Here is a 72089-nt window from a genome sequence, read left to right on the forward strand (position 1 = left end):
CCATCGGGTCCTGGGCTTCTCTTTACTGGGAGACTTTTTATTACAGCTTTGATCTTATTACTTATTAGTCTGTTCAGATTTTTTATTTCTTCCTGGTTCAATGTTGGTAGGTTGTACGTGTCTAGGGATTTGTCCATTTCTTCTAGATATTCCAATCTATTGTCATATAGTTGCTCATAGCAGCCACTAATGACCCTTTGGATTTCTGCAGTATCAGTTGTAATGCCTCCTTTTTAATTTCTGATTTTATTTATTTGGATTTATTATCTTAGTCTGGCTAAAGGTTTGCTAATTTTGTTTAACTTAAAAAAACATTTTGTTTCATTGATCTTTTGTCTTGTTTTTATTTCAATTTTTTAATTTCTTCTCTGATCTTTATGATTTCTTTTCTTCTACTAATTTTGGGTTTGGTTTGCTCGTGCTTTTCCAGTTCTTCAAGATGAGTTGTTAGATTATTTATTTGAAGTTTTTCCCCTTTTTTGATCTAGGTGCTTATATCCATACAATTCCCTCTTAGTACTGGGCCGGGTGCAGTGGCTCACACCTGTAATCCTAGTACTTTGGGAGGCTGAGTCAGGGAGATCACCTGAGGTCAGAAGAATCACTTGAACCCAGGAGGTGGAGGTTGCAGTGAGCCGAGATCACACCACTGCACTCAGGCCTAGGTGACAGGCAACAGAGCAGGACCCTGTCTCAAAACAAAAAAAAAAAAGAAAAAAAGAAAAAAAAAGGAAGAAAAAAGAAAAAATTCCCTCTTAGTACTGATTTATTGATTTTGCTGTATCCCATAGGTTTTGGTATATTGTATTTCTGTTGTCATTTGTTTCAAGAAATTTTTCAGTTTCTTTCCGAATTTCTTCATTAACCCACTGGTCATTCAAGAGCATATTGTTTAATTTTCATGTATTTGTATAGCTTCCAAAATTCCTCTTGTTATTGATTTCTAGTTTTATTCCATTGTTCTCAGAGAAGATGCTTGATACTATTTCAGATTTTTGAATGATTTTTTTTTTTTTTGAGATGAGTCTTGCTCTGTCACCAGACTAGAGTGCAGTGGCATGATCTCGGCTCACTGCAACCTCCACCTCCCAGCAAGCAATTTTCCTGCCTTGGCCTCCCAAGTAGCTGGAATTACAGGAGTGAATGTTTTAAGACTTATTTTGTGACCTAAGATATGGTCTATCCTTCAGAAAGATCCATGTGCTGAGGAAAAGAATGTGAAATCTCTAGCTCTTGGATGAAATGTTCTGTAGATAACTATCAGATCCATTTGGTCTATAGTGCAGATTAAGTCCAATGTCTCTTTGTTGACTTTCTGTCTGAAAGATCTGTCAAATGCTGAAAGTGGAGTGTTAAAGTCTTCAGCTATCATTGTATTGGGATTTATCTCTCTTTTTAACTCTAATTAATATTTTCTATATATATGTATATATACCTGAGTAGTTGGAGTGCTTATATAAAATTATTTTATCGTCTTGCTGAATTGACCCATTTATCATTATATAGTGACCTTCTTTGTCTCTTCTTACATGTTTGTCATGAAATCTATTTTGTCTGATGTATGTCTAAAAACTCCTGTTATCTTTTGGTTTTCATTGTCCTGAAATATATTTTTCCATCCCTTTATTTTCAGTCTATGTGTTTTTATAGGTGAAGTGTGTTTCTTGTAGGCAACAGGTCAGTTGGTCCTGTTTTTTTCAACCATTCAGCCACTCTTTGTCTTTTGATTGGACAGTTTAGTCCATTTATATCCAATGTTATTATTGATAAGTAGGTACGTACTCCTGATATTTTGTTATTTGTGTTCTAGTGTTACTGTGGTCTGCTCTTCCTTCTTTCTTTCCTTCCTGTCTTCCCCTAGTGAAGGTGACTTTCTCTGGTGATATGGTTTAGTTTCTTGCTTTTTATTTTCTGTGCCTATTGTATGTTTTTTAATTTGAGGTCATTGTGAGACTTGCAAATACAATCTTATAACCCATTATTTTTACCTGATAACAACGTAATCCTATTTGCAGAAATAAATGAAGAAACAAGCAAAATGAAACCTAATTTAAACTCTACACCTTAACTTCTTTCCCCTTCTTAACATTTTGTTGTTTCTATTTATATTTTATTGTACTGACTATGCCTTGAAAAGTTGTAGTTCTTATTTTTGGTTGTCTCATCATTTAGTCTTTCTACTTAAGATAAGAGTAGTTTACACACTACAGTTACAGTGTTATAATATTCTGTGTTTTTCTGTGTACTTACTATTACCAGTGAGTTTTACACCTTCAGGTGATTATTGCTCAATGATGTCCTTTCCTTTATGATTGAAGTACTACCTTTAGCATTTCTTGTAGGACAAGTCTGGTATTGAAATTCCTCAGTTTTTGTTTATTCGGGAAAGTGTTTCTTTCTCCTTCATGTTTGAATGATTTTTCTTTGGCGTTTTAAATATGTGATGCCACTTTCTCCTGGTCTGTAAAGTTCCCACTGAAAAGTCTGCTACAAGACATATTGGAGCTCCATTGTATGTTATTTGTTTCTTTTCTCTTGTTGCTTTCAGGATATTATCTTCATCTTTTACCCTTGGGAGTTTGGTTATTAAATGCCTTGAGGTAGCCTTCTTTGGGTTAAATCTGCTTGGTTTTCTATAACCTTTTTGTACTTGGATATTGATATATTTTTGTAGTTTTGGAAAGTTCTCTGTTATCCTTTTGAATAAATTTTCTACCTCTATGTCTTTCTCTACTTTCCTTTAAGTCAATAACTCTTAGATTTGCCATTTTGAGGCTATTTTCTAGATCCTCTAGGCATGCTTCAATGTTTTTAAATTTCTTTTCTTTTGTCTCCTCCTCTTTCATATATTTTCAAATAGCCTGTCTTCAAATTCACTAATTCTTTCTTCTGCTTGATTAATTCTGATTTTTAAAAACTCTAATGTCTTCTTCAATACCCCAGTTGCATTTCTCAGCTCCAAAATTTCTGCTTGATTTTTTCAATTTTTTTAACCTCTTTGTTAAATTTATCTGACAGAATTCTGAATTCCTTCTCTGTGTTATATTGAATTTCTCTGAGTTTCCTCAACACAGCTATTTTAAATTCTCTGTCTGAAAGGTCACATATCTCTGTTTCTCCAGGATTTGTCCCTGGTGCCTAATTTAATTCATCTGGTAAGGTCATGCTTTCCTGGATGGTGTTGATGCTAGTAGATGTTTTAGGGTGTCTGGGCATTGAAGAGCTAGGTATTTAGGAATTTATTGTAGCCTTCACTATCTGGGTTTATTTGTAGCCATCCCTTTTGGAAAGGCTTTCCTGACATTTGAAAGGACTCAGGTGCTATGATCTTAGCTGTATCTGTTTTAGGGAGCACCCCAAGCCCAGTAATACTGTGGTTCTTGCAGACTCATAGAAGCACCACCTTGACAGTCTTGGACAAGATCCAGTAGAATTATCTTGATTACTAGGCAGAGACTCTTGTTTTCTTCTCTTACTTTCTCCCAAATATAGTCTCTTTCTCTGTTCTGAGCCACTTATAGATGGGAATGGAGTAACACAAGCAACCCTGTGTCCATCATCACTATGACTGCACTGGGTCAGACCTGAAGTCAGCCCAGCACTGGGTCTCACCCAAGGCCTGCTGTAATGACTCCCTGGCTACTGCCTATGTTCTAATAGCAAAACTTAATATGTATTTGTTTCTTAAAGGTTATGGGCAATATGGAATCAAAAATCAAAATGGTGTCAATGAAATTTTCATTGTTAAATTTCAATTGTTTATGTAGTTTTTTTAAATCAATAACTTCACTTTTAAGAATTTTAGATTTACAAAAATGTTGAGCACATAATGCAGAGTTCTTAAATATACCCCTTCCAAGCACACAGTCTCTCCTATTATTAAAATCTTGCCACAATGTGGTCCATTTGTTATAATTAATATATCACCACTTATACATTATTATTAGCTAAAGTCTATAGTTTACATTAAGTTTTGCTGTTTGTATTTCACTGTTCCATGGGTTTTGACAAATATAGGTGCTGCATATCTCACTACAGTATCATATGGAATAGTCTCATTGCCCTAGAAATCTCCTGTGTTCCATGTATTCATTCCTCCCACCACTCCCAGTCACCAGGACCCCTGACAACTATTGACCTTTTTACCATCTTCACAGTTTTTTTTCCCTGCAGAATGTCATAGAGTACTTAGTCTTTTCAGACTGGCTTCTTTCACTTAGCAACATGCTTGTGAGGTCCCTCCATTTCTTTTCATGGCTTTGGAAATTATTTCTTTTTCTCCTTGAATAATATCCTGTATTATAGATGTACCATGGTATTTTTATGCATTCTACTGAAAGACGTTTTGGGCTGGGCGTGGTGGCTCACGCCTGTAATCCCAGCACTTTGGGAGGCCGAGGCGGGTGGATCACCTGAGATCAGGAGTTCGAGAGCAGCCTGACCAACATGGCAAAACCCCATCTCCACTAAAAATACAAAATCAGCTGGACATGATGGTGCATGCCTGTAATCCCAGATAGTCGGGAGGCTGAGGCAGGAGAATTGCTTGAACCCGGGAGATGGAGGTTGCAGTGAGCCGAGATCGCACGATTTCAATCTAGGCTGGACAATAAGAGCAAAACTTGAAAGAAGGAAGGAAGGAAAGAAGGAAGGAAGGAAGAGAGAGAGAGAAAGAAAGAAAAGAAAGAAAAAAGAAAAAGAAAGAAAGAAAGAAAAGAAAAGAAAAGAGAGAGAAAGAGAGGGAAGGAAAGAAAGAGAGATGTTTTGGTTGCTTCCAGGTTTGGTGATTAAGAATATAGCTGTAAATAGGTGCAGGTTTTTGAGTAAGCATGTTTTCAATTCAGTTGGGTAAAATCTAAGAGCAGGATCACTGGGTAATATGTAAGATCTTGTTTGCCTTTGTAAGAAACTTCCAAACTATCTCTTAAAGTACCGTTTTATATTCTTACTAGCAATTAGAGTTGCTATAGCTCCACATTCTCTACAGCATTTGATATTATCGTTTTTTAAAAAATTTTAATTAGCTTAATAGGTGTGTAGTGGTACCTCACAGTTGTTTTAATTTGTAATTCCCTAATTACATATGATGGTGAGCATTTTTTAATATCTTTACTTGCCATCTACTTTTCTTCCGAGGTAAAGAGAAGACATTTTTCTCATTTTTAAATTGGGTTTTTTGTTTTCTTGCTGTTGAGCTTTAAGAACTCTTTGTACCTTTTGGATAACAGTCTTTTATCAAAAATATTTTTTACAAATATTTTGTCCCAGGATCTGTTTTCTCTTTTCATTCTCTTAAGAGTATTTTTCACAGACCAGAAATCTTTACTTTTAACAAACTTAAACTTTTTTTTCTTTCAAGGATTGTCTTTTTGTTTTTGTATTTAAAAACTCATCATAAAACCAAGGTTATCTAGATTTTATCCTATATTTTATTTTACCAGTTTTATAGTTTTTCAATTTATATTTAGGTCTATGATTCATTTCAAGTTAATTTTGTGAAAAATAAAAATGTGTGTGTGTGGGTGTGGGTGTGGGTGTACGCATGGGCGTATGTGTTTGCATATAAATGTCCAGTTGATCTGGCACTATTGTTTGAAAAAACTATCCTTTCTCCATTGAATTGCCTTTGCTCCTTTGTCAAAGATCAGTTGAACATATTTGTGTGAGTTCACTTTTAGGATCTCTATTCTGTTACAATAGACAAGTACAGTCTAGTTGTCTATTCTTTAGCTAATATCACACTTTCCTCATAACTGCTGCCTTATAGTAAGTCTGGAAGTCAGGAAGTGTCGGTCCTTTAACTTTGTTCTTTTTCAATATTGAGTTGGTTATTCTGGTCTTTGACTCTCCATATAAACTTTAGATCTAGTTTGTTGATAGCCACAAAATAACTTGCTGGAGTTTTGATCACATCGTATCTATAGATTATGTTGGGGGAAATTGACATCTTGATAACACTGAATGTTTCTACACTATGGGTATTTCATGAACATGGAATCTTTCTCCATTTAGGTAGATCTTGTTTGATTACTATCATGATAGTTTTATAGATTTTCTCACTCAGAACTTGTACATGTGTTGTTAAATTTAGAGCTAAGTATTTCATTATTTGGGGGATAATGTATAGTGTTTTTAATTTTAAATCCCAACTGTTGTTAGTACATAGGAAAGCTGCTGAGTTTTTGCAAAATAACCTTGTATCCTGCAACCTAGCTGTAATCATGTATTAGCTCTAGTTCTATTTATTATTTGGGATTTTCTGCATAGACAATCATATCATCTGCAAACAAAGACAATGTTACTACTTATTTCTCTTTCTCTCTATGTATATATATACCTCTTATTTCCTTCTCTTTTTTATTGAACTAGCTAGGACCTTTGGAATAACACTGAATACAAGTTGCACTCGTTGCTGGTGAACTAATCTTGGCTTTGATTCTCTATATTAACCTATCTTTCCAAATTTCACGGTGGTGATTTTCCCTGTAACTTCCAATCTCTGGTGGATATAATAATAACTGTCGAGTTTCTGTTTGTTCAGCATTTTCCTTGTGAGGATCAAAGTGACATCTTCCATGTTCTTTACATGTCAGAACTCCTCCGTTACTTTTTAATAAATACAAACACTGATCAATTAGCTTATAATGAACCATCCTGTAAACACCATCACAACTAAATTATACAATCCAACATCTCCAATTATGAGAAAGATTGTTGTCAGGTACCCACAAATAATACTATGCACTGAAAAAAATAGAGCATCCCTTGTAATATTTTGTCAAAAATGTATAACCTGAATATAATGACAAGAAAACAAAAGAAAAATCCAAATTGAGGTCATTTTGCAACGAACTAAAATATATTCTTTAAAACTGCTATGGTCATGAAAGGAAAGCATAACTAAGAAGCTGTTTCAAATTGATGGATAATAAAGAGACATGGCAATTAGGGGCCATTTTTGACTCTACATTGAATCGTACACCAGAAGTAAATGGGTAATACAAAAGACATTGATAGGGAAATTGGAGACAATTGAACAAGACCTATCCATTGTTTTAAAGTACTGAATCAACATTTATTTCCTTATTTTCATGAAAATTTATAGGCTGGTATTGTTATTTTTAGGAAATATTCTCTGATGTATATAGGGATACTATGATACTATGTCAGAAAATGACTTTCTATGAAATGTATAGTATATATAATAATAATGACATTTATATAGAGTGAATAAGACAAATATGGTAAACTATAAACAACTTGGACATCTGGATAAGGGGTATACAAGAATCCTTTATCACTTATCATTATCTGTGTGACCTTGTGAACACTATTTTACATCTAGGCGCTTTAGTTTTCACATGTGTAAAACAGTGATAATAGTGGTATTTTTAGACATAGTGTGACTATTAAGTGGAATAATGTATGTAAAAACATGCAGATGATCTGGTGTATAATGAACACAGGAAAATCTGTTTTTTTAGAATAAATGCAATAAGTATTTGTTACATCATTAAAAATAATATATAACTTCAAAGCTTCTGGAAGTTCTATATCCTACTGAAGGCATATATGTGGGATACAGAGTACTTTTATTTAACAAAAGTTAAAGAACCATCTTGTGAACACACTTTAATGGTTTTTGTTTTTTTTTTTAACTAGACTGGGTTCTGTGTATAATACAAAATGCCACTTCCATTATGGATGGGGAAGTATTTAGAGATTTTTTTCTTCAAGAATATATTTATCTTGTATGCATTTTCTAAAATGTTTCTGAGGATCTGTGTGTATAAGTCCTGTGCACACTCGTGCATGCTTACTCAGGAGTTATCTTCAGCAGACTGGCAGGCAACAGGAAGAGTGGCAAGGTGTTTTGTCATTTTAACTGGTGGAAAAACCTCAAATAAGAGTGAACTTGGATTACTTGTATTCCCATAGAACAATTCTCTTCGACTTGAATTGACAAACACACCATGGAATGTTTGCTGGACTTTAGAAAAGCCCACCTGGGCATTCTGTTACATTATCTCCCCAATTCAATGAGTTATTCTTGCCTAATTAACCTAAGTTTTGGCAGCTGCACTATAAAAGTAGATTATTGTAGGTTATTGGGTGTTCATCAATCATCCTGGTGGAAAGAAGTCACCCAGATTGGAAGAATAAACCATGCCCTCCTTGGTACGAGATAGAATATTTCTAAAAGGATCAAGAATAAAAATTTGTACCGTAAAAAAGAAATAGGGAGGAAAAAGTAAAAGCTGACCTTCAAGGTAAAAAAGGCTAAGAATTAGGAAATTCTCATTATTCTTTTCTCTTGGGCTCTTAATATTTTGTCGTTTATTTTCATCATACCCAGATTTTCAGGAAAGACTATACCAAAAAAGTAGGCTGTGTTTTGGGTGCTTCAGAAAATTGAAGACATAGCTATGAAGTCAAAACTCATTTTATTGGCTTGGTTTTACTGTGGTTTTCATGAGTATACAGTAAATACTCATGAAAGTTTGAATAATTGTGTGAATGTACTATTACTAAATTATAATTATTAATACTAATTAGTGAATAACAAATATGTATTGATATACTTCTTGGAAAATCTGAAATGTTAATTGACTCAAACTCAATCACAAAAGTAGCAGATTCCAATAAAAGGGAATATATCCTATGCAAATCTTGAGGTCACAACCTAAGACGGTAGAAACTGGTAATCATATCTGATCTCTTATTGCACATGAAATAATTGAAATACATCAAAAATTGGTACACAATGCTCATAAGTGGAATAAAATTTCTGCTTAAATATATGTGCAGTACTGCATTAAATAATATTGTCTGTGTTGTGCCATAAACACTTTACCCAGGTTTTCAAATATTCTCTCTCTATAGCTTGATTCAGAATTTTATTGTTTCATTATGTTACATATTCACATTTATCTTGTACTCCTTTTAGCTCCTTTCCCCATAATATAATGTTTCATAATGTTTTCTTATTGTCATGCATTCATCAGACAAATCTATTTCTTTAAGTTTTTTTTGGGACATTGTTGAGTTATTCACTCTACACAGTTTTATTGAGTTTGGATGTTCTTACAGGCTATACCTTCTCATCTAGAGAATATAATGTGCAATATAATTGCAATATATTACATTCAATAATATGTGTCAAGCATCTGGTTGCTTTTTGCTTTGCTTCGCTTCATAGAATCTCTCAAACAGAGCTCAAACATCAAGATTGAAAACATTTTGTTCCAGAGAGCCATGAAGCTCTACTGAAAAGAAATACAACCAGATAAAATATATCTTTCACCTGACATGCAAAATGTTTTCTGGCTCAAATGTGTTTACTTAAGGGAAATGTGTGAATTCTATTGATTTTTGGCTGGCTTTAGGGGGAAAAAAGGAGGAAGAGCAGAGTGCTATGTGGTGTTGCCAAGAGATGCCATATCAAATTTCAGTAAGGCCATATCAAATAAAAACATTTTCTAATAAGCTGTAAGAAATTCCCTTAAAAATCCATATAGAGATGACCTTCTACAACAAAAGTATAAAACTAGAATTTAAAGACTTACAAATATACTGAAAGTTATGGTATTGTTGTTTTCCAATAAAAACCAGTTAGTTATGTTGCTATAACTTTTTCTAATGTTTACCCAAGTTTAATTTCTAATAGATTGTGTCAATTTATTGGGATCAATTTTATAACATGACATTTCAAATATGTACAAAATATTAACATCCTGAAATGTTCACTCTTATTTGATCTTAGAAGTTAAGCAAAGTAGGTCAGGTGAGCACCCAGGAATATGGGGTACAGAAAAATTTGGGTAGCTAAGAAAGAATGTGAGAGCAATGGGAAGATTTTCCCCCTCAAAATGGAAACTACAGGAGCATGTTTCTCTATTGATGTAGCAATGGAAAGGCAGCCTGGGTCTACTTGGGGTAGGGTTTCCTGTTCTCTGAGTACCATGATGGCCTCAGGGTTAGGCTCACTTAGGCAACACAGGATGAGAAACTCATTGATGTGTGTCTGTGTGTGTGTGTGTGTGTGTGTGTGTGTGTGCATGCACACGCTTGGTTTTTTGTTGTTGTTGTTGTTACTTAAGACGCAGTTAAGTGTAGAGAAAAAAAATGAGATTCGGGATCAGGAGTATATCAGTTCAGGAAACACCAGCCCAGAAGACACCACTTAAGAAGTAATAAGGTGGAAGGGGTCCCAACACTGAAGATGAGCTCAGTGGCAGTGGTCTCCTCTAGGACCGGGCTGATGATGAGAGATGTTATTATAGAACTGGACTCCTCAGTAAAATTGAGGTGCTAGGAGCCCACATTGATGGAGGCCTCATGCAGTGTATCTACTCTGGCCCTTCCAGCTCTATGGGCGTTTTGGTCCCTTCATCCATCATCTACAATGGCAGTTCTAGCATTTCTGCTTCACTTAGCACGAGCCTTCACTTTCCAAGTTTCCAAGAGACAACGTAGCACTGGATTAGCACCATTCCTTGAGGTCCTTTTTAGAGCATTTAGAGTAATTTTATTTCTATAAACTCTCCCTTACCCAACTTCATATTCTATCTCCCTTGCTTCAGCACCCTCTGGATTAAGTCCACGTATACTCCTCTGTTCACGTTTAAGTCTCCACAGCTTCTCTCAGATAGAGTTCCTTTTCCCTCTCGCCAAGCCCAGCACTTTGTTGAATGGGTTCTACTGTTACTTGGTCCTCCTCATTGGTCTGGTTGTCAAGAAGGGAGGTAGAAGTCAATCCTCTAGGGGCAGCACACCTGGTCTTGAAAGGTAGAGTGTTCTGTTATCTTCAAGCAGGGCTGGGGATGGGGGAAGTTATGCAGACCAGAAGCTGTAGAGGTAACCTTGGTTGCAAGGTTTTCAAGTGAGTTGACTGAAATGTCACATCCCATGTTTGAGGTTTCACTCCTCCCAATCTCAGCTCTAATCTTGACAGAATGGTCTTGTTTAGGTTGAGGATTCAAACTTCACTGCAGTTCAACTACCCTTATAATTAAGCATTCGGCCTCATGCCCAGGATCTTCTGTAGAGATGTGCTGCCAAGGGGCCCTTGACTTTCACACTCTGCTTTAAATTGGTGATTACTCACCCTCTATCTTTCACAGTAAGAACCATCTCATTCAATTGTTTTCATACTAACTAATCTCCCCTAGCCTGTCCAACACCTGAGAGACTGCATCAGCGAGTGCATTCCTTTCACTGTAACTTGTTGTTTTTTGTTTTTATCCTCAACCCTACTGCCATTTCGACAGGTTATTCTTTTTCTTGTGGGGGGCAGGGGTCCGTTCTGTTTAGCACTATCCCTGGACACTACCTGCTAGATGCCAGTAACACCATCATCCCCTCTCCCTCAACACACATACATCATCTCTATCAGAATTGTCTCAGGCTTCAACAAGCGTTTCCAGAGAGGGGAGCAGTATCGCACCACTGAGAACAGCGCTAGCTCATCCCTGTTCAGCATTGGTGAGAATTTTATCAACTGCATTGCCACAGCACACCAGGCCCTGTCCTCTTTCCACCTGTTACCAATGATCTCTCTCAATAGGTTACGGGTTATTCAGTTCAAATTCCCTTTTTAGATTATTCTTTTGTGGAGTGCTCCTGGCACCACCTGCTGTGTATCAGGTCCCCAGGGGAGTAGATCTTGGGATGGACGTTTGTATACAGAAAGCTTTCTGGGGACTGCTAGGGGAAAAGCATCTGTTGGGGAGTGGGCAGAGGAAGAAGTTGAGCCATTATGCAACTGAAACAACTTTTCATCTTTCCCACAGAGAGCACTGGAGCTAGGATAATCCTTTAGAGATGTCCAAATTGTATCACTAAATCAACCACCATTGGATGCAGGTTGCCTCCAGCTTCTATTGATGGAGGGTAATTCCTAGGAAGTTTTCAGCTGTGAGCCACCAGCAGTCAGAATTACTGACTCCTGGGGAAATGAGTGTTTCACAAAGGCTGTGCACCATGACATCCACTACAAAGACTGAAATAGAAAATCTTGCAAAATAATTTATTTTCAAATTAGTCAGTAAAAGACTTAAATTTTGCTGTTAAAGAGAACTTGGTAATGCCATGGCATCTTGTGACAATCCAGTCATTAAGTTAACAAATATTTACTGAGTGTGAAGCGCTATTCTGGAAGCTAAGCAGTGCATTTATGTACATGAAGAGTGATGTTATTTTGTTATAACAAAATCAACCCTATGAGGAAGAATAGAAATGGGATGTGATACCATGAAACGTATTCTATACTTTGATTGCTTATTTTAAACATATTACCAATAAAAAGAGTCAACTTAGTGTATTCAGTGCCTCTCAGGGGTTTCATGTGGACTTGTCATTTACAGTCCCATTGGTGAATATAATATCTCCAATGCATTTGGTTGATTGATTTGTTCATTTTGAAAAAAAAAATCAAGCTTTAGTGATAATTCTAGAAAAGCAATGAGTCTTCTTAATAGGTCTGGAATTTTTTTAAATTATTTGGTTTATTTTTGTGGTGGCCAGTGAAGGGTGGTAGAATTAAGTGTCTCCAGGGTAATAATATTGGTGGTTGTTCTTAAAATATTCCCCACTGGTGAGGTTTGATGACATCTTTAAATGTCCTTCATCTCAAGGAAATTGAGTCATGCTTTAGGACAGGAATTGAGAAACATTTTAGGAAATGTATGTATGGAGCAAATAATATAATGTTATATAACTATTCAAATTCTAAAATATAAAGCAGTGTTTGGAAATATTTTTATTGTACTGACTTCAGAGGTGTGGTGGGGAAGGGGACATGCTAATGGCACCTAGTTTTTAGAAGCCAGGGGTGCTGTAAATACTCTACAATGCACAGGACGGTCCCCAACAACAAAGAGATCTCCAGTCCAAAATGTTAAAGGTGCCAAAGTTGAGAAACTCTTATATACAGAGAAATAATATTCTCTGTACTTAGCCAGTTAATTAGTTTTCAGTATTTTGTGAAAACTATGCAATGTTCTATACACTTCAGGTTCATACAAAATAATATTCATATTGGCAACTTTTAAAGAACAGTTATTCTACACATTTTTAAGATAAAGCATTAAAATCCTCATATAATGAAAATAAAAATTTCTGTGCATATCTTTTTTATTATCATTAAACATTTGTGAGATTTAGTCTCCCTCCCTCTGTACCTGCAGGTTTAGCTCCTTAAGGAGGAGTAATTCACACCTTGACATGCATGTTCAGTCACATTCCAGGTTCTGAGTACGTACTGACCTAGGCTGGAATTAAAGCAGCAGCCACATCTTTACTACCACCTACTGAGAAACACAGTTAATTTTTCCTTCAAGATCTAATGTCATGAGGCAACCGTGACTTTGGGATTCCAGCTTTACCCATCTCTCCTTCTTAAAAACGGTGATGCAAATTATACTCAGGACCCTAAAGCACTAAAAACTACCCGTGTTCTCTCTCCCTCTTCACCCCTAAACAACTACTCCCTTTCAGACATCTTGCCTTTTAACCTCGTCTCTGTTCACTTACTATCCCTGGCACCAAGGCCTCACTGGAACTGAAGCCCTCTTCTAGTCCCTAGTTTGGAAATACGTTCAGACTCTTCACACCTGCGTCTTTTCCAGAATAGAAGCCAGTCTCCCAACTATTAACATAATGGGTCATGACAGATTAACTAGGAGGTAAATATTCACGGGATTGCTCACTTTAGGCCGCTGAATTTAGACATTGTCTTCCATTTTCTATAGAAACTTTTTCCCCTGTGACATTTTGAGTGCTGTATTGTAATTGTTTCTTTATAGGTCTCCTTTCTCAATCAGGCTGAGAGCTTTCCCAGGAGACTGATTTTTCATCTGCGACCTGCAGAATAAAGTATGGGACATAATGGACTTTGAAAAATGTTCGGTAAGTAACAAAATGCCTGATTGAAAATCCTATTACTACCCTTAGTCTTTGGCCAGTGGCTGCCCTTCTAGGTTTTAGAATCTAGTGTCAACTGTGATACTAGTGCATTTTCTCTGCCTCTGCCCTGTTTAGGTGCTGGACTCTGGGGCTGTGTTCTGTCTGTCCTATCTCTTCTGTGCTGATGTGAATAAGCCGTATTGTCTTGAGCTTGTGTAATGCACAGATAAGTCACTACCTAGTAATTCAAACAAATTTTTTACAAGATTGCTTTAATGAACAACTAAAGAACTAGTAATTACTTTAATCACAGGCATTTCTGTGGCTGCAGCAGTAGAGACCATTAATACCAAAAGGCCTCAGGCACCTAAACTGGTTTAGAGAGAACAGAGCTTCTTTGTAAGTAAATGACTTTTAATCAGAGACTCCAAAGCTGTCACTGGAACTGTGGCAATTTACCCAGACATAATTAAAGCTTCTACTTTAAATAAAGAAATAAGAAAAAAAGAATATTTTACAGGAGAAAAATGAGAAATGGATTAGCATTCACATAGACATGACATTCCAGTGAGTGAATACCAATGCTAGAAATGATGATTATGATGAAGAAATGCAGAATTACATGCATTAAACCTACAGTCTGAACAAAAATGATCAGGAAAGAATGGGTCTATTATCCAAAAATTATATACCAAATAAATGGAAAAAGATTTGTAGCAGAGCATTGAAATGGAATAATACTATAGGGATTTTTTAATATTATAATTGCATGTATTATAAAGATGGAAATGCTGCGTAACTACTATTTTAGAAAGGATTTGATCCAGTTATTTGGACCAGCATATGAAAATAAATATTTACTATTTAACATTCCTATGCCTTTGATTTTTGTTTTTTGGCTACAGAAGCCTCCAAAACTTATGAGAATACAATTGTGTCAATCATTTTAAAAAGTTTGAGTAAAAGAGTCTGAGATAACTACATATGTCAATCAATTTTTACAATGAAAAATACAAAATAGAATTAAAGTTATTTGTTATTAGTGTTTCCAATAAACAATATAATCATTCTGCAAGCGCCTAGAGATTTAGATATCACGCATGCTACACAATTAAAGAATGGCAGCATAAAGAGACTGTTACCCAATGGAGCCAGTGTTCAAGAATATTTAGTGATGGTTTATTGTGCTTGAATGATGGACCTCAAGTGAAATCTCTTTTATGTATATATAGTTAATATTTCATCTTATTTATTTATAAATCACTTTGTTTCAAAATTGAGCCAGCTACATTAAATACTCATAATTCAAGATAAGATGTAACTCAAAATGAATAGATGGGATAATTTCCAAGTAAGATCTCAAGAGGCTGAATCCTTTCCCTGCAAGTGAGGATGATCATTCTCTGTCCACCACTCAATGCCTATGATAGTGCCTGGAACAGAGGCGGTACTCAAAATTATCTGCTGAATGAACAGATGTGACTCGAATGCCCATTTTAAATTCCTCTTCTCCTAGACTTTTATTGAAATAGTCACCAGAACAACAAGAAAAGAAAGACTTTTAATTTGTTTAATTTTTTTAATATAGATAAAGTCTTGCTCTGTTTTCCAGGCTGGAGTACAGTAGCTTGATCACAGCTCACGGCTCAGGGCAGCCTTGACCTCCCAGGCAAAAGCGATCTTCCTGCCTCAGCCTCCTGATTAGCCGGGACTACAGGCATGTGCCACCACACCTGGCTAATTTTTTTTTTTTTTTTTTTGTAGAGACAGGGTCTCACAGTCCAGGCTGATCTCAAATTCCTGGGCCCAAGTGATCTTTCTGATCTCCCAAAGCGCTAAGATTACAAGAGTAAGTCACCACACTTGGCCTAAGACTTTTTGTTTATTTTGTCAGAGTTAAATCAATCTGGAGGAGAGTAGTGTTTACTACAAAGTAGTATATTTCTGCTAAATATAGTACTGGTGGGGCTGGAGGAAAAAAAATAACTAATTAAAAAGCTGACCTGACCGTGTGGGAAGGAGTAGCCTATTTGAGAAGTAAAGCTAGACCATCATCCTCCAATTCAGAATGGCTTGGGCTGAAACCGGCAGCTGGCTGGTGGGACAATCAGAAGCATGTCTGATTCCCATTATCTTCCTCTGGGAAGAATGCCAAGTACCAAAGACGACATCTATGGAAAAAACATAGAATCACTTTTAATGGGCTCACAACACAACACAAATGGCCGTGCCAGGAACAGAATAGCTGCCATACTAAATAGGGAGTTGAAACTCCAGCTTTTCCATTTCTCAAGCAGTATGTCATTGAACTGGCAGAGGAAAACTACAGTAAATCTTAAGTTTTTCATCGTCCTTTATTTAGAAGAAGATGGTTAAATAATAATGTACACAATCTTGGAGAACAACTGTCTCATTTTTTAATATTAAGCAAGCATTGAATTTTGTGGTAAATTCAAGCAAACTGTACATGATAATCATAGTGATGATAATGATAGGCCCAAAGAAAACATCAAGTTTATTTTCTTCTGGAAAACGAGGTTTCCTGAGGCTTTCAATCAACCACACTGTGGTCTGGAGATAGACTACAGTGTGCATCTGAAGTACCTGGGTGTGATAGGGAAACAGATTCTGTTCATGTCTGTCTACCATGGGGGAGCCAGTGAAGCCTCCTCACTCTGCCCCACACGGAGATCTCTGGGGCATGTCCCTAAGAGCATCTCCCAGCCACCCTTTTCAGGGCTGGTGGCTGTGCTTGCCATTGGGATACACATGGGCAAGCCAGAGGCTCCAGCTCTGCCCAATTGTGTCTGGCCTCTTCCGCGGAACACCAGGAACCCCACTATCCAGCTCTTCACCTGAAACAACAAAGAACACGTCACAGTAAACAGATCAGGGCCATACCCTCCCTGTTGTGCAGTAAGTAGCTGGCTCTTACCTGCAAATGTCATCTATTGGCCTGTAGGTTGAACCCAATACAAAACCTGCTGCATAGGTCTGTAGAAGCAGAGCCAAAACAGCCCGCCCACTACAGCCATCTCCAGATGAGAAGGAACCAGTGTGAGAATTCTGTCTGAATATTGTGACATCACCAGAGGCTCACAGTAGCTCTCTAGCAATGGTCCCTAGCAGAAAAGGAGGCACAGAGATGCAGATGGAGAATTCAGAGCATGGATTGCAGGCAAGTTCAGTGCGATTCAAGGTAAGATTGCAAATCAACACACAAACAGAAAAAAACTTCTAAAGCAATCCAGGAAATAAGGATAGAGGAAAACATTTTAAAACAAAATCAATCAAAGCCACTGGAACTGAAAAACTGAAGGGATTTCAAAATAGAATCGAAAGCATATTTTTTAGTAGCATAGACCAGACAGAAGAAAGAATTTCAGAGCTTGAAGATCAGTCTTTCAAACTAAACCAGTCAGATAAAAATAAAGAAAAAAGAATTAGAATAGATGAATAAAGCCTCTGAGAAATATGGGATTTGAAAAGCAACCAAGCCTATGAATTATTAGTATGCCTGGGAGATAAGAAGAGATAGTAAACAACCTGGTAAACATTATATTTGAGGACAAAATTCAAGAAAATTGCCCTAATCTTGATAGAGAGTTAGACATGCACATAAAAGAAATTCAGAGACCACCTTACTGATACTATACAAAACAAACATCACCAAGGGATATAGTCACCAGAATGTCAATGCTAAAGAAAAAAATCTTAAATGCAGCTAGAGAAAAAGGTCAGATCACATAAAAAAGGAACCCCAACAGGCTAAGAAAAACTACTCTGCAGAAACCCTACACGCTAGAAGAGAATAGGGGCCTATTTTCAGCATCTCAAAGAAAAGGAACTCTGACCAAGAATTTCACACCCTGTCATACTAAGCTTCATACATGAAGGAGAAATACAATCTTTTTCAGCCAAGGAATTGCTAAGGGAATTCATTACCACTAAACCAGCCTCACAAGAGATCCTTAGAAGAGTTACAAATACGGAGATGAAAAACAATACCTGTTACCAGGAAACCACACCTAAGTACACAGCCCACAGACCATTTAAAGCAACTGCACAATACAGACTGCAAAACATCCAACAAAAAACTTCATGATAGGATCAAAACTTCACATATCAATATTAACCCTGAATGTAAACAGTCTAAATGCCTTATTTAAAAGGCATAGGGTGGCAAGTTAAATTAAAAAATAAAAAGACCCATCCATCTCCAATTTTTAAGAGATCCATGTCACATGTAATGACATCCATAGACTCAAGGTAAAGGTTGGATGAAGATCTATCATACAAACAGAACATAAAGGAGCGAGGGTAGTTATTCTTATGTCAGATAGAATAGACTTTAAACCAACAACAGTAAAAAAAGAACAAAGAACGACACTACATAATAATAAAGGGTTCAATCCTACAAGATGACCTAACTATCCTAAATATATAAGCACCCAACATTGAAGCAACCAGATACACAAAACAAATACTTCTACAACTACAAAAAGATGTAGACATTCACACAATAATAGTTGGGGATTTCAATACCCCACTGACAGTGTTAGATTACTGAGGCAGAAAACTAACAAAGGGATTCTGGACTTAAATTGGATACTTGACCAAATGGACCTAATCGATACCTACAGAACACTCTACCCATCCACCACATAATATACATTCTTCTTATCTGCACACAAAACATACTGTAAGATTGACCACATACTTGGCCATGAAGCAAGTCTCAATAAATTTAAAGAAATCAAAATCATACCAACCATACTTTTGAACCACAGTGGAAAAAAAATACAAATCAAGGTCAGGCACGGTGACTCATGCCTGTAATCCCAACACTTTGGGAGGCCAAGGTGAGCGGATCACTTAAGGTCAGGAGTTTGAGACAAGCCTGGCCAACACAGTGAAACCCTGTCTCTACCAAAAAATACAAAAATTAGCCAGGCATAATGGCACATGCCTGGAGTGCCAGCCACTCCGGAGGCTGAAGTGGGAGAATCCATTGAACCTGGGAGGCGGAGGTTGCAGTGAGCTGAGATCACATCACTGCACTCTAGCCAGCCTCAACAACAGAGTGGAACCCTGTCTCAAAAAAAATAAAAAATACTAATCAATACCAAGAAGATCTCTGAAGAACACACAATTACATGGCAATTAAACACTTGTTTCTGAATGACTTTGGTGTAAACAATAAAATTAAGACAGCAACTTTAAAAGTCTTTGAAATTAATGAAAACAGAGACACAACATACCAAAATCTCTGGTATACAGCTAAAGCAGTTTTAAGAGGAACGTTTATAGTGCTAAATACCTATGTCAAGCCATTAGAAAGATCTCAAATTAACAATCTAACATCACACCTAGAAGAACTAGAAAAACAAAAAAGTAACCCCAAAGCTAGAAGAAGGAAAGAAAGAACCAAATCAGAGCATAACTGAACAAAACTATAAGCAAAAAAATCATACAAAGAATTAGCAAAGCCAACAGCTGGTAGTTTGAAAGAATAAACAAGATTGATAGACTGCTAGCTAGATTAACAAAGAAAAAGAGAAAATCCAAATAAGTGCACTCAGGAATGACAAACAATATTACAGCTGATCCCACAGAAATACAAAAACCCTAAGAGGCAATTATGAAGACCCCTGTGCACACGAACTAGAAAATTTAGAGGAAATGGATAAATTTCCAGAAACACACAACCTCCCAAAACTGAGTCAGAAAGAAATCAAAGCCCTGAACACATCAATATTAAATTTCATAATTTAATCCATAACAAAAAATGTACCAATCAAAAAAAGCCCTGGATCAGATGGATTCACAGCTGAATTCTGTAAGACATACAAAGAAGAGATGGTCACTATGGTACTAAAACGGTTCCAAAATATATAGGAGGAGAGACTCCTCCCTAACTCATTCTACAAAGACGTCATCATTGTGATAGCAAAATCTGGCAAAGACACAATGAAAAAAATGAAACTACAGGCCAATATCCCTAATGACCAAAGATGCAAAAATCATCAACAAAATATTAACAAACCAAATCCAGCAGCATATCAAAAAGTTTATTCACAACAATCAAGTAGGCTTTATTCCTGGGATGAAGGGCTGGTTCAACATACATAAATCAATAAATGTGATTCATGACATCAACAGAATTAAAAACAAAACCACCTGATAATCTCAAAAGCTACTGAAAAAGCTTTTGATAAAATCCAACATCCTTTCATAATAAAAACCTTCAACACATAGGCAAGGAAGGAACATACCCCAAAACAATGAGTTATCTATGACCAACACCCAGCCGACATCATACTGAACAGGAAAAAGCTGGAAGCATTCCACTTAAGAACTAGAACAAGACAATGATGCCCATTCTCACCATTCTTATATAATGTAGTACTGGAAGTCCTAGCCAAAGCAATCAGGCAAGAGAAAGAAATAAGAAATAAAAGGCATCCAAATACGAAAAGAAGAAGTCAAATTATCACTCTTCACTGATGATATGATTCTATACCTACAAAATCCTAAAGACTCCAACAAAAGGCTCCTAGAATGGATAAACAATTTCAGTAAAGTTTCAGGATACAAAATCAATGTACAATAATCAGTAGTATTTTGACATGCCAATAACATTCAATCTGAGAGCCAAATCAGGAATTCAATCCCATTTAAAATAGAAAAAAAAAAAAACTAGGAATACATCTAAGGAGATGAAAGGAATACACCAAGGAGATGAAAGATCTCTGCATGGTGAACTACAAAACTGCTGAAGAAATCACAGATGATTAAAAAAAAATGGAAAAAAGTCTCATGTTCATACATCGGAAGAATCAATATTGTTAAAATTGCCATATTGCCCAAAGCAGTCTACGGATTCAATGCTATTCCTATCAAACTGCCAATGACATTTTTCACATAATTTTAAAATACTGTTCCAAAATTTACATGAAACCAAAAAAAGGCCTGAATAACAAAAACACGTCTACATAAAAGAACAAAGCTACAGGCATCACACTACCCAACTTCAAACTACACTACAAGGATACAGTAACCAATATAGCATGGTACTGGTACAAAAACAGACAACATAGACCAATGGAACAAATTAGAGAACTCAGAAATAAAGCTGAACACCTAAAATCATCTGATCTTTGACAAAGTCAACAATAAGAAGCAATGGGGAAAGGACTCCCTATTTAATAAATTGTGTTGGAAAAACTGACTAGATCTATGCAGAAATTAACTCAAGATGGATTAAAGACTTAAATTGAATACCCAAAACTATAAAAATCATAGAAAAAAGCTAGTAAATGTCATTCTGGACATCAGACTTGGCAAAGAATTTATGACAAAGTTCCCAAAAGCAATTGCAACAACAACAAAAATTGACTAGTGGGACCTAGTTAAACTAAAGAGCTTCTGCACAGCAAAAAAAAATTATCAACAGATTAAACAGACATCCTACAGAATGGGAGAAGATATTTGCAAACTGTGCATTCAACAAAGGTCTAATATATAGAATCTAAAAGGAACTTAAACAATTCATCAAGAACAAACAAGTAACCCCCTTAAAAAAACAGGCAAAGAGTATGAACAGAAATTTCTCAAAAGGAAATATACATGTGTCCAAAAACTACATGAAAAAATGCTCAACTTCACTGATCATCAGAGAAATGCAAATCAAAAGCTCAAAGAGATACCATCTCACACCAGTCAGAAAGGCTATTATTAAAATGTCAGAAAATAACAGATGTCGGCAAGGTTTTGGAGAAAAGGGAATGCTTATATACTGTTGGTGGAGATATAAATTACTTCAACCACTGTGAAAAGTAGTGTGGAGATTTCTCAAAAAAAAGAAAAAAACCTTGAAACAGAGCTACCATTTGACCCAGCAATCCCAATACTGGGTATAGAGCCAAAAGGAAAATAAATTGTTCTACCAAAAAGACATGGATGTGTACGTTCATCACAGCACTATTTTTAACAGCAAAGACATGGAATCGACCAAGATGCCCACCAGTGGTGGACTGTGTAAAGAAAATGTGATACATATACACCATGGAGTACTATGCAGCCATAAAAAGAATGAAATCATGTTCTTTACAGTAACATGGATGCAGCTGGAGGTCATTATCCTAAGCAAATTAGCACAGGAATGGAAAACCAAATATCACATATTCTGACTTATAAGTGGGAGCTAAAAATTCAGTACACATGATATAAAGGTGGGAACAATAGACGCTAAGGGACTACCAGATGGGGAAGGGTGAGGTGGTGGCAAGGGTTGAAAAGCTTCCTATTGGGTACCATGCTCACTACCTGTGTGACAGGATCATTTGTACACCAAACCTCACTAATTTGTAATTACCAATGTAACAAACCTGCACATCTACCCCCAAAACTAAAATAAAAGGTGAAAAAAAATGATAGATATCTGAATAGGCTAGATCTTTACTTCATAAATATATTTTTTTAATTCTCAAAAAAATCCATCTAGTAGAACTTCCATGAGAATGCTAATAACCACATTATAGAATATTTTTCTTTTAATTCAGCACAAATGAAGACATGGTAGTGTACTACAGAACAATCTCCAATATAATAAAAATTTTATCAAAACCAAGATAACACTTGATGGTGAAAAATTGCAACTATTTTTAAAGTCAGAAACATTAGGAATGTATTTCTTTTACCAGTCTTATTAAATGTATATTATCAAGACATTATAATCGATGCAATAATAATAAATAATCCAGGCCAATAAATATCAGAAAAAGTGGTAAAATTATCATAATTTTCACATTATGTTATTGTCTACTAAGGAAAACTAAGAAAACCAGCAAAAACGTGATTAAAACTCAAAAGTGAATTCAGAAAAATGTCCAATTTCCAAACTTCACAGTGTCCTATGTACCCATAATAATGTTAGAAAACAGTGAGTAAAAATACTTTTTTCATAGCAACAACAAAAGTTATAAATAGATTACAATAAATTTATAAAGAAATGCACAGAATCCAGACAAAGTAAACTACAAAAAGTTTATTGTGGCATATAAAAAAGACTAGCAAATGAAGACGCATACTATAACACTGGAGTAGAACTTAATGGTGTAAACATTCTCATCCTCTGTAATTACTATGGCCTAAGTGTAATATAATTATGATAAAAATAGCTGAAAAATGTCTTGTGAATACAAAAATGTTACTGAAGCTTGTTTAATTGAAAAAAATGAGGATAAATCCTTCAAAATAAATGTAAAGGAGAGTACACTTCCAATTATTAAGATGCATTAAAGTGCTTCAATAAGTAAAATAAGATAGCCCAAACTGATTGGAAGAAGTTCAAAGGCTAGAAATAAAAGAAAAACTCCAAAGAACAAAGGTATAAATAGAACCTACATATTTATATTTTACATAAAAGAAGTCTGGAGGCGGATAGTTTAGGGCTGGCAAGACAGCTCCAAGTTCATCAATAACTGAAGCTTTCCACCTGGATATTTTTGGTGCATAGTTCCATCCTAAGTGTGGCTTCTATCCTCTGGGTTATGTTTTAGTCCAATACATTTGCTGGAACCCATCCATCACTTCTACACTGCAGGGCAGAAGGAAAAGTAAAGCCAAAGGAGTAAAAAAGGAATTCCTCTTCAATGAATGAGTTCCCTTTAATCAGCCTTCCCCTGTGGCCCACTTGATAATCCTGATGGCATTTCATTGGCCAGAACCTAGACATGTGACCACATCTTGCCATAAGGAAGGCAGGAAATCATAGTTTCATTTTTACGTTATTTGCCTAGCTAAAAATTAACACTCATATTTCTAAGAAGGAAACAGGGAATCAATGTTGGACTAGATAATGCTAGCATCTGACAAATGATAGGAAATTACGTCTATAATAAAGGTGGAATTTTATATTAACAGAGAAATGATGGCTTTTTTCAAAAATAATTCTGAGAGATAACTATCTAGAAAAATGTTAAGTTTACTCTTTCCCTATAGTATTCAGAATTTTAAATTATGTATTATTTAAATTTCTATAATTTTAACTTTTTTCTGATTCAAAATAAAATTTATCATTGAATGCAATTTAGGAAACATAAAACAGTATACCAGAGATTACAATGATTAATGTTTTGAACTTTTCTTTGTATATAAACATCTGTATAGATTTATATAAATGGATATAATGTGTATATAATATATATGTATATTTAATAAATGTATATAACATATATGGGTGCATGCACAAACATATGTATATGTATAAACACACACACACACATACTCAGATCATATTGTATGATTCAGGGTGGTGTTGCTGAAAACATTGGAAACCGATCCTAACACATAAAAAAGTCATGCATCACTGAAAGATGAGGATACCTTCCAATAAATGTGTGGTTAGGGGATTTTGTTGTTGTGTGAACATTATAGAGTATGTTTACACAGATCTAGAAGGTATAGCCCACTGCACACTTAGGCTATATGAGCCAATGCTCCCAGGCTATAAACTTGTATAGCATGTTACTGTACTGAATGCTATAGATAATTGTAACAGTATGGTAAGCATTTATGTATCTAAACATATCTAAAATTAAAACGCTACAGTGAAAATATGGTATTATAATAGGACTACCATCATTGATCAAATATTGTCATGCAGTTCATGACTGCATTAAAAAGTAGCTCAGCAAAAAATAGAAAAACTTACAGAAGCAAAAAGAAAACATCAAGGACATATTATAGTCAAAAGTTGGGTTACTACAAATCATCAAATCCTACTTAGGTTTTACAGAAGAATCAGAAATATGCCTCTATGCCTTCCAGAGATATAATCAGTGATGTAATCTACAGAATCCATAAGATATAAACAAACTCTTTCCTATTACAAGAATGGAAAGAAACTTAAACCTTAGGTCCTAATGCATAACAAGCCATGCAATATAATGCATAGGAATTTCAACAACAAAAACAAGGCTGTTTCTTATCTCTCAGTGTAAACCCATATAATCTTGGCAATGTGTAGTTCAATAAAAGCTGTTCGGCAGGAAGCCAGAACAATTTTGTCCACCTCTGTAGCAGTCTGTTGTTCTGAACAATCCAATGAGAAAATTGAGAGCCACTATAGCAATGATTTTCAAAACGTGTTCTAGTGAAGGATCTTGGCTTCCAGGCAGAAAGCAATCAACTTTTAATTCTTAGAGGGCTGCATGAAGTTTGCTTGAAAACAATTTTTAATTAAAAACAATAGTAAGTCTTTAAAATTTAATTTTAGTGTAATTGGTGGTCTGCTTTTTCTTTAGTCTTCCATAAATACTAATTCTCTTAGTTGAGCTTTTGGTATTAATTAAGGACATATTAAGCACCGACCACTAGAAAAACTGGCTCAAATAAAACTATTCAAATTGCTGGCTAAGCATAGAATGCATGCTTAAAGAGCCAGAAAAGCTGGGTATAGCATTGACATTCTCTTGCAAAGGTTGCAGCCTTACAAAGGCACACATCTCATTAGAAAGTCACCCACACAAAGTTTGGGATGGGAGAGCATCCAGAGGCAAAGCCAGGATTGTCCTCCAATATTGTTGTGGTCCGCACTAATATTCAGACAGAAAGATTATCAGTGCTCGTAGTGTAATATTATGACCCCCAAAGGGCCGTATTCCACGGAAGAAGCTTTGTGTGTATTCTCAGGGGCCTACTAGATATCAGGAAATGTATTAACTGGCCTTATCATTTCAAACAATTAAATGAAGGTAGAATAAAGAAGTGTTATTATGAGAGTGGTAAGATCATAGTTAGAGAAGTCAAGAGTTTCAGAACCACCTAGACAACCATTCACTCAAGAACAATGCAGGTCCAGATGACAAAACAACTAAATTTTTATTATTTGCTGAACAGCAGCCCCACATACCAATGCTGAGATTTGAAGAGCTAAGCCGCTAGGATGCACCCTGGGAAAAGGCTTGTGCAATGCAGTCCTAGAAAAACTAAAACCAAAGCTGGACAAATGATCTTCTTTGTCTATTCACAGCTCAAATCCTATAAAAGACTATACCCAAGAGCACCAGAAAAACAAGTAAGTGGATGTGTTTAATTAGTATAGATATATTAATAATTCTCCTTATAAAATTTTATTCTTAGAAAATATAGTCAATCAGCCCATGTTCTGACATCTAGATCTCTTCTTGGTGAAATTAGGCAGGTAGGAAGACAAAAGGGGTTAAGTGAGGAGAAAGGTGTATAGAATTCCTTTCCTAGAAACCAATATTCCCTGGGATGTTGTTTGTATATGGTTAACTAGGAACACAGCTATTCCACTCAAGTAAGATCAGTGGAATATAGTACTAGAGAAGTCCCACTGAAAACTTTCTGTCACTTTCTCTTTCTGTCTATATATCTTCTTGGGACTAGTAAGATACAGACATACACACATCCTCTCCAACAGTTATGAATGACTCTTAATTATTTCCCCTGAAAGATTATCCAAAGGGTCAAGGAACAATATTCTTTTATTCCCTTTCTTTTTCTGTTGAATTCCATCTTCCTAAGAACTAAGGCGCATGTGGAGGTCAAAGCTTTAGAAAGAAAGTGGTATGTCAGCAGTTCCTGAAGAGGGCTCACGAGAGCTGTCCAATACTAGCAGAGTTGAAACCAGACCTCACCATGGCTCTTGGGTCCTGAGACCCGATAGCACTTACAGAGCTTTGGTTTTCTCCTTTGTAAAATAGGAAGGGTGTTGACTTTACGTCTATGATTTGTTACATCTCTTCAGCCAAAGTGATTCAACTGAGCCACATTCTCTATCAGACCCTTTTCCCATGACCCACATACTTATGCAGTGCTCAGAGAAAGCCTGAGCCCCACAACAAACAAAACTGCTGTATGTTCTTTCTTTTCCATTGCTGGTCAAGAACATTTCCAATAAAGTGGAGATGGTGCATGAATAACAGGGGGTGACGTTCTGCAGTTCTGGAGGCTGGAATTCCTAGATCAGAGTGTCAGCACAGTCAACTTCTGGTGAGGGTCCTCTTCTGGGTTGCAGACTTCCAATTTCTCTTTGATTCCTCATGTAACAGAGAATGCTGAGTTGTTCCTATTCTAATTGTAATGTTGTAGTACTAAGTTCTTTTATAACATTCAGCTAAGTTCACAAAACATAATTTTATAATGACCGTTAAATCAGAGTTGAACCCATATGCTACAGTGCCAGCAACATGATACAGAGAAAAAGGTTCACCTTTCTTTAATAAGGTATCAGTACAAATGCTCTCCAGTTATTAAGTATATTTCTATCCTACAGAGAATTTAAAATCCCCCCAAAATATTTCACCCTGAAAAATTAAAAATGTGTTCAAAAATAGATTTTTTTTCTGTCACTGGAACACTTGAAGCTCCTTTAGAGTATTTCAACCCCAAGTTTTTAGTGTAACTATCCCATTTTCCAAAGCTAACAAAAGTCAGTCATCATTTTTATAAATTGTTGCTCCATCAACACCAAGTTCCGTTCTAAATGGGAGAATTTTAAATTTTATTATATTAGGGTAACCTTTTTCACAGCATCAATATAATGTAGTAATAAACTGTTTTCTTACTATGTCAGTGAGAACAGGTTTGAGAATCCAACAGATTTCTGTTGGTTCAAGGAAAACTAATCTCCTATCAAAGGATCAGTCAATTAAATGTCCTTGCAAGGGAGTCTTCTGACCATGCATTAGGGTTGCATTAGGCTGCACCATATCATCGTGAGACAGTCATCATGCCTATTTTAATTTTTCTCGTTGAGGATTTCCACTCAACTTCTTGTGCCTAACATGTGTGATTCTAAATTGAACCAATGGTTATAAGTTGTTTATTTCAAGTAGCATTTATAGATTTGGCAAAAACACTGAACTTAGTAGGTTGCTAATTAATTAAAGCTAATTGCTCTTACCCCTTAACTGTTTAGGTGATTGTAAATTAATTTCCTTTAATTGTTGCTAATCCACTATTTGGATAATTGTCTATACATATGGTCAATGTGTTTCCTATTTTATAGCATAGGAGCTGAATTTCCTACATTCGAACTACTACTCTTTACTTGAGCTTAACCAAAAGGCTTAGAGATGATCTCTCCAAACCACTCTTGTCAGAATCTGCCTGGGTGAGCCTTTTTGATATGTATCTCCTCGGCTCCTTCTCTCCTCTAGACACCAACAGTTTATTTATTCTTAAGGCCTGGGCCCAAAGCTCTCATCTGTTCTGTATTTTGTTATTTAATATCCACAAGGCTTCATTGCTAAATACTCTACTTGTTCCCTACCATCAAGTTGTTGTTGTCGTTGTTGTTATTGTTGTTTGAGATGGAGTCTCATTGTGTCGCCCAGGCTGGAGTGCTGTGGCATGATCTCCGCTCACTGCAACCTCCGCCTCCAGGATTCAAGCAATCCTCCCACCTCAGCCTCCTGAGTAGTTGGGATTACAGGCATGCACCGCCATAGCTGGCTAATTTTTTTTTTTTTTCTTATTTTTACTAGAGACAGGGTTTCACCATGTTGGACAGGCTGATCTCAAACTCCTGACCTCAAGTTGTCCGCCTGCCTCAGCCTCCCAAAGTGCTGGGGTTACAAAGGTGAGCCACCATACCTGGGCCCCTGCCATCTTCTTTACCTTCTTTTTACTCTCTCAATGTATAGTTTTCTCCTTTCTAATTATTCCTAATAGGAATGTTTCATAATCTACAAATAGTGATTCTGTTATGGTTTGGATATTTGACGTCTTCGTACCTCATGTTGAAATTTGATCCCCAGTGTTGGAGGTGAGGCCTACGTGGAGGTGTTTGGGTCATGGAAGTGGATCCCTCATGAATGGGAGTGAGTTCTCGATGTATTAGTTCCCTCCAGAGCTGGTAGTTAAAAAAGAGCTTGGCACCTCCCATCTCTCTTGCTTCCTGTCGTGCCATGGAAGCAGCCTGGGGCTTTCATCAAATGCCCAATCTTCTAGCCAGCAGAATTGTAAGCCAAGTAGACCTCTGACCTTTATAAATTACCCAGTTGCAGGTATTCCTTTATAGCAACACTAAATGGACTAAGACAAATACTCAGCATTAAAAAAAGTGATATGTCAGTAAATCCAAACATAATATCATATCATGGGTAAAGCCTTACTATAAAATGCAATGATAATATAGAATAATCAAGGGCCAGCATGCATGGTTTACACAATAAGTGCTGTCAAAGAAAAAAAGCTGTGCATGGTGGTGCATGCCTGAAGTCCCAGCTACTCCAGAGGCAGAGGTAGGAGGATGACTTGAGCCCAAGAGTTCTAGGCTGCAGGGAGTTATGATGGTGCTACTGCACTTCAGCCTGGGTGACAGAGAGAGACCCTGTCTCTGAAAAACAAACAAACAAAAAATTTTCCAAAGAAAAAGAAAGAGAAGAGATACGTGTTGGGAGGTTAAATGTCATTAATATTATTTTCTTCATGGCCTTTGCAGCAACATGGATGGAACTGAGGCCGTAATCCTAAGCGAATTAACACATGAAAAGAAAACAAAATACCACATGTTCTCACTTGTAAGTGGGAAATAAACACTGAGTATACATGGTGTGTTAGTCAGGGTTCTCTAGAGGGACAGAACTAATAAGAGATAGAGAGGGGGGGGGGAGATAGATAGATAGATAGATAGATAGACAGACAGACAGACAGACAGACAGACAGATAGATGATAGATAGATAGATAGATAGATAGATAGATAGATAGATAGATAGATAAAAGGGGTTTATTAAGTATTAACTTACACAAAAATGAGGTCCCACAATCTACTGTCTGCAAGCTGAGGAGCAAGGAGAGTCAGTCCAAGTCTCAAAACTGAAGAACTTGGAGTCCGATGTTGGAGGGCAGGAAGTATCCAGCACGGGAGAAAGATGTAGGCTGGGAGGCTAGGCAAGTCTCGCCTTTCAGGTTTTTCTGCCTCCTTTATATTCTTGGAGAGCTGATTAGATTCTGCCCACCAGATTAGGGGTGGGTCTGCCTTCCCCAGCCCACTGACTCAAATGTTAATCTCCTTTGGCAACACCCTCACAGACACACCCAGGATCAATACTTTGTATCGTTTAATCCAATCAGGTTGACAGTATTAACCATCACACATGGACACAAAGAAGCGAACAATAGACACTGGGGTCTATTTGAGGTAGAGACTGAGAGGATGGTGAGGATTGAAAACCACCTATTGGGTATTATGCCGATTTCCTGGATGACACAATTATTTGTACACCAAACCCCTGAGACATGCAATTTACCCCTGTACCAATACTGCACAGGTACCCCTTGATCCTAAAGTAAAAGTTGGAATGAAAAAAATAATAATAATAAATGTTTTTGCAAGTGAAAAAAATCCATCATTCTTTGTAGAAAAATGCCAATTTTCATTTTTTAAAACTTCTATAAACTAAACTTAAAGCAGACATACATGCACATTAATTTATGCATTATGTCATAACAATATTGCTGGTTTAGTTCTCTTTTTCATCTTTAAGTTAATATGTGAACTGATTTTAAATATACAAAGATGAAATATTATTAACTATCAATAATCTGATTTACAGAGGATTCACGACAGATTAACCTAAAACTCATTAATCTAAATAAAAGAGAACTATAATGTATTTTTCCCCAGGAAAGCAATAGTACTTAATAGAAATATGTCCAAAGTATTTCATACATTCATGAGCCAAATGTGCATGGAGGGAAGCTGATAGAGAGATCTATAAGGAACCAGAGACTTGTCTTTTAAAAAACTGTAGATCTGAGAATAACAATCAGATAAAATATAACTTAAAGGTTCCAAGAAGCCCTGATTTTATACCTTAATGAGATGATTGTAAGCCAGATATTTTTTAAACTTCTCAAAGATTTTCAAATTGCTGCCTGTGGAATATGTTATTATATTAAAATCTAGGAACCATTCCAACTACTTTAACAACATTTTTAAGTAAATAAAAGATTTGGAAATTGTATTACCCATGTTATTTACAATTATATGCGAATAAAGGAAAAGAATCATGTTGATTTCTACATACCTTCTGTATATCTATACAAATTTGAAAGAGAACAGCAAAATCCCACACCTAATGGGCCTCTCTCCTTATTTAGGAGAAATAATTACAAATTTCTCTTCCATCAATATAGAACTTCCATGAAATGTTCTAGCAGTTGGGCTGCCCCACAAGGTAACTTCCACAAATTGTTTGCATCAAATCTGACTTTAGCAGCTTCCTTAGGCAAATTCAGCTGGTATATTTTATCAGGTAAAATGTATAATGTGTGCCTATATGTATATTCCACGTCTATCCACATTTATCACCTCTATATCACTTTAGTTTTGCAGTGTGAGAATGTGATAACATTTCCACATTAATCTTCACTTAAATAGAGTTTCTTTGGGCTTTTGCTGTAAAAGCCAATGTTCTTACTGCCTTTGTGTTTGGCAGTTATAAATATTTCATAAAGCATAATATAGCTCGGCTGCTTTTTATTTTACAGGAGTAGCAGTTAGGACTGTTAGTTCAGCATATGTCATTAACATTTTCATATCTTGGAACTGGAACCCATTTATTAAGTATAAAGGTCCACATAGCTTGGAGAAGAATAAAGACAACTGAGTTCACCACATCTGTAGCTTTAAATATTGAAGGCATAGTGCCATCTGGCGGGAGAAAGAAATTTAGAGGAGAGATATGAAGCACAGTGTCCCCACAGATCACAGGACACTGGGGAAAAGACAAGCTCAGATACACAAAGCAGAGATAAGGTGTCCCTCCTTTATTATAATTTTTTTCAATTTTTATTTTAGAATCAGGGGGTGCATGTGCAGGTTTGTTGCAAAGGTATATTGACTGTTGCTGAGGTTTGGAGTACAAATGAATGTGTCACCCAGGCTGTGAGCATATTACCCAACGTTAGTTTATCAACTCTTGCCCAACCCCCCTTCCTCCCTCTTCTTATATTTCCAGGTGTCTCTTGTTTCCATCTTTATGTCTATATGTGCCCAATGTTTAGCCCTCAAATTTCAGTTGTGAATAAGGACACAGTGCTCAGGGGAGAGTTTAAGGGCTTGCTGCAGGACTGTAGCAAGCCAGGTGCTCACTGAGGTATCTCAGATAGGAGAAATGGTCAGATCCTCTCAATCTACATGTCTTGTTTCATTCATTCACTTTTCATTCATTCTTTCATCTCTCTGTTCATTTAACATCTATCTGCTGAGCACCATTCTAAGTGCTGAGGATACAGCTATGAATAAGGCAGACAACATCCTTGGCATCATGAAGTGTACATTCCGGTGGAAGGACATAGACTATAAACCAATGTATCAAGTGACATGTTAAATGCTCTGGAGAAATAATTAAGCAGAGTATGACACTTGAGAGTTGCCTCCGGGAAGGGTAGAGAAGAGGTGCTATCTCCTGTAAAGTGGCCAGGGAAGACCGCTCTAATTTTGTGACATTCAAGCAGCTAACTGGGTCAAATGTAAGAGCAAACCATGAAGATACCTGAGAGAAGAGCATCTCAAGCAGGAAGAAGAAAAAAATGCCAAGGCTCTGAGAAAAGTGCCTAGATTTTCAAGGAACAGGTGACTATGGTAGGGTAGAGTGAGCGAGGGGAAGGCTCAGATTAGGAGAGGTTGGAGGAGGGGGCAGGACAGATTATGTCCGGCTGTTGGCACATTGTTTACCCATCCCAGAGACAATGCCTCCAAGCATGCATGTGTAGACCCCACAGAAGAGAGTGCTTACTACTTTCAACTGAAGGAGGGCAAGAGAAATTCACCTCATTTATACATTAAGGAAATATTCATGAGTGCCTATTATTTGCTATTCTTTGTGCAGAATGCTGAAAACATGTAGATAAATATGATGTTCTCAATTATGTCAGCCTAATGGGGGAGATAAGTAAAATAACAACTAGAATAAACTACCACAAATACCATATAAATATTATGGGCTATATATTTATGGGGCCATAACATAATAACTTTAGGTAAAATTCATGACAGTCTTCTGAAAAAATATGAGATTAAGATGTATCTTAATGACTGAGGTGTGCCGGGCACAGTGGCTCATGCCTGTAATCCCAGCACTATGGCAGGCAGAGGCGGGAGGATTGCTGGTGGTCAGGAGTTTGAGACCAGCCTGGCCACAATGGTGAAACCCTGTCTCTACTAATACAAAAAGTAGCAGGGCGTGGTGGTGTGCACCGGTAATCCCCTCTACTCAGGAGGCTGAGGCACAAGAATCACTTGAACCTGGGTGGCGGTTGTTGCAGTGAGCTGAGATTGCACCACTGCACTCCAGCCTGGGTGACAGAGCAAGACTTTGTCTTAAAAAATAAAAAAACAGACTGAGGTGTATCTTAAAGACAGAAAGAAAAAAGAAAAATACCATTCTGACAAGAGGGAACATTATATTCAATGATGTTAACATTTCTGATATGTTTGATAGCGTGCCAGGTACTGTTCAGTGTGCTTCAATAGATTAACTTATTTCATCTTCACAACAACCTTATAACCATTACTAGTTTCATTTTATATATGAAGAAACTGAGGCTCAGAGATATTAAGAAATTAACCCAAGTGTATTGAATTCTTGTCATGGAACTGGGATTTGCACACTGGCAGCTTGGATTCAGAGTTTCTGTTATAACCCACATGTAATTTTACCTTAGTAACAGACTCTGAGATACAACAGATGACATGTTTCTAAGAAAGGCAAGAAGTGTACTTAAATAAAGAAAAAACATGAAATAGTAGAGAGAGCGGGGATCGAAACAAGCAAAGATAGACAAATGACAAACTTGTAAAACTATTTTCTACAAATATCCAGTGATCTTGGGAGTTCTTCTGTCCTACTTTAATATGGTACTCAAATTCCCATGGTGATTTGTATGGGGCCATGCCCATACTACAATTAGAAGGTACCTAGTTGCATCCTTTCAAGAGGCCAGTAGAGAGAGGGCTGGAGGTGCTGCTCTTAGTTCCCCCGCCTATATGACAGGGAAGAGATCCAGAGCTGCCTGCATGCTACAGCAGGAGCCAAGAAAGAGATAACAGTGGCCTTCGACTGAGAGAAGGTGGAGTCCAGGCAAGAAAGGTATGGAAGTCAGGACCAACATAAGGGGCTAAGAATGGGACCAAAGATACCAGTGATGGATGCAGTTCCCAAGGACATGTGAGTCCTAGTAGAGCGGCAGCACATGCTGTCAGAACAGAGACCAACAGAAAAGCCCATGTGAGAGATACATCTCAGTAGTAAGAGAAATGATGACACAGACACTTCACAGCAGCTACCACAGTGCTTCCCAACGTTTTTTCCTTCCCCAGAAAGGAGAAAGGAAAGCCCTTTAGAAGAGAGTCCTGAGTTGCTAACAAAGTATGTGAAAAATGGTTTTAAGTAGAAAAAGATGTATTTAATTTAAGTGACCAGATGGCCTTTTCTGCCATCTGTGCAAATTTAACTCATGAGAATGTTAAATTTCTGAGTTAAACACTTTAGTTGCTGTGTAAATTTTAGGTTGACTTCTCATCTATGGTATCTTCTCATAAGAAGCAATAGAAAGAAAACTGTTGTATAGTATCACCGAGAATGGGTAGTACTCAAATAAATATTTTATAATAAAATCATACATTGAGAGTAGTGTGTGTGTGTGTGTGTGTGTGAGTGTGTGTGTGTTTGGTAAAACTTCAGCAAGGTAATATGTTATTGTGCTTTCATATAAATTCTATTTAGAACCAATACATCATTTAATTTATTTTAGCTTCGTTTGAACAAGTTGTCAAACTTGAATCTGATTTTTTAAACCACACTGCCATTTACTGGAAAAACACAAAATGATTAAGAACCTGTAGTCTAGAACTAAATTCTGTGTGTCCTCCATTTTGGAATCCTCCAAAAATCCTAGCACCTCCGTTTTTCTGTATATATGTGACTTTGGTGAAGCTAATTTCTCTTTGTTTCAGTTTCCTCATTTGTAAAAGAGAAATAATAATACCTACCACATGCAGTTCTTAAATGGATTCGATATATTAATATTATAAAAGGGCTTGCAGTAGTGCCTGGTATATATTGAACTACATTAAGTTGTAGCTATTGTTAATATATCTTTAAGGATGTCTTACTCAAGAGATCTTTTTAAAACATAAACAGACTAGTGTCTTAAATAACAAGTATAATCACCAGTGATCAATATTACCCAGTTAAATTAGCTCTATGGAACAACAGTGATATATCAATATTAAATTTATAAGCCTCTAAACATGATTTACTATTCTTCTTTATTTTTATCTTGCTGCTTTTCCAATGCCTGGAATAGCTGAGATGTCATATTGCTTCCTTATTCTGATATTTACAGAAACAATCCCCAGTAGAGAATGTATTAATACATTGCCCAATCTTTAAATGTATTTTATACCTCTGATATTTACACTGATGATTTGCTTTTCAAGTTTTCATCTTACAAGCTTTCTCAACGAGAATGCAATACAAGATTAAAAGAGAAATCGTTGAGAATACAATTTCTTTTTTTTTAATAAAGAAAAGAGGTTTAATTGACTCACAGTTCCACATGGCTGGGGAGGCCTCAGGAAACTTACAATCATAATGGAAGGCACTTCTTCACAGGGCAGCAGGAGAGTGAATGAGAGTTGAGCAAAAAGGAAAGCCCTTTATAAAACCATCAGATCTCATGAGAACTCACCCACTATCACAAGAATAGTAGGGGGAAAACCACCTTCATGATTTAATTATCTCCACCTGGTCTGGCCCTTGACATGTGGGGATTATTACAATTGAAGGTGAGATTTGGGTGGGGACACAGAGCCAAACCAGATAAAATATTTTTAGTTATACGAAAGTTTTGAATTAGAATGAAAATGGCTTATTTGTGTTTCCTTGTCTTTAAGCACGTGCTGATTGTACTTCAGGAAGAGTCTCTAAAATTGTAAAAAAGAAACTTCAAAAACAGGCTCAAGTGGTTTCTACTCCGCCAAAATTGCTGGGCTTTAGATTATCCAAAATGAAACTTGCATTTCTGGCCATGGATGATTTGACTGAGGATTCATGCCTTCATTGCCTAAGGCAATTACGGATGGATTTGGTACTAGAGAAGACATCCACTTCCACCTAGTCTGGTTGAAACTCCATGCAATAGGAGGGCCTCTTGTGAACAAATCAAATCCTCTTTTTAAGGAAATAAAAATTATCGATGAAAATGGAGATACGTCTCTTTTGGTCTGGCCATTATGCGAAATAAAACTCAGTAAACTTATCACCTGTTCAAGGTAGCACTTATTTGCTCCCTTGTAGCTGTCAGATAGCTGCACAAAATTTAAAAAATACATTTTACTGAGGTTTTCTAGTTTTTCCCAGTGTGAAGAAATGGACTGTAACAAGCTAGTCTTAACACTACCAGCAATGGACATTCTGTCATAGGTGTTTGTTTTTTAAGTAAAAAAAAAACAAAAAAAAAAAGTAAAATGATACAAAATTGAAATCCAGCTTTGTCATCTGTTAAGTTTGAAAATTTTTGTGGATTTCTTAGTAAATCCTCCAGTTTATTTGTTTAATCAGGATAAAATTACAACATTTTACACATCATATTTTATTATGTCTTGATTCTTTATTATAACATATTCACATTCTATACTTATTTACTGTATTCATCTTTTCTTTAAGGCCCTTTGAAATTTCATATTTTTTTATTTTTTATTTTTTTGAGATGAGGGCTTGCTATGTTGCCCAAGGCTGATCTCAAACTCCCGGGGTCAAACACTCCTCTTGCCTCAGCTCTTGAGTAGCTGAGACTAGAGGAGTGCACTACCATGCCTGGCTCCATACAAATATTATAGCTGTCAATTTTTTTGAAAATATCTTTGGCAACTTTACTTGGAATCACTTGAATGTACATATTGATTAAAATAGAGGTGATTTTCTGAGAATACAATTTCTAAATAGAAAATGGGAGGATTATGAATAATTTTAGTATATTATCACATTCATAAAGAGTATCACTGACTAATATAATTATCTTAGAGCTTATTTATGACCAGGTCCATCCATTGATAGAACTCAGGATAAAAGAAACATATTTTGAATAGTTTTTGCTTGTTGAATTATGGGCTTAATTGTTCCTTGTGCTGTCCATGCATTTATATGGCACATCATGTAAAGAACATGGCATCTGGAGTCAGGCAGCCTAGAAGTGAGTTCCAGCTCTGACCACTGGTTATGATGTTGTAAGGGGAAAAAAAAAATCATCTCTTGTGGCTATCTTTTCATCTAAAAGTTACAGTAAAATTTCACACTACTTAATAGTTAAGACTGTGGTTTTAGAGTTAGAAAAACTTGAGTTTTGATTCCAGCTGTGTTTCATCCCAGCTGTGTGACAGTGGCCAAATACTCAACCTGTCAATGCTTTAATTTCTCCATTTGTAAAGTGAGAATAATACATAATAACTATATAATAACAATTTTAAATGACAGGATAACAGTGAGACTTGAATGCAACACTGCATATGAAATTCTTAGCACATTATTACGCAGACTAAAAAATTTTAAAAAGTTAACTCTCTTTTTGGATTACACTGTGGCCTAAGGCATAGCACTGCATGCTATGGCCACTCAAATGCTAATTTGAGCACAATGCCAATTTAGCATTGGTGTGATTACAACAGCATTCCAACAATATCACACATGTACACAAAACATATACTTTATATTCACCAACCATCAAGATCAAGCAGTAAAGCTAAAAAGTATATTTACAAGAAATACAGTGGCTCATTAATTCTTAACTTAGGGAATGTCCTAGTTCATTACTTAAAAATAAAAATAAAAGCACACAAGCAAGTTTACAAGGATTTTAAGTAGGGCAACCTCCACATCAATTTCTCTTAAAATAAGGTGGGTGGGGGCAGCTGCCCACACATCTACCGTATAGAAAGCCTATTTGCTTTAACAACAGAGGCTTTCCCCTAACAGTCTCTACTCAGAGAAGCCCCTCTACCAGTCATCATAGAAGACCAGCCATTTAGAAATTAAGACCTTAGAAAATGATTTGTCAATCTTATCTTAATATTCATATAGTATTCATCTTCCATTTCTCAGTCTCAATTAACCTTCATTATTCATAGCCTTGCTTAACTACTTAATATTCTCAAGACCGCATGTACTTTGGACATTTCCCCCCTCTACCTAGAACATTGTCCCCTCTTCACTACCCACCACCACATGCCCATCTGACTCATGACCTCATATATATAATCAAACTTTTCCTTTAAATTTCACCTCTTCCTGCTTGCTTTCCTTGGTTCCCACAGGGGAAATTAAGAACTTAATCATCTGTCTTTAATGCTACCTATGTAGCTCAGCTATATTTCTTCTTGAATTTTGTTTTGTGTTTCGGCATGTCTTTGTTCCCTCACCAGACTATAAACTAGGGGATAAGGGGCTCCTGCCTATTCATTTTTGTATTTATGTTTGTTTGCTTGTCTATTTTTTCTTTGAAGTATGTGAACTACTTACTTCATCAACATTATTAAAGTTGAATTTTCTCCTGCATGCATTTTAATACACAGCCACGTGTGGCATAATGACGTTTTGGTCAAAGAAGAACCATGGGCCGGGCACGGTGGCTCACGCCTGTAATCCCAACATTTTGGGAAGCCGAGGCAGGCAGATCACGAGGTCAGGAGTTTGAGAACATCCTGGCCAAAATGGTGAAACCCCATCTCTACTAAAAATACAGAAATTAGCTGGGCATGGTGGTACGCACCTGTTGTCCCAGCTACTCGGGAGGCTGAGGCAGCAGAATCACTTGAACCCAGGATGCGGAGGTTGCAGTGAGTCAAGATTGCACCACTGCACTCCAGCCTGGTGACAGAGTGAGAGCCGGACTCAAAAATAAATAAATGAATAAATAAATAAATAAATGGGACCGCACGTATGATAGTGGTCCTGTAAGACAAAAAATCCTATCCCTTAGTGACGTAGTAGCTGTCCTAATGCAGTGGCATAATACATTACTCGTGTTTTTGGTGTTGCTGGTGTAAACAAACCTATTGCACTGTCAATGGTATAAAAGTATAGCACATACAATTATGCACAATACATAATACTTGATAATGCTGATAAGTGACTACGTTAATGGTTTATGTATTTACTATATTATGCTTTTTAATCATTCTTTTAGCATGTATTCCTTCTAATTATAAAAAAGCATCAAACAGCCTCAGGCAGTTCTTTCACGAGGTATCCAGAAGAAGGCATTGTTATCACAGGAGATGAGAGCTCCATGGGTGTCATTGCCCCTGCAGACCTTCCAGTGGGACAAGATGTAGAGGCGGAAGACAGTGATATTGATGATCCTGACCCTGTATAGGCCTAGGCTTATGTGTGCATTTGTGTTTTAGTGTTTAGTAAGAAAAGTTTAAAAAGTAAAAAATAATAAAGGCTTAAAAATAGAAGAAAGCTTATAGGACAAGAATATAAAGAAAGAATTTTTATACAACTATATGTGTTTGTGTTTTAAGCTAAGCATTATTACAGAAAAGTTTAAACACTTTTTAAAAATTCAAAAGCTTATAAGGTTAAAAATTTACAGTAAGCTAAGGCTAATGTATTTTTGGAGAAAGAAAAATACTTTTGTATTGAATAAATTTCGGGTAGCCTAAGTGAACAGTGTTTATAGAGTCTATAGTAGTGTACAGTAATGGCCTAGGTCTTCACACTCATTCACTACTTACTCGCTGACTCACCCAGAGCAACTCCCACTCTCCTGTAAGCTCCATTCATGGTAAGTGCCCTACACAGGTGTGCCATTTTTAACCTTTTATATTTTAATTGTACCTTTTCTATGTTTAGATATAAAAATTATTATATTGTGTTACAATTGCCTACAGTGTTCAGTAAAGTAACAAGCTGCACAGGTTTGTAGCTTAGAAGCAATAGGCTATTCCATATAGCCTAGGTGTGTAGTAGGCTATACCACCTAGGTTTGTGTAAGTGCACCCCAAGATGTTCTCACAGTGACAAAATCCCCTAGTGATGCATTTCTGAGAATGTATTCTCATCATTAATAAACTGGAAAAATACAAATGATGTCACATACCTAATTACTGTTTCTCTCTCTGACATTTTAAAAATATATAATTGGATTTTTTGCTAAGTATAAAATAAGTATAGCAGAGTATAAAAGTATGTGTTTCACTGACACGTTAAGAATGGAATTTGAAGTAGGGTTTTTCTGGAACACTCTGTGCAGAGACCAGCTCTCAACAACCAGCACTTATTCCCAACTTCAAAGTAAGCCCCCTTCCCCTTCGGCTGGAAGGTAGCAACATGAAGCAACCTCAGCTTTCCAGCTATTATTCGTAGTCTTCAAACATGGTCATTTTAGGCAAGCCCTATATGGAGTACAAGCTCTTCAAAGGAACCAGAAGCATATCTAGGCTTAAAATATCACTCACCAGAAAGATAAAGATGCTTTGGCAAGGTTGTGTCATTTGATCGTTAGTTCTTTCATAAGTGCCATTAAGTACCTCTTTGGCCAAGCATCAGATTTAACAAACAATGTGTAATTCAAATCTCCAACGAGATTGGGCAGGAATGTGTGCTGACTAATCAAGGTATCGGCAAAATGAGAAAGCAAAGCACTTTGGCCCGGCACTGGGCTCCACCTGCCTATCACTAGCACAGTGATAGTGTGGGGCTGGTTCAGGCCAGGGCTATTGTATATACAGCATCCAAAAATAGGAAGGAATGAGCCTCAGTTTGCTATACCTGATGTGATCATTATGGTCTTTCTTCACAGAAATTTGGCTAAATTTAACACAAATTAGAATAACAATTAAAAATTAATATATAACTAGATGCCAGTGAAAAGCTAATAGCCTTCTGATGACCTTAAATAAAACATTCCTAGAGGGAAAGAAACCACTACTGAGCATCTCCAATATGTCAGACTCAACACTAGGCCCTTTAGGTAAAGGCATCTGCTTTAATTTTTGCAATAATCCTAGTCATTTGTATTGTTATACCTACTTCACAGATGAGGAAAGTGAGGCTCAGAGAAGTTATATAACTTTTTTTCAATATCTCATGGTAAGAGAGTATCAAAGCCAACATTTGCACTCAACAAAATCGAATTTCCATTCCGTAACAGCAAACAGACCTCTACTTTACTCAAGGCATCAATATTTCTTTGTCTTAAGCCCCCCCCTTTTATATTTTTATTTCTGTCTTCTATATATATATATACTTCTTTCTATGGCCTTTGCCCTTAGGTTTTCTAAAACCTTAAGAAAAATAATCATTCTTCATTACATGTTTCCCAAGATTTTGTCCATAACTTTTAAAAAATTCAACCAGGTTCAGATAAAATTCTGGATTCCTATTCTCTGATAAACAAACACTTTCTTATACAAGAAACTCAGTTTCCAAACTAACCAATCAACCATGTTTCAATGGACTCAGAAAAAATAAAAGGCACTGAACTTTGTGATGGCTGCTTCATTGGAAAGAGCAATTAAAAGAAGCTCTCACGATTAGCAACGGATGCAAATGTGTCTTGGTTATATTTTGCTTACATTCATGCATAAAAAGTTAAAACTTCATCTTGTACCCAGACAAAACCAGTTAACCCTGGTTTTGTGTGGAAAGCAAATACTTCACTCAACTTTCAGAGGATGTTTTTTCCTAATTTTATTTTTCAGACAAATGAGCGATAGCAACTAGAGAACAAATTGGTGGCAAGGTTTTAAATTTCTGGAAATGTTTTCCAATTATATGTTAGTTATATGAGATCATTTATTTTCAGATATGTGCCAAGATTTGAAATTTCAGACTTTGGGATTTTAGATTAAAGATAAGCCACAAATGTTTGTAATTGGACTAAGTGTTTCTATTAGCCAGTCAGTCTCACTACCACCTCCTCACACCCCTCTACACACAGCACTTCATTCAAGACTTCTATATTTGCTGTATTGTCTTTCTACCCAACCCCTGTTATCATCTGGCCAATGGCATCATCAGTGGCAACCCATATGGTCCCAGAAAGCCAGCCTCTTGATCTCCAAGAGTCATCACCTCCATCCCCCATTCCATTACAGGTATCACTGATCACAGCCGTAACTAAACCAGCTGACTTATCTTCCAGAATGGCTCTTCTTCATAATTCTCAAATCCGGACTAATGACAACCTGCTACAATCATGACCATCTCACTCAATTATTCACACTACACCAATTCTTCCACCACTTCGACACCTCTGATTTTGCTATCTCCAAACCTAAGAGTGTTTACCTATCTTTACTTTCTTTTATTTTTTTAATTTTACTTTAAGCTCTGGGATACATGTGCAGAATGTTCAGGTTTGTTAGTTAGGTATACATGTGCCATGGTGGTTTACTGCACCTATCAACTGGTCATCTAGGTTTTAAGCCCTGCATGCATTAGGTATTTGTCCTAATGCTCTCCCTCCCCTTGTCCCCCACCCCCCAACAGGCCCTGGTGTGTGATGTTCCCCTCTCTGTGTTCATGTGTTCTCACTGTTCAACTGTCACTTATGAGTGAGAACACGTGGTGTTTGGTTTTCTGTTCCTGTGTTAGTTTGCTGAGAATGATGGTTTCCAGCTTCATCCATGTCCCTGCAAAGGACATGAACTCATTCTTTTTTATGGCTGCATAGTACTCCATGGTTCCGTGGTGTATATGTGCCACATTTTCTTTATCCACTCTATCAGTGATGGGCATTTGGGTTGGTTCCAAGTCTTTGTTATTATAAATAGTGCTGCAATAAACTTTCATGTACATGTGTCTTTATAGTAGAATGATTGATAATCCATTGGGTATATACCCAGTAGTGGGATTGCCAGGTCAAATGGTATTTCTGGTTCTACACCCTTGAGGAATCACCACACTGTCTTCCACAATGGTTGAACTAATTTATCAACAGTGTAAAGGTGTTCCTATTTCTCCACAGCCTCGCTAGCATCTGTTGTTTCCTGATTTTTTAATGATGGCCATTCTAACTGGCGTGAGATTGTATCTCATTGTGGTTTTTATTTGCATTTCTCTAAAGACCAGTGATGATGAGCTTTTTTTCGTATGTTTCTTGGCCACATAAATGTCTTCTTTTGAGAAGTGTCTGTTCATATCCTTCGCCCACTCTTTTATGGGGTTGTTTGTTTTTTTTTTCTTGTAAATTTGTTTAAGCTCCCTTTAGGATGGGAGAAAATTTTTGCAGCCTACCTGTCTGAAAAGGTCTAATATCCTATCTTTACTTTCTTCAATTCAACCTGGATTCCAGAGCAATTACTTTTTTCACTGGCTTGCCACTTTCTCCAACTATCTTGCCCTACTCCCATTCACAGGTGCTTGCGAGACCCCCTCTGCCAATCTCGAGGCTTCCAGGAACAGCCTGGAAAATAATCACACAATGTCCTCTCAGGAGAGTTTTTCTCCTTACCCATGGGTGTAGGGTACTTATCTGAACCAGGCCTTTAGTTACCACCCTTTCCTTTCCCAGGAAGTTCTCCTTTTCTCTAGAGACGTTCCCTCAACCTTGCTTAACTTTCTAGAACTTACTAGCTAACCATCTTCTCCTCTCCCACACTTTTTATTTATTTGAGAAATATTTATTGAACACCTACTATTTGCCAGATCCTAATCTAAGCACATGGCCTCAAATCCTAATTGCAAAGAAAAGGAAACTCATTACAGAGACAATTCTTCACATTTTTTGCCATGTAAGATACTACAAACTACCCATCTTTTCTTTCTTTCTTCTAGAGAAAAGGATTCCCACCCCCTCCCTACTGAAGATGCTTCTATCTTTCCACTGGTGCTTGGATTTGCAGTTTCTTCCAGCCTGCTCTCCTTTACCCTCAACCTCTTGCTTTCCACTGGTTCCATTTAACAAGCATGAAAACATTCTCAATTTCTCTCAGTATAAACAAAAAAACCTCTCTGGCTGTACTTTCCATTCCAGTGACTATCTCTTCTTTTTGATCCACTTTCTCACTTCCCATTTACTTCTTAGCCTTGTATGCTTCCTTTCCCACCACTCTATTGTGTCATTATACACCAAGATTTCCAGGGCTCTCTTGTTGCTTTAGCCAATAGACTAAATAAATAAATAAATAGATGCTCTTCAGTTTACTTTGCCTTTCTGAAATGTGTGACGCTCTTGACCATTCTCTCTCCCTTGATGTCACAGACACCTTGTACTTTTGTTTTCTTTTTATCCTCTTAGATATCTTCTTGGTGGTTTCCTTATTCTCTCTTCCCTTTGTCTTCGGGTTTAAGTCCACATCCACTAACCTGCCAAACCAGCCCTTCAATTTTACCTTTTCTTTTCCCCAGGGGCCCCTGATCTCTTCATTATAACACATAAAGTTTCACTTTTCCTTCTTCCCAGCATCTTCCCTTTCTACTATTGTCTGGCAAGGTCTATTCAGTCACAGACATTGCCTTCTCCAAGCCTCCTCCCCATCCAGTCACTAATCACACTGCACTGAAATTGCCTGTGTCCCCACTGGATGGTGAACTTCTTAAAAGCAAGGGTTATGAGGCATGTTCCATTTCGTCTTCAACATAGGATCTGGCAAACAGATGTTCAATTATTTTAAATTTATTTAATTTATGAATTCTGGACATTTGTGTCTTTTCCCTGTACCTAACTCTGACTTTCCTTGATACTATATTCTCCCATAACATTTCTCAAAGATGTAGGTTATGTATTTGATGCTCAGACATTAAACAATTGCTCTCTTAAGTTTAGTGTTAGAGGTACACATTATTAACTTCAAAATATTTCAGTTGGCCATGATATTATGAGTCAATAACATGAAGTCAACCTACACTAGAGTTTATTATTGTTATAATAAATTCTAGTTGAGCTAAAATATTCTCTTAGGTTTAAAGAATTAAGTCACACATATAACAATATGCCACAAAGTCTACCATTAAAATAGTAAGGTACTACACATGAACAAACAGATAGACCAATGGAGAAAAACCAAAAATTCTCAAAATACATGTGGACACTATATTGATTTCCTATTGCTGCTCTAACAAGTTACCACAAACCTAGTGGCTTATACCAACACAAATGTATTATCATACAGATCTGTAGATCAAGAAGTGCAACACACATCTCACTGGACCAAATGAAGGTCTAGCCATGGCTGCATCTCTTCTTGGAGGCTCTATGGAAGGACACAGTTCCTTGTCCTTTCCAGCCTCTGGAGGCTGCTATATTCCTTGGCTCATGGATCTCTTTCTCCATCTTTAAGCCAGCAACACACCGTCTCCTTGACCCTTATTCCATCATCACATCTTTCTCTGACTATAGCCAGAAATGGTTCTCCTCTTTTAAGAATTTCTGTGATATGATTGGACACACCCAGGTAATTTAGGACAGTCTTTTATTAGATATATAATCACAAATCACTGGGAAAAAATGATTTATTAATAAATGATGTTGGATCAACTAAACAGCCATTTGGAAAAAGCTAAATTATATTCATATCTCACACTATTCACAAGAATAAACTCCTTACCTTAGAGCTGTAAGTGTAAAAACGTGAAATCATATACATATACCTAAAAATTAGAAAACATAAAAAATAAATACATTTGACTTTCTGATAAAATGTGAAAATGTAAATGACAAATTATGACTATATTTTCAGGGTTTTTTTTTACAGTTTTAATTAGGAAGAAAAAGGGGCTAATATCCCTGAGATTAAATGAGAAAAATAACTATAGTCATGTGTCCCTTAATGACAGGGATATATTCTGAGAAATGCATCATTAGGTGATTTCGTCATTGTGTGAACATCATAGGGTGTACTTGCACAAACCTATGGTATGGTCCACTTCACGGCTAGGCTGTATGGTATAGCCTATTGCTCCCGGGCTACAAACCTGTAGGGCATGTTACTATGCTGAATACTGTAGGCAACTGTAACAGGATGGTAAGTATTTGTGTGTCTAAACAGATCTTAACATAGAAAAGGTAATGTGTTTCACTATAACTTTACATCACTAAGCACTAGGAATTTTTCAGTTCCATTGTAATCTTATGAAATCACTGTCATTTATACAGTCCATCATTTACCAAAAGATTGCTATGTGTCACACAACTAAATAAAAAATAGAAAAGAATATTACAATTTTTACTAAATGGGCAAAAAAAATGAACAGACAGTTCATGGAAAAATAAAAGCAAAAACCCCTGTACATATGGGAAAAAATATCTATCTCATAATCAGGAAATTGCAAAATACCACTATATTATGATACTATCTCTCACCTATTAGATTATAAATATTGAGAAACTTGACAATAGACTCAGTGATGAAGCATTAGAATTACAAACACTCAAATATATGCAAAGGGAGGTACCAAATGATCCAAACCCTATGGAGGGGATTTTTGTAATAGTTTAAGAAAATTATATATACATATACCCATTAGCCAAGTAATATCATTTTTAGGAGTCTACCTTGAACTTTACAAACCTGAAACACTTATGTATAAGTTTATTTATCAAGGATCATTATGAGAGCAGTGTGGTTTGAATAAATTATCATATATACAGGAGCAAAGTTGTATGTAGCCATATGAAAGAAAAGGGATAGGCTCTAAGAGAGATAATGGAGCATTTTTAGGAACACAATATTAATTATATTTAGTAGGCTTCATTTCATGTGAGACTGAAAGGGAAAAAAAATTTTATATTTATAAAATGTATACAAATACCTATATATGTACATATAACATTTGCTTCATTTTGTTAAAAGAAACACAGGTAGCATAAATAGAAATTAATGAAAATGGTTAACTATAGGATGTAGATAGGAACCTGATGGAGAAACTAAGGAATGAAATAAAATCTTTTTAAAGTATACCTTTTGATATACTTTAAAAAGTATATTAAACATACTTTTTAATATAGTATAATTTGGACTATTTAACATTTATATGATTTATATATTAAAACGTTTATATTAAATCAAAAAGAAAAACAAATTCTAAAACAATACAAATGAAAAGAAATGAACCTATCTGTATATAGCATTGTTAACATTAATGCACAGAGAAAAGAATTACAGGAAACTTTTGAACATAATACCCTGTAGATCTCTAGGGGAAAATATTCTGAGGACAATAATAATTGCAAAGAAGTCTTAAACTTGACTCTGTATATTTAGCAATAGTGGTGCTATTGGTATTGTGATTTTAAAAATATTATAGTTGTATTATAGCACAGAATAAAGCAAATAAGTAAATACCTTAATATTATTAGAAATCTTGATTTTCAGTGTAAGAGAAAGAAGATACAAAGAAGTTTGGAAATAAAACTATGTTGTTAAATTTTAATTGGAAATAGCAATATGAGCTCATATTTTTTGAAAAGTAAATCTTTTGGCTCTATCTACAGAAAGATCCTAGAAGCAGTGACACGTCAGTGGCAATAAGTATCCCTAACATCCAGAGTTTTGTTTGTAATTGTTATTTGCATTAGTTCAAGTCCACTATGAAGCAGACACCAAAACTGGATCTATTCCACGTGCAAGAGGTTTGTTAGGAGAAGGAGCAGAAGAAGGTAGAGAGAGTCCTCAGATGAAGATGCAAACCTGACATCTGTGGAAGGAGGAAGGAAGGAAAGAAAAGAGGGTAGGGAGGAAGTGTGTCGGCTGCTGCACATTTCTGAGAAAAGTTCAGCTGGGCCAATTGAGAGCCCCGATGTAAAAGTCCTGCATCTTTCCAGAATGAGCCTGTCTTTATAGCCTTGCCATGCTCAGTTACGGCTGCATGCAACCATGGGAACTGTAGGCTCTGCATGGGTTTGATGGTGGATACAGAAAAGCAGCTTCTGGTGCTGTCAGTCAATTATGCTTTCCACAGAAGGAGATCTGAATGGTCCATTTCCATGGCTATTACACCACTCCTTGAAAGAAACCAAGGCTCCTTGGAGAAATAACTCATTGCAGGTCTGCACAGGGAAGGCATGAAGTAAGTCATTTACTTAACTCTGGACTTCTTCCTTTCACCATATATAAAATTAACTCAAGATGGTTTAAATACTTACATGTAAGATCTGAAACAATAAAAAACCCTAGAAAAAAACCTAGGAAATACCATTCTGGGCATCAGTCTTGGCAAATAATTTATGACTAAGTCCCCAAAAACAACTACAACAAAAACAAAAATTGTCAAGTGAGACTTAATTAAAGTAAAGAGCTTTTGCACAGCAAAAGAAACTATCAACAGGGTAAACAGACAACCTACAGAATGGGAGAAAATATTCACAAACTATGCATCCAATAAAGATCTAATACCCAAAATCTATAAGTAACTTAATTCAACATACAAAAATTAAATAACCCCATTAAAAAATAAGGACAGGACAGGAACAGACACTTCTCAAAAGAAGGCATACATGCACCAACAAACATATTTTAAAATGCTCATTATTACTAATCATTCAAGAAATGCAAATCAAAAGCACATGAGATAACCATCTCACACCAGTAAGAATGGCTATTATTAAAAGGTCAAGAAACAACAAATGCTGGTGAAGTTGCAGAGAAAAGGGAACATTTATGCACTGTGAGTGGGAATGTAAATTAGCTCAGCCACTGCAGCAATCAGTGTGGAGATTTCTCAAAACTTAAAACAACTACCTTTAGATCCAGCAATCCCATTACCAAGTATATACCCAAAGGAAAATAAATCATTCTACCAAGAGGACATGCACACATATGTTCACCACAGCACTATTCACAATAGCAAAGACATGGAATCAACCAAGATGCCCATCAATGATGGACTGAATCAAGAAAATGTGGTCATATGCACCATGGAATACTATGCACCCATAAAAAGAGAATTAAATCATGTCCTTTGCAGCCACATGAATGGGGCTAGAGGCCATTATCCTAAGCTAAGTAAGGTAGGAACAGACAACCTAATAACACATGTTCTCATTCATAAGTGGGAGTTAAACATGGAAAACACATGGACACAAAGATGGGAACAACAGCCACTGGGGACTGCTTGAGAGAGCAGGGTGGAGTGGGGGCATGGGTTGGAAAGATTCCTATGCAGTTCTAGGCTCACTACCTGGGTAATGAGATCATTACTATGCATCAGCAACATGTAATTTGCTCATGTGACAAACTTGCACATGTACCCCTCAACCTAAAAGTAGAAAGAAAAAAAATAGGTATACTTTTTTAGAAAACAGAATAAAGCATGTCAATTTATATAATATTTTCAATATTTAAGTAAAAATCAGGCTGGCTGTCGTGGCTCACGCTTTGGGAAGCTAAGGAGGGCAGATCACCTGAGGTTGGGAGTTCAAGACCAGCCTGACCAACATGGAGAAACTCCGTCTCTACTAAAAATACAAAATTAGCCTGGTGTGGTGGCGCATGCCTGTAATCCCAGCTACTCAGGTGGCTGAGGCAGAAGACTCGCTTGAACCCCGGAGGCAGCCGTTGGGGTGAGCCAAGGTCATGCCATTGCACTCCGGCCTGGGCAACAAGAGCGAAACTCTGTCTAAAAAAAATAAATAAATAATAATAATAATAATTTAAATAAAAATCTTCACTTTCGCAAATATTATGATTCTATGAGATAAATACATAATCTCCAAGGGTAGAAACTTGTAGTTCTAAACCTCAGCCCAGTTGCTCAATTTCAGCTTGGGTAACTTGTCCAAACTGCTTCACCTGGACTTCTCTCACTCAAATAAGGGCAAGATGAGGGCCTGTGTGGAAGGATGATCACTAGGATCGCCTTAAAGCATCATTCCATGGCATAACTGTTTTTATGGTGTTGATATAATTGATATCACAAACTTACAGACTACCACAGCAATCTGAATCATAAAATTTGCTAGTTTACAAGCCACTTGAAAAATTTAAATTTACACAGTCAAAAACAAGTGATTTCGAATTGACATCACCTCTTACTATGAAAATTATAAGTTTAAATCTCTAAATGAGTGAGTAATTTTGTTTTTAGGGTTTGAGAAGAAGTAGTTATCAGTATGGACTTTGCATTCATGACAAAATGTCTATTAGATTTACAAGCTAAGCTTTTTGTCATCATATTTCTGGATGATTTCTTCGCTCAGGTCAATTTTGAGGCTTGAAGGGAGGAATGGCCTTTATCAAAGTCACCTTGTTTAACAGAATCTGGCAGTACCAGCTTCTCTGAAGGTGTCAAGATGAGGTCAGCTCCAAAGATAATAACATAACGTGAAATTCAAGCAGAATTCATTTTGGTTTGTATTTGTCTCCTTTCCGAAGTCTCCTAATTATGAGCTGAGTTTTAAACAAGAAATGTTTTTAAAAACGTATTTGTTTAATGAGGCCCACTAATAACCTGCTCAGAGATTTTAGGAGGGCATATAGGGCATTAATTCCTATGAGTTAGCAGTAATTAGCAGAGTAGTTCTTATACATATTCCTGTACATATTATCAATAAATTATAAGGTTGCTGCTAAATTGGTTAGTAAGGTCGGTGTGAACCATACCAAATAAATCATCAACTATTATTAAAGCACTGCTAAGTTTAAGGAACATATGGAGAAATCAAAGACGTAAAATATCTCTCTCTAAGCTTCATACTCAATCTGTCATCTATTTTCTAGACACTTATTTATAAAACACTATATTGCATATTGTCATAAATCAGAATAGACCCTGACCCCCAGGTATTTATAGTCTTGTAAAAGGGATAAGGCCAATTACTAAGTAGCTATAAAGCCGAGATAGCTAAGGTAAATGCTTGAGAAAGATATTAAAAATATATGTTATGGGAATTTGAGGAAGTTTAGAGGAGAGAGAATTTCGCATAGATGGAAGCCCAAACTCCACATGTCCCAAACCATGCTGGTCTCCTTCCTCCCTCATGCATGTATTTACTGCTATCTTCAAAGAAATCATAGTGCTACATATATGCCAGGCACTGGACTATGTTGATGATAGAACAATGAATAAAATACAATCCCTGCACTTTAGGAACTTTCTCTCTAATCCTCAACCCTTCTCCTCACCCCACAGCGTGTCCTATCTCAAGTCATGACACCTCCATACCCCACTTCCATCAAGCAGAGAACCCCCAAATCATCTTTAGTTCCTTCTCCTCTGTCTTCCTTTGAACCGAAAATCCAGTCAATCAGTTCTACCTGTCTTATTCTTTTTCTTTGTTTGTTTGTTTGTTTCTTTGAGATGGAGTCTCACTCTTGTCACCCAGGCTAGAGTGCAGTGGCGTGATCTCAACTCACTGCAACCTCCGCCTCCCCAGTTCAAGCGATTCTCCTGCCCCAGCCTCCCAAGTAGCTGGGATTACAGGCAAACGCCACCATGCCCAGGCTAATTCTTTGTATTTTTAGTAGAGACAGGGTTTCACCATGTTGGTCAGGCTGGTCTCGTACTCCTGACCTCAGTGATCCACCCTCCTCAGCCCCTCAAAGTGCTGGGATTACAGGCGTGAGCCACCGCACTGGCCCTGTCTTATTCTTTTAATCCACATTGTTACACTCCACTCTTTAGCTATTTGTTGCTACTTTATTACGATTTGACTGTCCCTCAGGATGGGCTCTCTCCCCTGTCCCAGCCACCATCCACACTATCAGCAAAGTACAGACCTGATGCTGTCATGGTCTTGGCTCAGAAACAGTCCTTTGTTTGTTACAAAGTGATGTATGACTCATTAGTGTGGATATCAAGACGCTTGTAATCAGATACCAACCTCAACTCCCAGACTTATTTCTCTATCTCCAGTCTTCTACACACTGAAGATTCTAGTCACACCTGACTTTTCTGGAATACACCCTCCACTTTCAATCCCTGATCACAGAGTTCATTCTGCATGAATTATCTTATCTTCCTTCAAAATTGTATTTAATCTTCCAAGTTCAGCTTCTCTTAAGCCTTTCCAAATGTCTCCATCATAATTATGATGTATGCCTTATTTTGAATATTTATAGTCTTTGGATTATTACATTTCTACTAGGCATTGTATTTTATTTATATAATGATATTATACATTTTGCAAAGCACTTTCACCAACTCCTAATACACACACTTTTTACCAACTCCACACACACAACTTTGATGTGAGTGTAGGAAGCCAGATGAGGAAACAAGTGCAGACAACTCAGGGGTGACACCCCGGTTTCACAGTCCATTAGCTCTGCACCAGTGCTTTGCTCATGCTCAAATATGGAACTTATATTTCAGATCAGTCTTATGGTCCTGCTTTCCTTATTTCACTCTGGGTTCCTCAAGGGCAGGAGCCCAAACCTCGCTTACTTCCTGGGACATAGTACATCTCATTGAAGCTTTATTGAATTAATGAAGCTCCTGCTTATATTCCTTCTCCACTTCTGCCTCTCTTTTTAGCTGAGGTCACTTCATCCCTTTGAATGAATTTAAATAAACAGAGGTGCTCAGCCTTGAATCAAACCTGCCTATCTCATACATTGTGTCTCAGCTTAAGGAACTGTGTGCTTTTAGCCTGCTTCTGACACAAAGTCTCAAAGTAGTAACTCAGTTCTAATAAACAATCTTCACCTTTATTCCCTGGGTATAAAAATCTTTAAAATCTCACAGTGCAGGAAAAACATGTGATTCTACAAAGAACTTTTATCCCACAATAAAAGACCATTAAGTCAAATACCATGATCTATCATAATCTAACTTGGAAACTATGGTGATGAAGTTTCAAAATGTTAACTGCTAATTCCAAATGCCAAATGTGATCTCTGTTAAACTGTACTTTCGATTAGAAAAAATAAAATTAGGATTTCAGTATTAATCACAATTTTGACACTATGAGTCCTGAACATTTACCTACAAATTACTGAAAAGTAGAAGGAAAGAGGAAAGTGCAACTCAAGTTCGACATGAATTAGTAAAGACTCCATAACCTGTAGTAATATCTGAGGGTCTTTTTTTAATCTATTTTGTCCACAATGTCTCTGGCTCAATCGTTATCAGTGTTATTTCACTATCTTCTTATAGAGAAATGTGATATATCAGGATGCATGAGAAAAAAGGCACTAACACTAAAAGTCTCACTTTATCAGAACCCGTTTCCCCACTCTCATTCTGCTGTGTGTTGCTACAGTCCAGCTTTGGAGCCTGAACTCTCACACTCCCACTGTATTCCTTCCATTGAAATTAAAGAAATGCAACTCATCAAACATTTGGCAGCTTCATATCTAACGCTCACATTTCAGTGTCTCCTTTGATGTTGTAAGAGAAGCAGATGCTTCTACATGAGAAAGCAAGATAGGGAGCCATGTATTTTTACTTTTACTTTAACTATCTCTCAATGTGATCACCTTACCTGGATTTTAGGATCTTTCTAAACTAGAAAGACTCTATTGTCACAACGTAATGTCTGAAATGCACGATTAAAGGAAGATACCCACATTATGTGAAGTGAATTAAATCTAAATCTTAAATCTCTATCATAAAATTATTCTGTAATGAATAAGGAGTTTCAATTAAAACATGCAAAGGAAATTTTTGTTCTATTTGAATTTATTGGGACTGTGATCTTCAGTTCCGGGCATTATATTTAAGAAGAAACTGATCCAATAGAAATATAACCAGAAGAAGATCACCAGGTTGGTCAAGAAATATGAAACCATATGAAATAGAGAAGTGTTGAAGTAACTGGGGAGGTTTACGTTGGAAAAAAATGAATATTCAGGAGGGATGAGATGATTATGTTAAAGTGTCACTCAAAAAGGAGGATTATATTTATCTAATACTTAAACTTTACCCATTGGATTTAAAATAAACCCAATGGATAAAAATTCTAGGTAAAGAAACACTAAGTATAAAAAATATTATTTAAAGCTGACAAATTACATGTTGGATTTCTCTGAAAAAGGAAGGGTTGCCTTAGAAGGTAATTCCCTATTACTACAGAAGTTCAAAGAAGGTTTACAATAACCCAGTGGCCAGTTCTGTAAAATGGATTCCAACATTGGATGACTGAGAAGGCCAGATGGCTACTGGGCTTATTTGCAACTAGTGACTTTATTGTTGCCTTTGTTCTGATTATAAAGACAGAGTTATTAGAAAAGTGAGAATAAGCTTGCAAATGCTGCATTTCAAGCATAGAAATAAATAAATTACTATTACTACAATTATAAAATGACATTCATTTTCCCATTCTCTTAAAACAGATTATTTCAACTGATTTTACAGTCATCCTAAAGGGTCAAAGGAAAATGTTAAGTAGACAAATTGTTAGGAATAAAATAGTACACAATTGTGTTTGACTTTATTTCCAGTTTTGTCAATTCTTTATGAAACTGAACTAAAAGAGGTCCTGGAAATGAGAATTTCATCCCGTGAGTTTTTATAGAGCAAGTTGAAAAAGCACATGGGAGGACAGTTGAGAAGTTTTAGGTCGATATAAGAAAAAAGAAAAAAAAAACAAGTCTGAATGTACACCAAACTACAAAGCAAAAAGTGGTATTGGAGAAGCAATTTTAACTTTTTTCTTATTTGTTCATAATACTTGAAATTTGTCCCAATGACTTCGCATTATTCTTTAAAGGTACATAAAAATAATTTTTAAGTAAAGCTAACAGATGACTTATACATCTTCAGTACTCAATAAATATGAATGAGGCTTATTATAAAAGTACAATATACTCAAAATATATTCATACCCTTTTGAACAGAATTTTACCACACATATGACTTAATTTTGGATTATACTGTGAATAAAATGTCGATTAAGTATAAATATACACCAAAGTAATGAAAAAGGGAAAGTAATGTACTATTCCTATCTTCATGAAGCTTATAATGAAAAAGAACTGAAAAGAAAAACATCCATAAAATAACTAAAGGGCATATTTGCCAAGCAACATAATAACAGAGTGAGGTTCCATAGATAATATTATAAACTATGCACATAAATGTTTTTTAAAAATCCTGAATAAAGACAGGGTTAAAATTAGGTGAGGTTACACAAAAAAAAATTTTCTAAATGAGGTAGGGATGTTATTGCAAGTTTTAAAAAAAAAACTAATAACAAAGTTAGATTAATTATAAATTGTATAACTCCTTCTCTATCCTTCTTTTCATTATTAAATCATTTCATTGATTTTTTTTAAAAAAAATTCATTTCCTCCATCTCCATTTCCAAGTCATTTGGTTTTGATTTATTAATGACTGCTGTAGTTTAGCTATGAGGAGAGTTTTGTGCTATTTGGTCTTAGGCACCCAGATGATGGATTAGTGGTTCTTAGGCACACCGTTTTAAAACATCTTGTCAAAAATACACTTTGCTCAAACTTGCATTTGAAACAAAAGAGGCCACAACAGGACAGCTGCCACTGCAGCTACGTGGTGAACTATTCTAGCTCCTACATCTATGATGTAGAGATGTTTTTGATGACAGAATAGGTAACTGCATGTATTAATAATGACCCTTACACTTTTATTACTTTTTTTTACTTGTATTGCTTTTTAATAGAAGGTAATCTTGAGTCTAATTTATTACAGACACTCATACCTATTTTAAGGCTAAATTGTCCATTTCTGTGAAATCAAAGATCTAAGCATTCACTAAATTATAGCTACTGTAGATTTCATTTTCACTTTCACCACAGGAAGAGGGAAAAGGAAAGGGAAAGAGAAAAGAAGGGTTAAATGTGTGCACGATGCTTCTTTTCATGTTTGTGGTAAAGAATGTATTGGATGGCTTAATTTTTTTGTGTTTTAAACCACATTTGCCTTTTCTCACTGTGGTGCGGTTGGAGCAACCATAGGTGTAGACGTGGATTCTAATCATGATGTGCCTATTATGCGTCTAGCACAGTGCTAGACACTTTCTCACACACACACACACACACTCCACACTTCATCCTCCAAACAATCCTATAAGGAAGACAGTTTAGCTCCCTTTTTGAAGTTAAAAGAGGCACGTTTAGAGAATTTAAATAATGAGCTTATTGCCAGAAATTTATAGCCTAGCCAGCATTTTGGTTTCTGACTCTAAGTCCCACATGCATGCAACTGAGGGTCTGGCAGCCCTGCAGGTCTTGTGAGCACTGGGTGGGGACATCCTGCTCATGAGTGTGGAGATGGCCATTCTCCTCAGTAGTAGCTTCCCACCCCTGTGGCCTCTTCCAATACACCGGACCTCTAACAGCCTCTGCACTTCAGAAAGCAGATGTTCAGCTGCTCTGCCCCACACACTCACCCACAGACACACCCTTCCTCTTAATTGTGCCTCAGTGCCTTGGGGTCCCCATCCCCGTTCCAATGAATGCCATGTCATTGTCTGAAAGGCTTGCACACTTTCGGAGCAGCATTCAGGCAGGAGTGGCACAAGCTTGTGACTCTTAACCCACCCACTGGAACCCATCCCAGTGTCCCAACCGTACTTCCCGGGATTTCAAATCTGAGACACAAGATTTGAGTCTTTGGCTCTACTCTCCCTCCCAGCTCCTCTTCTAGTCTTAAGAAGGGCTCCCCTCTGCCTTTCAGAAAGCAATTGACTTAGTGACTCATCTAACTTAGTCCATGGTTCTTAGTAAAAACATCTGCCCTCTGGTATTCAAAGCTTGGCTTTCAAGATTTTAAAGAAAATCATCATTTCCTCGCTCAACAAAGTCAGAATTTTACAAATCAAAAGCGCTTACTTTTAGACTATGATTTTCCAAAGATCTAAAAACATTGTACTTATTTTAAAACTGAAAGGAATTTCCTTTTTTGTCTAGGGTTTTCTGAAAGAATGAATACCCCACTTTCAGTTGGGGGAGAGGCACAGGATAATTAAGGGACAAAAAACATAGTTACAGGAAATAAGGATATTGGGTGGATATTATCAAAAATTGTATCCTGATATTCTGGAATTTTCTTGTCCATTCTTAAGAGCATAATTTGAAATGTTTAAAAAGTAAAATTCAAATTTATTAAATATAGTTTTTATGTTTTATTTGGTATGACTTAACAATCATAAAAATTTTTAAGATGATTTAAAGTAATAACTCCATGACATCATCTCACAGCCCTTGAAACAGCATCTAAGGGGGCCACGTAGAAATGATTGCCTTAAGGACTGTGCAGACACAATAGACCCCAAAATACCTCAAACTGGGTCATCTGAAGCTTTAGATGTTTCTCTTTTTTTCATGTAATTTTCATTTCTCAGAAAATTTATCAAAAAGATGTCGCAAACTTTAGGCTTTTGGCAATTATTATACAGACACAAAGTTTATTTTACAAAATGGTAATTTTTCTATCAATATGTCCAGTAGCAGAACTATTGAAGATATGTGTTTCGGTTTTAAAAAAAAATCTATTTAAACACATTTATATTGTTTTAAAATTGAGTGTGGTGATGTTCAAACTATCATTCTTCCCTGCAATGTCTGTTTGTGAATATGATCTGTGTAATAGGCAATATTTAATTCAACCATATTTATTGATACTTGCTTTGTGTCAAATATTTTTCCAGAAGCTGGAATTGCAGTTGTAAATGAAACAGAAAACAAAATTCTTGACCACAGGTAGTGAGGGATGACAGTGAACAAATAAATAAGTAAAGTATGCCACATGGTAGACGGCCATTACAGTTACTAGACCTGGCCAACTGGGTTCCTGATCTGGGGTCCCCATTTTAGAAACACCTGTTCTGTCCTGTCACTGGCCACGCACCTCCTGTCTGGGCAAGTAGTCTGCAGAATCAAAGGTATGTGCTGATGTGGAGGCCCAAAGACTGGGGTTTCTGCAGGCATGTACCCGTGTATTACTATCAGAGGAAACTGAGGTAAGAAGAATGAGAGGCTTAGGTTTTCCTTTGCATGCTAGCCCCAAGCTCTGCAAATATCAGAATATGAACTTCTGGGTTATTTTTATTGAATGGACTATTTTATATCTCTGTAGGGCTAGAAATTAACTTTTTTTTTTTTTTTTTTTTTGAGATGGAGCTTCACTCTTACTGCCCAGGTTGGAGTGCAATGGGGCCATCTTGGCTCATTGCAATCTCTGCCTCCTGTGTTCAAGTGATTCTCCCATTTCAACCTCCCAAGTAGCTGGGATTACAGGCACGCACCACCACACCCGCCTAATTTTTGTATTTTTAGTAGAGACGGGGTTTCACTATGTTGGCTAGGCTGGTCTCGAACTCCTGACCTCAGGTAATCTACCTGCCTTGGCTTCCCAAAGTGCTGGAATTACAGGCATGAGCCACTGTGCCCGGCCCCTAGAAATTAACTTATAGAACAATCATAGTAGTGAAAATAATTAGTGTCCTTTACAATGCAAATGAATTTTATCTGGTAGAGTTCCAATTGATTTCTCCCTTGTAGAAAAAAACCACCCAAAACATTTTATTGCCCCAGAGAATATGTACCAGTTTTGCATCTATTACTTACTTCATTTTAGCCCTACTGACTGTATGTATATATATATGTCTATACATACATACACACATTTACACATACATTCAGATTTTTGAGATTCCCTTTTGAACTGTTCTGAACATCTCATTGATTAATAAGATCTTGTTAATTAATTAGCACCCCCATTAACTAGTGCATTTAATGAATCTTTGATACAGGTTTATTTTTTATTTGCATCCAAGCCATAATGAAATTTGTTTTTTTTAATTTTTGAAATTTATAAATTAGGAAGGGTTTAAAATTTAAAATATAATGGAAGGTGACGGTTTCACTGGTAAGGTGATATTTGGACAAAGGCTGAGGAAGGTAAGAGAGGAACACAGGAAGAGACTGTTCCAAGTGGAGAGAAAATCAAGTCCTAAGAGAGAAGATAGGAATCATGGAGAAAAAAAACTAATTCCCTCCTACCTCTCACAACCTAAGAAATATCTGTATACAATTTGGGGTTTGAAAGAAGATCAGACACAGGAAATAAACATTGTATGGATGTGGCTGTAGACATTTGGAGTGTATGTAATTTAAAAGTAGAATATCCGAATGTCTGTGGGGACACTGCCAAAGAAATCACTGACCTTGGAGGAAGGGGTAAAAGGATCCCTAATGAGATAACAATGACCATATGGTAAAATTTGCAGGCAATGGGCAATTTAATCATGCTACAATGTGGATATCTTCTGCCTGGTTATTTAGAATTACAGTTATAAAAAAAATTTTTTTAACAATTTTGTCTAAGTCTTGAAAATAAGAAATTTTTTTAAAAATAGTAGTCTTAACAGGTCACCTATTTGAATAATCATGTCTACTAGCCAGCAGAGATGCTATAATTTTCTTTCTAACAGAGTTTTGTCTTTAATTTTATATTAAAATAATCTTGTAATGTAGTTAAAGAGAATATTCGAAATTAAGGAACATGAACCTGGTCCCTAAATCATCAAAACCAAGATAGTCAGAGTGTTAGTCCATTTTCTGTTGCTATAGAATAATACCACAGACTGGCAAATAATGAAGAATTAAGGTTTATTTGGTTCATAGCTCGGGAGGCTGGGAAGTGCAAGCACTGCACCGGCATCTGACAGAAGGCAGAAGTGAGAGCATGGGACAGAGCGGAAACAGAGCCAAACTCATCCTTTTTATCAGGCGCTCACTCCCTTGTTAATGGCAGTAATTCAGTTATGAAGGCAGAGGCCTCATGGCCTAACCACCTCTTATAGGTCCCAACTCTTAACACTGCTGTACTGGAGACTGATACAGTTTGGATATTTGTCCCCACCCAAATCTCATGTTAAAAGGTTATCCCCGATTTGGGAGGTGGGGCTTGGTAGGAAGCGTTTGGGTCATAAGGGAAGATACCCATAGCTTGACGCTGTCCTCTCAGTAGTGAGAGAGCTCTTGGGAAAGCCAGTTGTTTAAAGTGTATGGCACCTGCCTCCCATCCTACTCCTGCTTTATGCTATGTGATGTGTCTGCTCCCCCTTTCCCTTCCACCATAGTCGGAAGCTTCCCAAGTCCTCCCCAGAAGCTGAACAGATGCCAGTGCCATGCTTGCTATAAAGTCTGCAGAACCTTGAGCCAATTAAACTTCTTGTCTTTATAAATTACCCAGTCTAGAACTCCTGATCTCAAGTGATCCACTCACCTTGGCCTTTCAAAGTGCTAGGATTACAGGCATGAGCCACTGTGCCTGACCCAGCCTGGCCAACATGGTAAAACCCCATCTCTACTAAAAACACAAGAATTAGCCAGGCGTGGTGGTGGGCACCTATAATCCCAGCTACACAGGAGGACAAGGCAGGAGAATCGCTTGAACCCGGGAGGCAGAGGTTGCAGTGAGCCAAGATCGCTTCACTGCACTCCAGCCTGAGTGACAGAGCAAGACTCCATCTCAAAAAAAATTTAAAATAATTTAAAAAAACTCAATCTCATGTATTTCTTTATAACAATCCAAGAATGGCCTAATACAGGGACTAAGTTTCCAACACCTGAACTTTGGAGGACACATTCAAACCATAGTAGTTAGTTAGGTTAATTCACCATATTACATTTTAGAAGGCATAGAGATAGTAGTAAATTTAAAAAGTAATTTAAAAAAAGAAAAGAAATTTCCTACTTCGACAAGGTTTCCTATCTATAATAGTTCACTAAAATGGAGTGGTTACCGTCTTGCTTTTTATTTTGCTACAGACATGAACAAGACTCAGATGTAAGAAAGTTGATTTATGCCTACAAAGCAGTTAATTTTTATTTCTTGTCTACAAGCAATGTTTAGAACTACAGCAATGTTCTAAAAGCCTCTTTATGAATGTCAAACCACACATGAAAATAAAATAAAAATTTCATCAGCAAATAAGTCATTTCACATACTTTTGAAAGTAGACAGGAGCAGGGTGTCTGACCAGTTTTCACTCTTGTATTTGAGCTCTCTTGTGTGAGAGATACCAGTCTGACATTTGAAAACATGGGCCAGAGGATGAAGACACAAGACTGTTTTGAAATCTTTGTGTGTCTCTGCCTTTCCTTTAAATGTGTATTTGTTTGCAGCAGTGTAATAGGTGACTGCACAGATGAAAGAAGCAGCATTTATTTCCAGGGTCACAAGCAGAGCCAGAGTCTCCTCTTTCATTTTCCTAATCAGCATTTCTAGTGAGCTTACAACAAAAGTAAACCTTTGCCCTCTTCCAGAACACAGCACAGTAAACAATGCGCAAGAAAGTAAGGTGTACAAAGAATGCTTTCGCATATTGCATAAAATACTATCATAATGATTATGTGAGAACCTGCATCTGACCTCGTCTTAGCTATACAGACATGGGTGCTCATCTCCAGGACGTTTCAGAGTCTAGTAAACAGGAATGATAAGGCAAATGATCTGAATAACATTGACTCCATTCATAGCTGCCCTTAATAGCCAGGGTCATGAATGCATCATAGCAGCTGGAAGACGACCTGTAGGAAAAGGCCACCAATGACGCTCTCAGGAAGTAAAATAAATAGCTAAGAGAAGCACAGAAAAAGAAGCCCTGCTGTCTTTACATATCTCAAAACTTGAGAAGAATTTATATACAATTTGGAAGTTTGGGAATGCAGTCAGGATACCAACAAGTAAATGGGCTGTAGATGTCTGGTGGGTGGAATGGAGATTTGATTTCAGGAAACCTCTGAGAAGTTTTAAGACAGCTGGAGTGAAAGAACCCTTTTGACCTACAGGGATTCACAAAAATGTGTCATTGGGCAAAATGTCAGAAATAAAGGGAAAAAACTACGAAGTTAATATTACTCTTCCTGGTTTAAAATAACTAAACTTACTTAGTCTTAGTAAAGTTCAGATTATATGCTGGGGGGCAACTATTACCTATTGTAGTGTCATGGATATTTCTACATAAACCAAATATCCACAACATTCTTAATCCAGGCCTTTTGGGGCATCAGTGAAAGAGTGTGTGTGTGTGTGTGTGTGTGTGTGTGTGTGTGTGTTTATCAATAGGAGAAAATTATTTTTGTTAATGTCATTGTATTTTGAACTTTCTGATTTTGATTTACCAAAGGAATTGGTAAATTTGAAGGAAGCAATAACCATCTTCAAAATTCACACTTTTAAATTAGTGTCTTTTTCTATATATCATTCATAACTGTAGTTTATCCAATTTATTTTTATCAAATACCTACTCTCCCCCAGGCTCTGAACACAGAGGACAGAGCAATAAAATAAAACAGCAAAAGTATTAAAAAGTATTCTGATGGAGTTTGCATTCTATAAGGGTAGAAAAAGAATAAACAAGTATATAAAATGAAAGGTAGGGATTAAGTGCCTTGAGAAAGAAAATGGTAGGATGATGAGAATAGGGATGGGAGTTGCCCCTATTCTCCCTATGGGAAAGTGATGTGATATCAGCAGACTACGGCCAGGGGAGATTACTCTAGGGTGAGATACGACCCAAAATTTGAAGGAAGTAAGAGAAAAGGCCACAAGGATATCTGACTGTGATGGCTTTTTTGAGGTGTCAGCTTGGCAAAGCTACAGTTCCCAGTTATTCAAACACTAATCTAGGTGTTGCTGTGAAGTTATTTTGCACATTAATTAAACTCCCTAGTCAGTTGATTTTAATAAGGCATATCATCCTGGAAAATAATGGTTGACTCAACTTAATCAGTTGAAAGGACTTAAAAGTAGGACTGAGACTTCCCAGAGAGAGAAAAACAATTCTGCCCATAATAGCTTCAGCCCATGCCAGTGGAATTCCACCATGCTTATTATGCTCCCTCCCTGGCCACCTGCCTGCCCTACGATGTTCAGATTGGCTTAGCCAAGCCCCTCAAGTGCCAATCCCATGTACTAAACAGTTTTATGTCCTATGGGTTCTATTTCTCATTGAACTCTGGCTGATACACTTGAGAAGAGCATTCCAGGCCCTGAGTTAAGAAGTTGCTTGGCAGGTCCGGGAGACAGCATAGAGGACACTGTAGCTTCAGCAAAGGGAGCAGACAGGAATGGTGGGAGAAATAAATAATTTTTGCTCTGGACACATTAGACACCGAAGTGGAGAAGCCAAATGGGCATTTGGATAGATCTATCTAGAGTTTGGGACAGAATCTGGATTGCAGATATGAATTTCAATCTTTATGTACTGCTGTCTTATTCAAACTATTCTATAGTAGCAACCCAATTTCCTGTAGATAATACCAAACATCCCGATAACCTCAGGAAGTCAAGTAACTTTTTTTGTAAAATGTGATGCCATTCAAACTAAAGTATTCAACAAGTAACATACTCAATGCCAAAACCTCTAATCCTTCTGTGAAAAATGCAGGACATAAAAATACATAACGCTAAACATCAAGATGCTGTGACATTTTGGTATAAGACTAGAATATGGGACAAGTATAAAACATAGATTACAAGCTTTCCTCATAATAAAAATTTGCTTCATATATACGGTTATGCTTAAAGGATACGTTATCATTGGGAAATAGATGAGGAATAAAACATTTTTGTAGTTTCATAATTGCCTAAAACTTTTTTATACAGATGTATGGGCTTTGAAGAAGTTGGCTTGAAATGAAAAAAAAAAGCATGTTTATTCTTAACTCCTTTGTGAAAATGTTTTAAGGTAGCTAATTCTTCAGGAAATATGGCATGGTCCACTGCCAGTTAGAATAAATTAATGCATCATTTTCCCTGGGAAATATCTCACACCTGTTTCTAATATTTGTTCCTTTGGACTAATTCCATGCACTTGGTTCACTGATTTCTCCTTTTTAGGTCTCCCTAGTCAAAAAGAGCAGGGCATGACTACTAAACCCAGGTGGTCTAGAAATCTTCATCACTGTTGAATTGTGGTTGACCCTAGTGGGTTGGGGTGGATACGTTGTTTAACAAAACACACCACCCACCTTCTTTAAAGACGGAGACCACACAGTCCTACTTTCTCCATTCACATAGTTGGCTAATAAGATGCAAACATTAAGGTTGCTTCTTCAAAGAAAATAATACAGCAACTTTCAACCTAAACATGAACTTTTATGCTCCAAGAAAAGCAGGCAGTGATAAATCTCTTTTTGTGGTTCTGAAATCCAACTAAAGACAACCTGAAAAAAAAGGTGCTGGACATTTGAATGAATTTATCCTGACAATGTAGTGAAGCTATATTTCCATTTCTGTAGTGAATTTCTGCCATTTGATTGAAAGCCATAAAAGCAGAAATAAATTGGATCTTGGATTCATTCATGCATGCAGGCATAAAAACATTTATTCAATGTTTATTTTGAAAGACAGAATCCTTGCTTTTATAAAGGCCACATCTCATGAGAAAAGCAGCTAAAACCACTACAGAAATATGACCAGTGTTAGAGAAGAGCTTGCAGGGAGAGTTTGCTACTGAATCACAAAGAAAGGAGAATCTTGGGATGTAGGAAAATCACGGATAATAGTCCAGGAGATTTAAGCTAAGTTGAGCCTTGGGACCAGTAGAAGCTAGTTAAGTGGTGAGAGTTTTCCATGATGAAGATAAAATCTGGAACGTCAGAAGTAGTGACTGCGTTCAGAGGATTTTAGGCAATTCTATGGGGCTGGCACATGGCCATTTGTGGAAATTGGGTGACAGATGGCAAGAGATAATAGCTGGATAGGCAGGTATTTAATAAGGAGTTCATCATAGCTACACTTGGTTATTTGGATTTTGTCTAAAGGCTTGGTTAGCCTCTGAAAGATTTTATACTGTAAGGTCACATGCTTGCATACACATTTTAGGTGCTCTGGCAGCCTTGCGTTGATTGGGAGGGTGTCAGGTTGGAGATAGGACAGATATGGAATAAGCATCATAAATAAGATAGTGATAGTGGGAATAAAAGGAAAGAGGTGAATTTAGGAAATATGTAAGGGAAACTTCAAAGAGTTTTTATGACATGTTTCTAAATATAACAATGTATATTAGCAAACCAGGGCTGCCATAACAAAAAATACAGACTGAGTGACTGAACCAACAGAAGTTTGTTTCTCAAAGTTCTGGAGGCTGGACGTCCAAGACCAAGGCATCAGTAAGTTTTTGTTTTTCCTGAAGCTTCTCTCCTTGGCTTATGAATGGCTGCATTCTCTCTATGTCCTCACATGGCCTTTCCTCTGTGCACACCCCTGGCATCTCTTCCTCTTCTTATAAGGACACCAATCCTATTGAATTAGAGCCCCATCCTTATCATGTAATTTAACCTTATATACCTTCTTAAGGGCTCTGTTTCTGAACAGTCACGTTGGGGTTAGGCCTTCAACATATGAACTTTGGGGGCCATAATTCTGTCCAGTACTAAATAAGGACTGTTCTCAAATTTTAGAGAGTATGAATCACGTGATTAGATTTCTGGGGATATGAAGATGACAATCACATGGCTCTAAAACCTTGGTGAGAGCCTCTACATCTTTTCCCCATCCTCCAGATAACCAATAAGGATTTGAGGGTCTGGAGAGCGCACAGTCACAGGACGGGGCAGCCTGTGTGTTCCTGGGTGAAGACAAGGAAGAGCAGGGCCCTTATGTTCCTGTACTGAGCTGTCACGGGAGCAAGGGAACAGATGCTATTTTTAAAATACATTGAAAAATAGTTATATTGAATAAATTGATATTGAATTTGAATGAAATGAGCACAATCACTACATAAACTATAAATCTCAGGGGTAAGGATCATGCACAATCAGTTAAGTGATTTTGCCACTGGAAGTGATATTTTAAAACATGATTACCCTTTGTTTCAAGCACATACACATCCACTGCAAGAGTTAAATTAGACTGCTGATGCTAATAATCTAAAACTACAATCTTTGTTACCTTAAAAGAAAATGTCGTTTACTACTAGGAATTCAAGAAGAATATTTTAGGACCTTTGAGCAGAAGCTTTCAATGCTTGCAATACTACTTTGGTATACATAAAAGTTCAACTAAGACTAGGAAAGAAGAATATTTCCTTTTTTTATTGAAGACAGGATCTTAGAAGTACTCAAGTGAGCTACGTGTCTTTTTAAGTTTTATTTTATTTTTAATTGACATAAATAATTGTACTATTTATGGGGCACAATGTGGTGTTTCCATGCGTGTATACATTGTGCAGTGATCAAATCGGTGTAACTAGAAAATTTATTACCTTAAACATTTACCATTTATTGTAGTGAGAACTTTCAAAATCTTCTTTTCTATATAGGAACTAGCTAGACAACAACATATTACCAATACATGACTCTCTTATATTAGCAACAAACCAAATTTGAAAAGCCTTAGGCAATATTACAAAAACAAAACATTTAGAGTAATATTTTTAAATTTTTGAAAATTTCTTTAGTTGTATAATTATAATTGACAAATTATATTTGTACATACTCATGGGGTAGAAGATATAATCTTATAATCTGAGAATGCAATATAGAATAATTAAATCAAGTAAATTAACATAACAATCATCTCACATGCATCATTTTTGTGGTGAGAACATTTGAAATTTACTCTCTTAAGAATTTTGAAATGTACTATGTTATTGTTTACTATATTTACTATACTGTGCAATATACATTTATAGTAATATTTATGAATTCCAACATATTAGATTTATCAGCTTCTATAAATAATCATCTTTGAAATGATAAAAATCGATTCTACCTGTGATTCTTTTCTGACATGAGAAGTTGCAGGTGCATATGAGATGATCTACTGACTTTTCTTCTCAAAGTATTCTTTGGAAGCAGTGGGATTTGGCTTGGTTGTAGAAGAACTCAGTATCTAGTTTGCCAGGCAGACTTCTCATGGATCTCCAGCAACTGGAATGCCTTCACCAAGAAGGCAGTCTCTTCCATGCTTCAGCCACTGGGAGATCATTGACACTCAAATACTTGAAGATTTCCACTGGGAGTCAGTTATGAAAAGACCTGTTAGTGGAAGGTCAGGACCTCCTACCAGCACATCATAGTCTCAGGAAATCTGTTTATTTAAATCTGACAAGTGTATAATGCTTATATGGCCCAAACTGGCTTTCCTTGGTGTATATACCTAGACATGATGGTTATAGTGAGAATCCACTGAAACTGCACCAGCTTCACAGTTCACATTATGAAATGTGTTGGCTTTCTCACTCAAAGCAATAATTTCTGTAGGACACACAAAGGTGAACGCCAAAGGATGAGAGAAGAGCATGAAATATTTTTTTAAGTCAAGCCTAAAGTCAAGGCTTAGTTCTTTGAACTCTTCCCTGGCAATGGCAATATATTTAAAATAGTAGGTTTCTGAGGAACTTACCCATTCATTCACTCATGCAATTGAAGAATGTAGCAAATGTGTACTGAGAACCTTCACTGTGCCAGCTTTGTGTAGAAAAAAAAAGGTTTGAAGTAATGTAAAGTGTTTGTTCCTGTTGTCTTTTGTTCTGAACGGAGTTATACTAAGTAGATAGTGGAGAGCAAAGTAAACTTGCAACCACTTTCCTTTCTTAAAGAAGAAACATTGAAGAGGCCAGCTGCTACATGCATTGCTCATCTTCACAATGTGTACTATGTCCTGACAAAGTGTGAGGAATATTAAATACCGTACTCTATGTCACAAAAATGTTTCCTGATAATTCAGAATAATGGAGAAACAATTCATTTTGAGACATACTGAGACAAATTTATGCTCGGTCAATTTTTAAAATTTAAATTTTCTGTTAAAAATTATAAAAGCAAAAAGAAAGCATGGAAACTAATGAAATAATATGACATTTTACAAAGAAATTTCCTCATAAGTCCTTTCCTCATGTAAAGATAACATCAGACAGCTAAGCATTCCAAAAATGCTAAAATGCTTGAAGCTTTGGTCTTACAAATACCTAGCATTTGTCACCCTTCTAAGAGATTTTAGCGATCAATAAGGTCCCCATATCTCATCTTATTTTTGTTCTTTTTAGAAGATGAAACATTCCCTAAACCTGCCCAGAAATAATGGCAAAATTAAAACTAAAACCCAAGTTATCTGCCTCCTAGTCTAAAACTCTTTCTGCCTAATTATGATTCCCTTTAGTAAAGTATTTTTAAATGTTTTTTCAGCTTATCATTTCTACCAATCTCATCCAAAATATTTATTTCAACACAGTATTATCAAAAAGTAATCTGATTTTACATTATCCAAAAAATAATTCACAAACTATATGCAACCTTTAACTTTTGTAGACTATAATTCCAACATATAACTGGGTCTTACAAGTATATCCCTATTACTCTGACCTTGCAATATGTATTTTATAGAAAAGAGGCAATCATCACCCATGGCTACGTCCAGGGAACGCCAAGGAAAAAAATAGGACAAATTTGGCAAGTCTTGCTAAATACAATGTTACAAAAACCCTGTGATGAGCCAATTTCAGAAAGAAAATAATGTAGTGCTAGAGAAAAATGACCTTAAAGAAACACTGAGGCTAGAGTTTTCTGAGATGTCTAATTAGTTTTTAAAGAAAAGCTCTGTGTGTATTTGCCCTGTGTGTCTATTAGGTAATGTGTTAGCATAATAAGCAGCTTTAATTAATTGCCAGAGTTGAATTATCTGACTATATATCTTTTCAGGAGGCTTATAGTCTGCTGAAGAGAATAATATTCATGGAAGGTGGAAGTGCATCACTCAAGTAAATGACTATGGGCATCTATTTGTCTGCTCTAGAACCTCCATGCAAGTTTAGGGTTCATTCTAAGGTGGTTGGAGTATTTTCAGCAAAGGCTTTAAAAATTCATTATGTGTAGGATATTTTATTTCACACAGGGAAAGAATAGAATCATTCAACGGTAATGGATTAGTGTTGGATACATCAGTATGAATTCATATTTAGCTAAACATAAATACATATGGTTACCTATAGAAATATGTATAAAAATGTATATATATATATTTGTGTATGTATATATATAGTTGGTATACACACATATATTTTCATTTTTCATCAGCCCTAAATTAATGATACCCCAGTAGCAAAGAGCATACCTATGCCTGGCTCCAGGTTTCTTATATTATTCTCCAAAAAAGGAACCAGGATTTCTTAGAGTAATGCTGATTTGAGGATTGGGGAAAAAATATACAAGATCAGCCTGGAGTAGTGTTATAAAGAAGTGTTAACAAAAAATTATGGAGATATGACAAAGGGACACAAAAGTCAGCTGAAAGATCCATCAATGACCAAAGCTGGAACAATTTGAGCAGAAAAATTAAGTAGTGTTGAACTATAACCCAAAGTATGAAGTAAATACCCATGAGTTCATAGTAATATAAATGATTAAAAATAAATAAGTGGGGGAAGAATAGACAAATGTACTACGCAAAAGAATCCTACAGACAGTCTGCTCTTGAAGAGGTGGAACATAATTCCCTGCTCCTTATGGGTAGGCTATGCAAAGTGATTTCCTTTCAAAGAGTAGAGTGTGAAAAGAGGAAAAAGAATAACTTTGCTGGGGAGAAACCTGACCAAAAACTGTCTCAGCCAGGTAATCAAGGTTAACATCAACAGTGGTAAGTCACATTAATTGTATGTACACTTGATATGATGTGATGAGAATGGCGCTTTACCTCAGTGGTCTTTCTCCCAAGAACACATAAGTCAAGTCTAATCACAAGAAAAACATCAGACAAAGTCCGGTTGAGGGACATTATACAAAGCTTCTAAGCAGTACTCCTGAAAACAAGCAAGATTGTCAAAAACAAGATAATTCTGAGAAACTGTCAGAGCCAATAGGAGCCAAAGAAGACATGACAACTAATGTAATGTGCTATCCTGGATGGGAGCCTGAATAAAGTACAGTGTGAATTTAGTTTATAATAGTGTGTCAATATTGGTTCGTTAATTGTAACAAATATAACAAATACACCAAACTCATGTTAGATGTTAATAATAGGAGAAGTTGAGTAGGAATATATGGAAACTCTACTATCTTCATAATTTTTCTCTAAATCTGAAGTTCTGTTAAAATAAAAGTATACATATGAATACATATACGTACATAATAAAAGAATACATATACATACATAAACATATACACATTTCATATATACATATACATGTACATATGTACATGTATATACATATATATAGTTTGGAAACCACTGAACTATGATATGCAATATAGTCTGAAATTGTATTGTATGATAAATTTCAAATAATACAAGAACTGTCTATCTTGTTTATCAGTGTTTCTCTAGTGCATTATACAGCACTTGCCACAGATTTTTTTTTCTCTGGAGGCAGAATCTTGTTCTGTCACCCAGGCTGGAATGCAGTGGCATGATCATAGCTCACTGGAGCCTCAAATTCCTGGGCTCTAATAATGCTCCTATCTCAGCCTCCTGAGTAGCTGGGGCTGCAGGCACATACCATCACACAATTAGCCTGGCAAATGTTTTCATTTTTTTTGTAGAGACGGGGTCTTGCTTTGTTGCCTGACTAGTCTCAAACTCCTGGCCTCAAGGAATCCTCCTGCCTCAGACTCCCAAAGTGCTGGGATTACAGGTATGAGCCACTGTGCCTAGCGAAAAAGAAAAAAGTTCTTTAAAAAATACTCATTTAATGGATATAGATACAGAACTATGCGTATTTGTGTATTCATGCATGTCTATATATCTTACAATTTATATGTATGTAATTATATATCATTTTCTATGTTAAATGTTTCACATATGTAATATTAACTGAATCTGTGTTAATTTAGAAATGTGTTCAATTGAAGTCCCCAAATGACTCCCCAATCTACTTGTATCAAGGTTCCAATTTAATTTTTTTCAAATAATTTGCATGATTGCAAACAGTAGTTTGCCTACCAGTGTATAAAACTTAAAAATGATCACGTGTCACTCAACAAGGGCTCATTCATTGTATGTAATGCACTTCCTTGTGGATTTCCTTGAGGTACTTGATCTATCTTCTGACTCTAAATTCCTCTAAACGCCCACAGGCCTAATTTTAGTTGAAGAATGTCACGTTAATTTAGAGAATGGTTTTGAACTAATTTATGTTTACATATGCTTGGTGTAACCTTGAGTCCTATGCTCTTTGTGATTATTATTCATGTTTGTAAGTGTGCTGGCCAATATATATATTATAATTGTCATTTTCCTGAGGCAGTGATTTTGATCCACGGTCACAAAATCAAAATTTTCCTGACAGGCACTGAGGGTCTGGATACAGGGAAGGTGTGTATAATCTCTTGCTCATCGGGGCCAGTAGTATTCCGGCTGTATATGCGTCTCAGCAGTTTAAAAACTTTTGTCACTTTTTATCTGAACTTTCTCTTTACTGAGGCATGCTTGAACATTTGGCTTTCTCAGTCTCTCTCTCTCTCTCTGTGTCTGTCTCTTTCTCTCTCTTCTTATTTGTACTTTGATAAATGACTAGGCCTCTCATACTGTTTTTGAGTCTTCAATTGGGGTGAAATTAATACATTTAGGAATAGTAATTAATAAATGGGGGTAGGCTGTTTCCAGTTTTGAACTCACAGTATATTTATTATTTTATAAGATACATAAAGATTTTTCTCTCCATTTATATGGTATTCACTAACTAAAGCAATGAAAGCATTAACTACAATACAGTGCTATCACCATATAGAGTTATAGCTTCTATTTTATGTGAATAACTTCATGGTTATTTTCATGGCTTTTCTTATTGCACAGGACTATGAGAAGAAAACATATTTTATAAACTGCCATGGATGGTGTCTCTAATGCACTCACACCTGATCCATGACGTGTGACACAGCTGCTCCTGAATGGGTTCAGATACTTGATACTTACGTGTATTTCATGTCATCTGTCAGCGACCTGACCAGTTGTGGCTTATGTGCCAAATGACAGACAGAAAATGTTTATTGTGTCTTAACATGTGCCTTTTGGGGAAGATCTACTTAACATTCATTCAGTTATTAATAAATTAAATGGACATTCATTGAATATCTAGTGTACTTAATGCATTATCATGAGTGATATTGAGTGTAATATTAAGGTTCACTTTCTTTTATGCTCACAAATATTAACTAAATAAGCTATTGAAACAGGCAACAACATGGGTGAATCCCAAAAACAGTATGCCATGTGAATGAAGCCAACACATATTATAAGAAATTGCCAAAACATGCTGCAAAGTTGAAAGAATTTTAGAGAGAACATATGTATACCTACCACCTAGTCACAGGATGACTTTTACACGA

The 72089-nt window shown here is 36.4% G+C and overlaps 2 long non-coding RNA genes across 4 annotated transcripts; one reads left to right on the top strand and one right to left on the bottom strand.

Annotated features, from left to right (window-relative positions):
* Positions 1–16240: 16240 nt before the first annotated feature.
* Positions 16241–17005, bottom strand: LOC115930448 (uncharacterized). Its single transcript, XR_004067089.3, has 2 exons — positions 16841–17005; positions 16241–16760 (listed from the first exon to the last, which is right to left on the bottom strand). It is a non-coding gene; the product is annotated as an uncharacterized lncRNA (long non-coding RNA).
* On the top strand, positions 16960–36159 carry LOC109029346 (uncharacterized). 3 transcript variants are annotated; one of them, XR_008671033.2, is made up of 5 exons: positions 16960–17104; positions 25810–25987; positions 27947–28051; positions 28425–28519; positions 35847–36159. It is a non-coding gene; the product is annotated as an uncharacterized lncRNA (long non-coding RNA). The 3 variants fall into 3 exon arrangements; XR_004067076.3 differs by lacking the exon at positions 28425–28519 and having other exon boundaries at positions 16990–17104; XR_004067077.3 differs by lacking the exons at positions 27947–28051; positions 28425–28519 and having other exon boundaries at positions 17003–17104.
* The last annotated feature ends 35930 nt before the right edge of the window (positions 36160–72089 follow it).

This window comes from Gorilla gorilla, chromosome 14, assembly GCF_029281585.2.
Source record: "Gorilla gorilla gorilla isolate KB3781 chromosome 14, NHGRI_mGorGor1-v2.1_pri, whole genome shotgun sequence".
In the NCBI taxonomy this organism is placed as follows: Eukaryota; Metazoa; Chordata; class Mammalia; order Primates; family Hominidae; genus Gorilla; species Gorilla gorilla.